General features: G+C 37.4%; 1 protein-coding gene across 1 annotated transcript; it reads left to right on the forward strand.

Moving 5' to 3' along the window:
- The first annotated feature begins 7,088 nt into the window (after window positions 1-7,088).
- ZPLD1 (zona pellucida like domain containing 1) lies at window positions 7,089-54,897 on the forward strand. The gene is made up of 10 exons (XM_068986284.1): window positions 7,089-7,194; window positions 27,567-27,787; window positions 32,817-32,998; window positions 35,377-35,449; window positions 38,910-39,007; window positions 40,131-40,211; window positions 44,417-44,588; window positions 47,036-47,144; window positions 54,052-54,081; window positions 54,722-54,897. The coding sequence occupies exons 1-10, from the start codon at window positions 7,089-7,091 to the stop codon at window positions 54,895-54,897; spliced, it is 1,248 nt and encodes a 415-aa protein (XP_068842385.1).
- The last annotated feature ends 17,192 nt before the right edge of the window (window positions 54,898-72,089 follow it).

Raw genomic sequence — 72,089 nt, forward strand, 5'->3', positions numbered from 1 at the left:
GCTGATTCCTGTGCTATGCTTGCTCACATGTATTTTGTATGTCACCTCTACTGAGAAATATTGTCATTCTGAAATGATCACACTAATAGTCAATTGTTTAATTAATTGAGGGAAATGAGCATTTAAGATAAATAGCTAAATTATCACTTTATTATTAATTTGTTATTATATTTCATGAAAGGATAAAGGAAGTCAACAAACTAATATATATCTTCAAAGCTGCTTCAGAATAATAAAATGTACACATATCTTAAAAATGAACGTAGTAAATTATTTAAAAAAGAGTTTTTAGAGTGACTTAATTCAATCTGTCAGTACCCCCACAACTAAGGTATAGAATAAATGTTCTAAACTAAACACCTTAGATCATTTAAATGCTACAGACTGCTTGAGAAAACCCTCAACCAAAAGACAAATGAAAAATGCAAGCAAAGGGAAATAAATGAACATTCACTTTGTGTCAGAGAAAATTGGAGTAGGTTTTACTCTAAGGAACAGCCTTCAGCATTCATATTTCCTCATGGCATACATTAGGATCTTTAGAGTCATAAAATTTCTAGATGTCTTCTTGATGACTAAACCTGTTTCCTTCTTTTTCTGAGGCATTATTCAGGAAGCACATAGTGTATTTTATCCTTTGGTTAGCAAGACAAGAATGTTCTATGTTAGGGAATGTATATACAAAATAATATATTTGTTGAAATGTATTTCTGCTGAAAGTTTTATATTTTCATTTCCCTTTTATTATATATGTTGCCTCTAATATCTCAGTGCAACACAGAAATAAAGAACATAGAGCTTCAGTCTAGACACCTGATCAGAAAACAAATTACTTCATTATAGTATTCTTCAAATAGTATTGTCTCTAGCATGGTAAAACTGGTGATTTTGGAGGGTGAGCTAATATGTCTTTCTTCTAGGGGCAAGACCATGTAACACTGTAAACTTGACTGAGAAAGACAGCTGCCTACCTGTACAACTACCTGGGTCCCATTGGCTCCTTTGAAGGCTAACATAGGACTTTATTCTTTTGATTTAAACTTTGATCTCTATTAAAATAACACATTCCTTCTCCTTTTCTCTGTAAACTCCTCCATCTATTTATAGTCAATTAAAGCTTAATCAACTTTTTCTGATCTTTTCTGAGGAACAGCATTGGGTGTGTACCATAGAAGCACCAGAAAAGAGGTTAAGCCCCCTATAGGGGACAGCAAGTCCGTGCAGGTCAGTAAGTGCAGAAGAGGGCTGAGAATGAGAGGATTAGGGTGATCACCAATGTCTAAGAGCCAATTTCATATTTTTGTGAATCTGTATGATTAAACAATATGCTTTGGTTTACTAAAAAAAATTCATATCTTAGATTGATGATTAAATATTGAAAGAAATGATTTTTGGTTTGAATTTTCTATTTTTTCCCAACTAGAAATGTATTATATAGAGTGGCACGTATGAAGGCAATAAAATTAAACAAGTATGAAACTTTGATGAATTGTTTCTGCAAAAGTTATTTCTCAAGAGTAGATAAAGTGCTTTTGAAAAGATTCACTTTTTCTCAGGTCACAGGAGTGCTATTTAATAAATTACTTTTCTTGGGTGCTAAGAGCCACCTTTATTCATCTGAAAAGGTTAATGCAGCTGTTAAAAGTGTCCAAGTTGTTCTCAGAGAATAATTTATGCACTGAAACTCTGTTTTATTTAGGAAATTCTTAACGAGAAAAAAAAAACTGTGCAGTACAAATTAAAGACAGTAGTCATAGTAGTTCATAACTGACGTTGTTTTTTTCCCCATGAGCTCCATTTATATGGACTGATTTATATCCCTGACCATGTAAAATTTTAGAATTCCCTGTCTTTCACCCCAGGATTTCCTATCTTTCCTTTTACTTAATTTTTTTCCATAGTACTGATTATAAATATACTGTTTCACATATAGATTTTGTTTTCTTCTGACTTCCTTCACTAGGATGTAAGTTCCATGCAAATAACCTTTTTTCTGATTGCATTACCTCAGTTTCCCTGGACAGTACTAGGCACATGTAAACATTCAATAAATGAATGTAGGAATAAATCAATATTGATCAAATTTACCAAGTAATTGCCAGATTTCCATTTGATGTACCATTGGAAGCATAATTTACCTATCTCATGATTAGAAAACATAGTAAGAAAACATGGTTAGAAAAGTGCTTTAAAAAACATTCTGATACATAGTCAGCCTTTAACACTCACTGGTACTATCATTAAATCAATTTGTGAGAAGAATACTATTTTTTAATGACTCATTGCTTAAGTAAAATAGAGTCATGACAATTAAGTAGATATTAAACATATTTTGCCTCAGTTGTCTGAATCCTTTAGTTCAAAGCATATTTTAAGAATACATTATTAATATAATTTACTTTTTGAAAAGTAACAAGACTTAATTAAATTTATTTGACAAACTCCAATTTAATCAAACAGAGTATTATAATAATTCCAAAGATTAAGCTTGGTTTTGAATTGTGCTCTGCCATTTACTAGGTCTGTGACCCTGGGCAAGTCAATTAAAAACCTTAGGCTTCAGTTTCCACATGGGTGAGAATTAAGTCTATGTCAGTAGTTTAATATTAAACATAGCACAGTACCTGACACATAACAATTCTTGATAAAAGGAAGATAAAAAAAATATCATTAAATGTATAAAATCTAGTGAAAAATGTTTGTGACAAAGCTATCTTAATTTACATAAAATTGAGGGAGAATTAAAAGTGAAATTATTTTTTTCTGACCCCAAGTTTAAGCAAATAAATTAGAAATTCACATTTTGGAAGAAATTGTCATTTTCAAAAAAGAACTTAATATAAGAAATACTGACATATGATGCAAATCACTTAGCATATGACTTCCTTTGTATTGCTAAGTATAAAACATAGAGCCTCTTAGTACCAGTTTAAGGATGCAGGTGTCCTTTTAAAATCAACACTTCTAAATTCCTGAAAAGCCAACATTATATATACAATCCTCTCCCTTCCCTATCCCAATCAATTTAAACTTATGGAGGTACTGAGTTAGAAAGATGTTCAGAAACCTTATGATACATGTCTTCAAGGTCATTGTTATCTAAGAATGTGTTATTAATATTTTGTTATATGGGCCATTTAGGCAGTCTTGTACAACATTTTTAGCACCAAAGTAGGGGAACTGGATGCCACACTTAGTTATGGTGGAGAAGATGGGAAATGTTTCCACTTAGGTTCTCTACACAGATTGCTGGAGCCACAGTGGGAAAACAAGCCTTTCAGGTCATCCCAAGGTAGACCACAGACACTGGATTCTACTTTGTGATATAAAGCTCAACGAGGTTTCTTGAGCCAGATCAAGACTGGAATACATACGTCTATAATTGTCCAGGAGCTGGAAAGCCTGAGCAAACAGGACATTTTTCCTTAATGAGTATAAAGAGTCTCAGTATTGTCTCCAAATCCCAAGCAAACCCATTTCAGATCCAAGCTTGCTACTACTCTGAGCTGATACTCAAGTTTCCTATGTACAAAGGAAATGATGGTGATAGGATTGAGGATGGGGAATGTACAAGAAAATAGTCCATCTTTTTTTAAACTTGTGGATGGAATATAAAGAGCCTTTCAAAGTCTTGAAAATGCCATGAGCGCTGCTAATGTTACAAGGATCAGAATGTGGATATTGCTTATATGAGAGATGTGGGTGTCCTTCAAAATTCCCCTGCTTAATGTACCTTAATATTAAAACACAGACCAGTACAAATAATGTTTTTATATAATAATGTGATTCAACTAATCAGGGCTGTTCCTAGGCCGGGGCCACCTTTGTGTCATGCAGTCTAGCACAGAAAAAGGTGGCTTAACCCAAGGAACACAGGCCCTGTCACTACCCCTCTCTATTGGATTGAGAAAACCTTCCATATGTCCAGACCATGCTATTGATAGCTTATGGTGAACAATGTCAGATTCGTGGTCTCCAAGAAAGATTTAGCTTTGGGATCACGGGCCAGGCTTGAATACTCAGAGCTTTTGTGTGGCCGAAGTTTTAAAACAGTGAAAAAGGACAGAGAACGCTTCTGACATAGACATCAGAAGAGCAATGGAGAATGCCCCACTTAATAGTCTTAATAGTCAAGGCCTTACATACTCTTACCAGACCCACTCCCACAACATACATTTTAAATTAACAAGATTAGAACTAACAATAGAAAGGTCTTACCAGACCCACTCCCACATAAAATAACAGAATTAGTCAGAAGGTTCCTGTTAAGGAGAAACATGTCCTTAAGCAAGATACATTGTTGTTATGTAATCAGTACAGAGCTTAAGGGAAAACATACCCTTGAGCAATATGAGTTGTTTTGTTGTGTAATCATTATCTCTGGGCTTAAAGAAAATAACTTATGTCTTATGTGACTAAGACAAAACAATGTAGAAAAAAAAGTTTGTCCTTTTCTCCTGTTCCAGAGCCCTGGGCCCTTTCCTCCTGAGGGCCCCAGACTCCTTATCAACATACCTAAGAATTAACTCTCTCACTATGTCCCTTTTGTGTTTGTAGTTTATAAAGTCTTATGATCATCATCTTGATTTTGAAATGTTACAGATAGAGGATGCCTGAGGGAGGACTTGAATCTGTATCTGCTAAAATAAAAATCAATGGGTTTTCTGTTAAAGCAAGCTGCCTTCTACCTCTACCTTCTACTCTTCAAAAAAAATACTTATTAAGAGTTTTAATATCTATGACAGGCTATAAGTCTTGTTCAAAGTGTAGGACTACATCTTTTATTCAACCTCAGATCTGATCTAAAGTTGTAAAGCAAAGGCTTTACTAAACTGCTGTTAGTGGGCTATGTCAAGTAACATGTGCTGCAATTCATGGGGTCGCAAAGAGGCAGAAATGACTGAGCGACTGAACTGAACTGAACTGAATTGAATAATTCCCACTTCTTCCACAATGAGGCCCTCCTCTCTGATTTTAAAAAATAATTTTCTCCCTCACAATGCCCATATTATAAAATACATCTATTAAACAAATTGCATTCACTACATAAGAATTTGTTTTTATATGAAAAGATCTATTAAAGGGTACACAATTTTAAAAGCTAAAAAACAACAACAACAATAACAAATGATGATAAATGGCAACCAAAATGACACTAAATGTATTTAATAACAGAAGATGTTTAGATAGCTTATGCAGCAAACTCTCATCAGAAAGATCTGGAGTTGATTACTAGTCCCTCCACTTGTTTTCCATGTCACTTTAGTATCCTGAGACTTATTTTTCTTTTTCAGTACTCAGAGTAGTAAAATCAATATCATCCAGTGTTTATAAGGGTATGAATGAGGGACTATAGGAAAATTATCTGGCAATACACTGCTCTCTTTGTATACAGCATCCACTCAATAAATATTCTGTTTCTCCTGTGAGAGAATATAAAAGCTAGAAAGCATTTCTGAATAATAAAAATGACTCGCCAATGAAAATTCCTAACTGAGTCCCTCAGGCTGGGAGACCTCTCTAGACAACAGTGTGTGTCTCTGGTGCCTTCTAGGAATTAATGGAATTCATCATGAGCAGGAAGTTGTGGAGACTTCACGATGTGTGTGGTGGGATGTACCTTTCAGACATAAGCTGCTGTCCTTCCTAACAATCTTCTGTAGACTCCAAAAGTACAAGGCTGTTGTAGTCTATCTGAAATGTCCTGAGGAGCTAGACATTGAAGCCATAGGTGTGGTCAAGAGACCCCAGGGTCTGGGTCAGCCATTTGTGTGAGTCTTTTGTTATGGAGTATCCTACCAGATCAGGCATATGGTTGTTCTTCCAAAAGTCATTAGGTTTGTGTCTGAGCGGTATGTGACAGTGCCAAAGAAGGAAGCTCCTGTTAAATTAATATTTTTTCCTGTTTATTTTTGGGAAGAAACTCATGCTTTCCTTTCCCACATCCTCACCAATGTGACTTTGTTAATAATAAATATGTTATACTAAAAACATGATTCAAAAGCAAGATGTATTTCCTTCCTTTTGTTAAAAGACTACACTTGGTCATCTAAGGGCAGATCATTAAGAACAGCTTAGATGTTATTATTCACCAAAACTCAAAAGCTTTAAACATGCAATAAATTATTTGAGTAAGCTATTTACAATTTTATTTTCTTTTTGTTTTATATTCACAGACCAAAACCACCAACCCCAAATAATTTTTTTCCCAATGCTCAGACTGTGCTCTGATAACAAGCTGGGCACTTCTAGAAGATATTTTAACTCTATAAGGCCAGTAAAAGACTTAGGAAAAAAAATTTAAACATCAGGCTGACTGGTATTTAAGTATTAAAGTCAATTTATATTTATTTGTTCAACACATATTGACAATTTCTATTATACTCTTCTAAGAATTCAAGGTTTTCATAATTCTATATCAGATATCATCCACTAATGAGCAGTCACTGGAGGAACCATATTATTCCACACTTAGTATTTTTCTGTTCTTCCTTTGCTTTATTCCTTTGTTTCCTGGGAAAATGATATAGAAACCATCGATTTTGAGAAATATCAGTATCCTGGAATTCCTTTGCTGAGAAGAAAGATTTCTTGACATTATTTGTTCATTAATAGTATTGAGGATTCTCTGAAAATCGACTCTTGGGGGGTTAAATCCCTCAGACTATGGATATTCTACTTTAAAGGGTATCATTGCCTCCACATCATCAGTCTGCTTTGCTATGCTGTTCTAATCTACCAAATACTTGGTTTGAGTTCTTCCTATTTATAATAAAAAATCTTTCATTTACAAATGTTTTGATTTATATCTTAGCTGTTCTATTACAAAAGTATAGCTTTGTTATACTTAGCAAACTGGAGTTGAAGAATGAAAATAATTTTGAAATGTTGTAGCCAAAATCTCTGCCTTATTGTTGATAATTATTTCTGATAGTCCTTAGGCCTCTAAGGACTACCATCCATGCCTGCATGGATGCAGAAGGCCTGCTTATCCAACAGTGAGTTGAGATCAGCCTCAATCTTCCCAGCAAGTAAGAGTAAAGGCTGGTGATATCCACATGAAAAATAACTCTTTTCTAGGTTTTGCCATGGAACAGATATGGTTGCTGTTGCTACTAACAACTAGAGTGCTTCCAGGGTCTGCTCAGTTCAATGGCTACAATTGTGATGCCAATCTCCACAGTAGATTTCCTGGTAAGTCTGAAACCAATCTTTTCTCTAACTGTATCTGTAAAGAGTGATTATGTTTAAATAGAAAATCATTTAAATGCATATGTAAAATGAGGGGGATATCTGTCTTTATTAAGTGGATATTAACAAATGGAAAATGACAAAAGACATTTTTCTGAAGTTGTAATTTATAACCACATTAACATATAAAGTGTTCATTGTATTAGTTTATATTATTATAATGGCTGCTCACAGATGTGAAAAATATTAGCTAATGACTCATAAAATTGGGAGAGGCTAATGTCATTCAAAATTTGTCTACTTGATGGATTTTTTCTCATAAATTAATTCAGACTTTAAACATTTCCATTATATTCTAATAGATTTATTTAGGAAGAATACTTTGAAAATGATTGTGAAATATTATACAGTACTCAAACAAAATACTATTTCAATGAAATGTTGGGCACCAAAAGTACTCAGGCCAGCTTCAGAGTGCATTTCACAGCAATCCATTAATATTTTGACAGACATGAGACTTTGACCATCTTGATGGGTGTGTCCTACAGGTTGTTAAAATCTGCTTTTTTTTAGAGGCAATTTAAGGTTTCACGTAAGTATTCATCTTTTTATATCAGCTGAAGTTATAGAGCCATAGTTCAATATTTACAGAAAAAGGATTAGGTAATCTGAAACTATTTTTCTGCATATGTATCGCAAACTGAAATACATTCTGCCATGTTTTACATGCTCCTGTGTTTGGAGCTCAGCAGAGCAACAGCATACTTACACAGAGCAATCAGTAGGTAGTTATTTAGTTGATGTGAAGTTTCTCATTTATTTGAACACAGGTAATCTGGCTTGCTCCAGAATAAAGAAAGAATATGTAGAAATATCTTCATGAGCCCAGATCTAGTATGAGACTATTTGGTAGGTTAAGTAAAATAAGTAGTTCAGGATGGGGAATGTCTAAAAGCAAGTCTACAAAGGTAAGTTCAGGCAGGGTTCTTAATGATTTTGAATACACAAATGATAGGATTTTTTTTTAACCTTTTTACTATGGAAAACTTAAAACATATTCAAAAGTAGAGATTAGTAAAAAAAAACAAAAACATACACCCATAGTAATCATCCAGCTTCATCAGTTGTCAGCATTTATAAATTTTGTTTCATATGTCTTTCCTACTACTCCCATCTCTAAAATATTTAAAATAAATTCATTACTCATGTTTCATCATATATAAGTGATAAGAACTTTAAAAATCATTACACTATCTGTTTAATAAACTTAATAATAATTCCTTAATATCATTCAATTTTCAGCTAAGTTGCCTCTAAATCAATGTGGTACATTTGTTGATGCATTTCTTGAGTCTGTTTTAATTTATAGCATGCCTTAGCTTTCCTAAAATGCCATTTATCTCTGTAAGTAACTTGGTCATTTGTTTCTTAGAATTCCAACACTTTGGATCTGGCTGAGTGTAACTCCTTTGTGTCATTTAGCATACTCCTCTTTTCCTATATAACTTGTTAACTTATTAGAGCTAGAGGTTTGAATAAATAAATTCAGGTTCAGTTGTTTGGGCAAAAGTAATTTGTGTAATGAAAGTGTTTCAACTTTATTTTGTAGGCAGGGAAGAGCCATTGCATCTTTTTAAACACACCTTTTTAAGGATTTTATGTGGTCACATTTTATTTAAGAAAGTAGACACTGGGGAAAAGTGTGAAAGACAGAATCAAGTTAGAAGAAACTAGAGGCAGAGAGAAATGTCACGAAGGCAATGGCAATGGAAGCAGTAGAAGGAGGCAGCTATTAAGAGATACAGTGTTTTGTTGTGGATACATCAGAACTTGAGAATTGATTTGATTTGATTTGGGAGGTGAGCCAAGGAGAAGACCAGAGGGTATTTTGAAATTGAATAATTGAATGTTGATACTGTTAACTGACACTGAAAGCATAAGGCATTTACATGTTTTAGAAAGGAAGTTTGGATTTGAAAAGAATGACTTTGAAGTACTTTTAGAATGTAGAGAGGCAGCCTCTACCCAGGAGTAGGAAATACAGACCTGGTTTGAGGAGAGAGGCTGAAAACTGAAAAAAGCTGTGTGAGAGTTGAATTCCCGTGCAGCGAGTGAGCAATGAATGAGAGACAGGAGAAGGGGAAGGAAAGGTGTGGAAATACATTACTCTTTAAATAACTTTGGTGGTAAAGGAAAGAGGGGGAATAAGCTGAACCAGCAATTAAATGAAAAAAGAGGATTTGGGGATTAGAGGACTAGAGACACCTAATCTATTACATAAGAATATGAATCAGCAAAGGGGAAATATTCAGAGACTGGGGATACTAACAAAAAAAATACTAACAAAGTATATTCATGAGCAAAGGGAAAGTATTCAGAGACTGGAATACTAACAAAGAAATACTTCATGTAATGAGGAAAGAAAATATGGAAGAGATCAAATGTACAGGTGGGTAGGAGTTCACTTTGGAAAAGTAGTAACTATTTACTTGATTTAGGAAAGAAGAGAAATAAAAGATACAGGCTGAGAAGTTGAGAGGTTCTAATTGTGTTCCTCTCCTCAGTGAAGTGGGAGGCATAAGCCCTCAGAGAGGGAGGGGCCATAGGCCTGGCCGAGGCCTGGGAAGGGTAGTCAAGTCTTACTTTATTATGGATGGAAAAGAAAGCCAAAATGTAGGGAGATTGCTCAGTAGAGAGAATATAGCTGATGTTGTAGTTATTATACTTGTAAAGGTAAATTAACATGTCAATGAGCCAAGGAGTGACTAGGACAGCAAAAGGAAGCATTTTGCATGTGAAAGTGAAAGTGAAGTCACTCAGTTGTGACTCTTTGCGACCCCATGGACTATAGCCTACCAGGTTTCTCTGTCCATGGGATTTTCCAGGCAAGGATACTGGAGTGGGTTGCTATTTCCTTCTGCAGGAGATCTTCCCAACCCAGGGACTGAACCCCAGTCTCACACATTGTAGGCAGATGCTTTACTATCTGAGCCACCAGGGAAGTCACCATTTTTTTTTTTTTAATGTGGTAAATTTTAAAAATGATGTGGAAGCTTCCATCTACAATAGCACCTAGAACACCAGCATCAAAATCAGCTGAGATAGTTGTTATGTTTGGACTTCATCACTTCCCCCCAGATGTGCTGTGCTGTGCTTAGTTGCTCAGTCATGTCTGACGGTTTGTGACTCCATGGACTGCAGCCCATCAGGCTCCTCTGTCCATGGGTATTCTCTAAGCAAGAATACTGGAGTGGCTTGCCATGCCTCCTCCAGGGGGTCTTCCCAACCCAGGGATTGAACCCAGCTCTCCTGCATTGCAGGCAGATTCTTTACTGACTGAGCAACAGGGAAGCCCTTACCCCCGATATGTAGTGTCAGAATCTTTGAATGTGGTACTGGGTATTTTTTAAAAATCCTGCAGGTGAGTCTCATATGCATTATGATTTAGAACAATTGACAGTGTGTTCCATTATAGAGTCCATTATTCCAGTCAAAAGCATAATTATGTATTAAGGAAATATAACTAAAACCAAAATCTTCTCCCAACCCAGAAATCCTTTCCAATAACATAGCAGACATGAAAACACTCATTGAATTAGCATTAAACCAGAATATGATGTTCGATACAGGCAATTCACTGAAAGTTTGCAAAGGCAGAAAGGAGTCACACTCTTTTACATAGTGAAGCAGAGACAACAAATTATATGCATATTTTCAAAATAACTAATAACTGTCCTAAAGTAAGAGGGCTTGACAGGACCATTTATCACGTATAGTTCATCCTAAATTTACCTGGTTATTGGGGTGACCATTCATGCCAGTGTATTAGCTTTATCCAGAGAAAAAAATAAAATTCTCACATCTTTATGAAAGGAGGTACTTTTGCAATTTGAAGCAAGGTTCCAACTGAAGTTAGGCTCCCAGCCTTCCCAGACTGTGATATAAGGGTACTACTTTCCTTGATGTTTATATTTCTAAGAGATAGTTCCCAAGTCCTTGAGAAAGACGTCCCTCAGTCGTAAAGTTAATTTTCAAAAGAATTTATATACATTTCATGAAGATGAGAAAGTACTTATGCGTTTTCTGATATAAATGATCTCTTTATTTTCAATAGGGAAAATTAAAATTTGCATTTGTTCTTACACATTTTTGCACTTTTATTTCTGTTGGGCTTAGACAAGTATCCAAACTTCCCAAACCTATGCAGACACACACACATAGTAGCAATTTAAAATTCATATAATTAGTATCTAAAATTCAGATAAATTAGAAAGCCCAAGAGAGGCTTTAGTTATATGGATATTTTTTTCAAGAATTTTTGCAGCCCAGTTTTTAAACCCATTTTTGCAGATTGCTTGCAAAAGAAGATCAGAGTGAATAAATAAAGCCTGAAGGTTAATTGCTCACTTCCCTCTTGACTTGTGGCTTCTCTTCCACATCAAGATCACCCTTGATGTCATCAAGAGTTCCACAAGCTGCTCAGATACTAAGCAAAGGCCTAGAATGAGAATGAGTCTGGCAAAGGAAGGAGCTATCTAAATGCAAAGTAATGTTAATAATGATGAGAGTAATCATCTCACCCTATCTGACCTTTGCTGTTTCATGACATTAGAACTATTTTCTTTAATTTCCATGGCATTTATCCTTGAGTCAAGGGATCTATCATGGTTTAATTTATTTTAAATTTAAAGGGACACCATTTAATTTTAAAGGTAGTTAACTCTTGGCTATCCAAACTAGTAGCAGGGAATAGACTCTTGCCCCACTGACATTATAATTATGCTCTTCCAAGAATAAAACTTAAACCATAGTTGACTTTTTGAGTACCAAGGAATTATTTGGCTGCCAAAGTGAAATATACAGGTAAGTCTTTTTGGCCTCTGCAAAAATGTATACTAGTCTCTCTTTTAGAAGATGGTATATATGAGAGTCTGCTTGAGCTTCCAAGTCCCTAAAGAAGTCTTTAATGATAAAGGCGCAATCAAGGAAAAGATTAGGTTTATGATGCCAGAAACTTTGTGACCTGATATTGTTTTATGATGAACTAATGAGTCACAGGAAACTGAATGTTAGTTTTATATAACTTGTCATTTTGTATTCTATTTGAAACAACACTAAGAAGGAGTAAATACAATACATTTAATGCTGGGCACATTACATAATTCTCTCTTTTATTTCTTACAACAAACTTCCAAAATTGTTTTTAATTTTCATTTTACAATATAGAGATTGAGGATTAGAATTTGTCTAGTACTAGGAAGCTAGCAATTGTCAGAGATATAAAACTAGAACTCTTTTCATCAAACCATGATGCTTAAAGTAATCTTGAACACTAAGTTTAAAAAATGCTATCTATAGAAAACCAAACAATCCAATTATAAGTGGGCAAACAAGTGAATGGACAGAAAAGCCGTACAGATGGCCAACAGGCACATGAAAAGATACTCAATATCACTAATCCTCAAGGAAATGCAAGTCAAAACCACAATGAGATATCATCTTAAATTTGTCATAATCGGTATTATGAAAGAGACAATAGATAACAAATGCTGGTGAGAGAGTAGGAAAAACAGGAACCCTTGGGCACTACTGATGGAAATGTAAATTGGTGTAGCCCCTTTGGAAAACATTTTTATAAAGATTCCTCAAGAAAATAAAAACAGTACTACCATACAATCCAGCAGTTCCATTTCTGTGCATATTATGTGAAGGAAATATAATCATTGTGACAAAGAGACATCTGTACCCGTATATTCACGGTAGCATTATTTACAAATAGCCAAGACATGGAAACAGCTGAAATTGTTATCATTGGTGAATGGATGAAGAATATGTGAGATACACAAACACACATATGTGCGCAATTCAACTATAAAAAGGAGGGGAATTCTGCCATTTGTGATAACATGGATAGGCTGTAAAGGTCATTATATTAAGCAAAATGCAATACAGAGAAATACAAATCTACATGATCTCATTCATTGGTAGAATCCAAAAGGCAAAACCAAAGCTCATAGAAAATGAGAATAGATTTTCTGTTACCAGACTCAGCGGTGGGGACATAGGAAAATGAAAGAGAGTGGTGAAAAGGTACAGACTTCCCATTATAAGATAAATAAATGCTAGGGGTGTAATGTTCATTGGAAGGACTGAGGGTGAGGCTGAAACTCCAATACTTTGGCCACCTCATGCAAAGACTTGACTCATTGGAGAAGACTCTGATGCTGAGAGGGATTGGGTGCAGGAGGAAAAGGGGACAACAGAGGATGAGATGGCTGGATGGCATCACTGATTTGATGCACATGAGTTTGGGTGAACTCCAGGAGTTGCTAATGGATAGGGAGGCCTGGTGTGCAGTGATTCATGGGGTCGCAGAGTCAGACATGACTGAGCGACTGAACTGAACTGAATGTTAAACATGAGATTATAGTTTATGCTGTTGTATATTTAAAATATATAAAAAATTGCTAAAAGGATAAATCCTAAAATTTCTCATTACAAGGGAAAAAAAAGCATTTTTTCTTTTTTTTTTTTGGTGTTTATATGAATGATGGCTCAACATTAAATTTATATTAAATTTATTCCTTAAATTTATTGTTATAATCATTTCACAATAAATATGTCAATTCATTTTGCTGTAAACCTTAAACTTATATGGTGCTGTGCGTCAGTTAGGAAAGCTTACAGTGAATGGTGCTGGATTATTGATCTCCAAAGAAGATTTAGCTTTGGGACCAGAGGCCAGGCTTGATCACTCAAGAGCTTTTGTGTAGCATAGTTTTATTAAAGTATGAAGAGGGACAGAGAAAGCTTCTGACACAGACTTCAAAAGGGGGACAGAGAGGGTCCCCCACTCACTAGTCTTAGCAAGGGAGCTATATAATTTTTTACTTGATTATTCAGTTCAGCTCAGTTCAGTCGTTCAATCGTGTCTGACTCTTTGTGACCCCAAGAACCACAGCACACCAGGCCTCACTGTCCATCACCAACTCCCAGAGTTTATTCAAACTCATGTCCATTGAGTCGGTGATGCCATCTAACCATCTCATCCTCTGTTGTCCCCTTCTCCTCCTGCCTTCAATCTTTCCCAACATCAGGATCTTTTCAAATGAGTCAGCTCTTCATATCAGGTGGTCAAAGTACTGGAGTTTCAGCTTCAACATCAGTCCTTCCAATGAACACCCAGGACTGATCTCCTTTAGGATGGACTGGTTGGATCTCCTTGCAGTCCGAGGGACTCTCAAGAGTCTCCTCTAACACAGTTCAAAAGCATCAATTTTTCTGCGCTCAGCTTTCTTTATAGTTCACCTCTCACATCCATACATGACTACTGGAAAAACCATAGCCTTGACTAGATGGACCTTTGTTGACAAAATAATGTCTCTGCTTTTTAATATGCTGTTTAAGTTGGTCATAACTTTTCTCCCAAGGAGTAAGCATCTTTTAATTTCATGGCTTCAATCCCCATCTGCAGTGATTTTGGAGCCCCACGCCCCCAAATAAAGTCTGTCACTGTTTCCACTGTTTCCTCATCTATTTGCCATGAAGTGATGGGACCAGATGCCATGATCTTAATTTTCTGAATGTTGAGCTTTAAGCCAACTTTTTCACTCTCCTCTTTCACTTTCATCAAGAGGCTCTTTAGTTCTTCTTCACTTTCTGCCATAAGGGTGGTGTCATCTGCATATCTGAGGTTATTGATATTTCTCCCAGCAGTCTTGATTCCAGCTTGTGCTTCCTCCAGCCCAGTGTTTCTCATGATGTACTCTTCATATAAATTAAATAAGCAGGGTTAATTGGTTATTACAGTAAGTCAAAAGAATGTCTCAAGGCTGTATAGATCTTACTAGACACACTCTCACAATTTACATTTTAAGATGATAGGTTTAGAACTAACAGTAGAAAGATTTTACCAGACCAACTCCCATAATATACATTTTAGGATAACAGGATTAGTCGGAAGGTTTTCAAGAAGGAGGAACTGTCCTCAAGAAGGATACAATGTTGTTATATGATCCTTGACAAGCCATTCCAGTATTCTTGCCTGGAAAATCCCAAGGATGGGGGAGCCTGGAGGGCGGCTGTCTATGAGGTCACACCGAGGTGGACTCGACTGAAGCAACTTAGTAGCAGGAGCAGCAGCAGCACAGAGTTTAAGCAGAGTCATTTTGTTGTGTAATCATCTGCTCTGGGCTTAAAGAAAAAAACATTTTATGTGACTAAGACTAAGGAATGTAGAGAAAATAAATGTTTGTCCTTTTCTCCTCCTCAAGAATTCCAGATCCCTCTCTCCTCCTCTGGGACCTCGGACTTCTTATCAACCTGCCTAGGAATTGAATCAGTCAATTATATCTCAATAAAAGTGAAATTAGCTCAATAACCTCAGATATGCAGCTGACATCACTGTTCTGAAGCAAAGAAGAACTAAAGAGCCTCTTGATGAAAGTGGAGAGGAGAGTGAAAAAGTTTGCTTAACTCACCATTTAGAAAACTAAGATCATGGCATCTGGTCCCATCACTTCATGGCAAATAGATGGGGAAACGATGGAAACAGTGACAGCCTTTATTTTTAGGAGCTCCAAAATCACTGCAGATGGTGACTGCAGTCATGAAATTAAAAGACGCTTGCTCTTTGGAAGAAAAGTTACGATCAACCTAGGCAGCATATTAAAAATCAGAGACATTGCTTTGTCAACAAAGGTCCATCTAGTCAAAGCTATAGTATTTCCAGTAGTCATGTATAGATGTGAGAGTTGAACTACAAAGAAAGCTGAGCACTGAAGAACTGATGCTTTCTAACTGTGGTGTTGGAGAAGACTCTTGAGAGTCCCTTGGACTACAAGGAGATCCAACCAGTCCATCCTAAAGGAAATCAGTCCTGAATATTCACTGGCAGGCCTGACGCTGAAGCTGAAACTCCAGTACTTTGGCCACCTGATATGAAGAGCTGACTCATTTGAAAAGACCTTGATGGTGGGAAAGATTGAAGGCAGAAGGAGAAGGGGAAGACAGAGGATGAGATGGTTGATTGGCATCACTGACTCAATGGACATGAGTTTGAATAAACTCTGGGAGTTGGTGATGGACAGGGAGGCCTGGTGTGCTCAATCCATGGGGTCACAAAGAGTCAGACACGACTGAGTGACTTAAGTGAACTGAACTGAAATGTAAAAACAGCGTGTAAATGGAGAATCACAATATAAATTGCCATATTAAAGAATTTAAAAAATCCTATGTTAGAAAAATTTATTTAGCTTTTATCCAGGAGCATCTTTACTAAGGAAATCTTTTTTTTTTCCTTGTAATATTGATTAATATTTTAATGAGTGCCAGTATTTCACAGGAAATACAAAAGATAATCAGCTTTTTTCATTGATAGACTTCTTGGGTGAGTCAATCAAAATGAGCTGTCCTATTTTGTGTTAGACTTTGCTTGACCATTGCACTGTTCTGTGCCCAAAGCCAGGGTGGAAAATGGGATAATTATTCCAGGGAATATGCTCTGGCCCTCTGTGTAGATAAGAAAGGCCACCAGTCCTTCTTTCCTACACAGTAGTAGTGTTTTGGCCTCCAAGCTGTGAAGAGAATGCCTGCTTTCACTTTGCATCTGTGACTGCAATTACAGTACCAGATGAGGCAGAAGAACTGATCCAGGCAGCAATTGCTGATCACATCCTGATTAATCTTCAGTGATAAAGTGCAGTGTTGAGAAGAGGAATTCGTTTGCAAGTGCAATGACTGAACGATTCAGAGTTCCTCCCTTTCTTTATTTTAATAATGAAGTTCTTTACTGCATGGATTTTTAAATTTCTTCTACTTGTATAAGTAAAACCTATATTCCTTCTTCTGCTTGAAAAGGACTGAACTCTTCTAATTCCAAAGAATGTGAAGCAGCAAGTGCAAATAGGAGTCTGCAGTTTGTCTGAGACTGTATATTCATTTCTTACAACCCTGCAAACCACAGCTCTCATTCACTAATGAAAAACAGATGTGGAAAATTGAGGTGGCCAGGTACCTGTTCAGTACAGAGAGGAAACCTGAATTCTTAATCCACTTTAAAATCTGCATCAACTGCTGATATTTGGGGTAGATAAAATATCAGTATCCCTTTAAACTTCTTGCTTTTTTAGCACCAAAACATCAATACTGTATAAAAACTCAGGAGGAGAAGTAGTTTTCAAAAATGAGTTAAAACAACACAAATAGCACCTGTTTTCCAAGCAATTTTTTAAAAGCTTATGTGGTGTCAAATAGCACTACTCTCATTTTATAGAGATAGAAATGGAAATAATATATAAATTACTTTTATAATCTGCTAAGATTACATAGTTTTGGAATATCTATTGGAGTACAAGAAATAAACAGAGTTGACCCTCTGTATCCACAGGTCCACATTTGTGGATTCAATGAAACCTGGGTTGAGAATATTGAGGAAAAAAAAAAAAAAATTCCAGGAAGTTCCAAAAGTAAAACTTGAATTTGCTGCATGCCAGTAAATATTTACAAAGAATTTACATAGCATTTACAATGATTTACATAAAATTTACACTGTATTATAAGTAATCTAAAAATGATTTAAAGTATAGAGGAGGATGTGCATGTAGGCTATATGCAAATACTATGCATGCTATTTTAATTAAGGGATTTGAGCATCTGTGGATTTTTATTTAGTTTTGGTATCCAAGGATTGTTCTAGAGTCAACCCCACATGGGTATTGAGGGATGACTGTCCTGTATTTCCAGGTGAGATTTCTATGGCAGTACAAGGCAGCATGGGACTTCCAGGTGGTAACGAATGGTAATGAGTCTGCCTGCCAATACAGGAGACTTCAATTCAATTCCTGGGTTGGGAAGATCGCCTGGAGGAGGAAACAGCAACCCGTTACAGTCTTCTTGCCTGGGAAATTCCATGGACAGAGGAGCCTGGCGGGTTATAGTCCATGGGATTGCAAAGAGTCAGACAGGATTTAGTGACTGGGCACAAACTCACAAAGTGCACTCTTCAGCATACAGAAAAGGCTCTTCCTATTGTATTGAATAGGTTTTGGTTCATATGATAAGTTTTAAACTAATGCTACCTTAAAACCCATTGATACAGGGACAATCATATTCACAGGAATACCTGCATCAGAAGTGCAGAGAGCCCTTGTCTGCTCACAATAGATTCATCCAGCCTCACCCATGTCTCCTTTAATTGTTTCAAACAGTGTTTAGGGCATAGTTTCCATTTGAAGTGAATGTCCTGCTCTTCTGGTTACTAAACTGCTATGGATTGTGGAGTCAGGTAGAGTAATGTAGGAGAAAAAGGTTCTATTTCTAATTTTATTTCTCACACGGCCACCTGAGCACTAAAGTAGACCTATTTGGGCTCAGTCTCACAAAGCCTTTCACAAGTGCTCTTTCATTGCAATTCAAACTAGTTAGTTCCTCAGAAAGAGAGTGAATGAGACACACACCCATCCCCTTCATTATTCAGGTCTCTCTCTTTCCTGTTCCTTTTCCATTTAAATCTCTCCCATTTATAAGCATATAGATCTTACAATTTGGTGGGAGTGCTTAATCTCACCAGATGGAAACCATCTCAGGATTTTATTCTGCCTAATCAAAATGTATTGTGTAGGGGAGAAAAAATAATTTTCCCTTTACCCTTCTAAGTCCTTAGCTGAGGGCCCCTATAATAAAAGAGAGATTAACAGAAGAAAAACAAACAAAAGTTTCATAACCTGTTAATCTTTTTGGGCTCCAAAATCACTGTGGACGGTGACTGCATCCATGAAATCAGAAAACGATTGCTTCTTGTCAGGAAAGGGATGACAAACCTAGGCACTGTGTTGAAAAGCAGAGACATTACTCTGCTGACAAAGGTCTGGATAGACAAGGCTATGGTCTTCCCAGTGGTCACGTATGGTTGGGAAAGTTGGACCATAAAGAAGGCAGAATGCCAAAGAATTGATGCCTCTGAACTGTGGTGCTGGAGAAGACTCCTCAAAGTCCCTTGGACAGCAAGGAGATCAAACCAGTCAATCTTAAGGGAGACCAACCCTGAATATTCCCTGAAAGGACTGATGCTGAAGCTCCAGCATTTTGGTCATCTGATGCAAACAGCCAACTCATTGGAAAAGTCCCTGATGCTGGGAAAGATTGAGGGCAGGAGAAGAGGGCATCAGAGAACAAGATGGCTGGATGGCATCACTGATGCAATGAGCATGAACTTGGGCAAACTCCAGGAGATGGTGAGGGTCAGGGAGGCCTGGTGTGCTGCAGTCCATGAGGTCTCAAAGAGTGAATACGACTGGGCAACTGAACATCAAAATCTCCTCTATTCATGGGTGATACTTAAAAAAAAAACTGAGTAACTCCCTGAAATGGCCCAAGTCACCTCTTTAAATACTATCTCCAGTTAAAGATAAAAGAGATTGTTGGGGAAGCTGGCTATGGGAGGTTATCAAGCAAAGCATAGCAAAAAAGAGTACTGTTGTTATGCAGATTTAGGTCAGTAGCCTCCATTTTTAAGAGTTTCTGAAGATCAAGTTGTTCTACTCTTCCTTCCTGGTAGGGAGAGGGAGACACACAAATGGAGAGTTCCCTTATAAATGTAAATGTCTCTTTGAGAAGAGTATCTTCCACTTGTTTTCAGATATTCTCTTATGTATGCTGTTTGTTAAAACTAATCAACTTAAGATAGTCCTTCTGCCCAGGAGGCATATTTTGAGGCGGCAAATTCTTCTCCCCTTCACTTACAACACTGGCATCACATGGGAACTTGTGAGAAATGCAAAAATGAGGCCTCATCCCAGATCTACTGAATCAGAATCTGCATTTTAATAAGATTCTCTGTAATGCATATTCATAAGAAGTGCTGTTTGGAGCATGGTACTCAAGATGTCTTGCCAGATTTGTGTTGTTACATAACCACAGTATTTATGCTAACTCCAACTGGGTGCCACATACTTACTCACTGTTAATGACAAGAGGGATTACCAAATCTATTGCTATTAAGGGGAAGTGATTTTTAAGATGAATTATTAATAATAAAGCAAGATAACTAATTGCTAGACTAATACACTTAAAAAGGCTAAATACCTAAACAAATAGCAAAAATTCATTAATTTCATATTATTTAAAATATTGAATTAGAAAATATCTGATGTAGAGAATTTTGATGTTCATTTTAAACTCTGAATCTCAGGCAGTTGGCAGAGAAAGGATAGGACGTATGAGTTCTGGATGAACAGTCAAGATGAGCCCATATCATTGTGTACATATTTTCTTTGTGAATCTTGAAAGTTGATATTAAAAAGTTAGACACTGTGAATGCAGTTTGTCAAAGAGTTTAATTAAACATATTTTAATAGACACTTCTTGAGTATTTGTTGGGCACTCTGACAAAACCCACAACATTCAATGATTTCATAATCTAGTGGAGAAGCAAATATCCACTCTCAGGAATAATGGATGTAACTTTGTAGACCCATAGGGTAATGTGGAATAGGGCAGGAGAGAATGATTACAAATCATTGGAAAAATGAAGTCTTATAAAAGGACACCTTAGAAATTACTTTTCTGTTCTCAGCCCACTTCTCTTACCTGAGTGCTATCAATGAATATTCATGTATTATTAATTGATATACTGTGTATTGATGATTATCAAGTTTATAATTCTTACTCTTTACTATCCTCTAAATATTGGAGGGAGGCCTGGTGTGCTGCAATCCATGGGGTTGCAATACTTGGACACAATTGAGCGATTGAACTGAACTGAACAGAACTGAACTCATATAAATTATGAAGAAATCGACTGCTCTAAGGATTACAAGGTAGTGGTCCTTTTTCTCAAAGAGATCACAATCCATAATGGGAGATAAGGATGGTGCACATTTGCAGAATGATTGGGCAGATAGTGGAGTGGGATAGAAAGAGAGCCTCACCCATACCAGCTGATAAGGAACAGTTTTCTGGAGAAGATGGCACTGAGCTGAATTTTGAAGTATCGGTAGGAGTTAACAACGTAAAGGAGTGGAAAACAGCACAAAGGGGACAGCATGAATCAGGACACAAATGTGAAGTAAACATGCTCAGGCCAGTTAGGAGCTGGATGACTGCATTTTCCTTTGACTTTAAAAAGAAAAGAAGTATATGGTGGGGAATGAGATCAAGTAGCAAGCACACAGGCAAGATCACAGGAAACCTTCCCATGCAAAATAATCTCTGTAAGGTGGCAAAATATCTACTTAAGTATGAAATCAAATTGTAAACTACTATATACAGGTAAGAAAGCAACAGTTAGAACTGGACATGGAACAGACTGGTTCCAAATAGGAAAAGGAGTACGTCAAGGCTGTATATTGTCACCCTGCTTATTTAATTTATATGCAGAGTACATCATGAGAAACGCTGGGCTGGTAGAAGCAGAAGCTAGAATCAAGATTGCCGGGAGAAATATCAGTAACCTCAGATATGCAGATGACACCACCCTTATGGCAGAAAGTGAAAAGGAACTAAAAAGCCTCTTGACAAAAGTGAAAGAGGAGAGTGGAAAAAGTTGGCTTAAAGCTCAACATTCAGAACCCTAAGATCATGGCATCTGGTCCCATCACTTCATGGGAAATAGATGGGGAAACAGTGGAAACAGTGTAAGACTTTATTTTGGGGGGCTCCAAAATCACTGCAGATGGTGACTGCAGCCATGAAATTAAAAGACGCTTACTCCTTGGAAGAAAATTTATTACCAACCTATTTAGCATATTCAAAAGCAGAGACGTTACTTTGCCAACAAAAGTCCGTCTAGTCAAGGCTATGGTTTTTCCAGTAGTCATGTATGGATGTGAGAGTTGGACTGTGAAGAAAGCTGAGCGCTAAAGAATTGATGCTTTTGAACTGTGGTGTTGGAGAAGACTCTTGGGAGTACCTTGGACTGCAAGGAGATCCAACCAGTCCATTCTAAAGTGGTCCTGGGTGTTCTTTGGAAAGAATGATGCTAAAGCTGAAACTCCAGTACTTCAGCCACCTCATGCGAAGAGTTGACTCATTGGAAAAGACTCTGATGCTGGGAGGGATTGAGGGCAGAGGGAGAAGGGGATGACAGAGGATGAGATGGCTGGATGGCATCGCTGACTCGATGGACATGAGTCTGAGTGAACTCAGGGAGTTGGTGATGGACAGGGAGGCCTGGCGTGCTGCAATTCATGGGGAAGCAAAGAGTCAGACACGACTGAGCGGCTAAACTGAACTGAACTGAGAGCATGCACTGAGAACTCTATTTACGCCTAGGGAAATAGAGAGTGAGTATCACTGCCTTATTTGGCATATCATAAATATATGGAAGTGAATAGATACCATTAAATATGTTACAAGAGAGATATCATTCCCTTAACTTAAACCAATGAAGATTTTATCTTCTTCTCCTTTGTTCGAGAGGAATTAATTGATGCCTATGCTAGCTTAACAACAGCAATGATTGCTTTGTCCAGACTTTGTGCTCGCTTTTCTTTTCTGTTTTATAACTGGAAACTAACCCGTGCAATGGAACTGAATTTGCTACAAGCTGATCTCACTTGGAGAAGTGATAACAAACTAAAGACTTCACATTTTAAGAAAGGGACCTGTTCAAATCCATCCTAATCTAGCTTTCTAAAGACTTGTCACTCTCCAGCGAAACACATTCTTCCCTGGTTGTATATAGTAAAGACATCTATTCAGCACACCTTTTCCATTTGTGAAGCTTTGAGGGAAGAAAGAAATGCTACTTCATGTTGCCAAAGGTCACTTCTGCCGAAAGTAGGACATTTTTTTCAGTTGTTAACAGTTGCTCTCAACAACAAATTTTTTTAGCCTTTTTATTGTCCAATCCCTGGCCAGAATTGAAACAATCCTTTGAACAATCAGCTCAATTCAGTTCAGTTCAGTGGCTCAGTTGTGTCTGGCTCTTTGCAACTGCATGGACTGCAGCATGCCAGGCCTCCCTGTCCGTCATCAACTACTATAGTTTATTCAAACTCATGTACGTTGAGTCGATGATGCCATCCAACCATCTCATCCTCTGTCATCCCCTTCTCCTCCTGCCCTCAATCTCTCCCAGCATCAGGGTCTTTTCAAATGAGTCAGTTATTCTTATCAGGTGGCCAAAGTACTGGAGTTTCAGCTTCAACATCAGTCCCTCCAATGAACACCCAGGACTGATCTCCTTTAGGATGGACTGGTTGGATCTCTTTGCAGTCCAGGGGACTTTCAAGAGTCTTCTCCAACACCACAGTTCAAAAGCATCAATTCCTTAGTGCTCAGCTTTCTTTCGAGTCCAACTCTCATATCCGTACATGACTACTAGAAAAACCATAACTTTGATTAGATGTACCTTTGTTGGCAAAGTAATGTCTCTGCTTTTTAATATGCTGTTTAGGTTGATCATAACTTTTCTTCCAAGGAACCAGCATCTTTTAATTTCATGGCTGGAGTCACCATCTGCAGTGATTTTAGAGCCCCTGAAAATAAGGTCTGTCACTGTTTCCATTATTTCCCCAACTATTTGCCATGAAGTGATGGGACCAGATGCCATGATTTTAGTTTCCTGAATGTGGCATTTTAAGCCAACTTTTTCACTCTCCTCTTTCACTTTCATTAAGAGGCTCTTTAGTTCTTCTTCACTTTCTGCCGTAAGGGTGGTGTCATCTGCATATCTGAGGTTATTAATATTTTTCATGGCAATCTTGATTCTAGCTTGTGCTTCATCCAGCCCAACATTTCTCATGACATACTCTGCATATAAGTTAAATAAATAAGCAGGGTGACAATATGTAGCTTTGACGTTCTCCTTTCCCAATTTGGAACCAGTCTATTGTTCCATGTCCAGTTCTAACTGTTGCTTCCTGACCTGCATACAGGTTTCTCAGGAGGCAGGTCAGCTGGTCTGGTATTCCGATCTCTTTAAGAATTTTCCACAGTTTGTTGTGATCCACACAGTCAAAAGCTTTTGGCATAGTCAATAAAGCAGAAATAGATGTTTTTCTGGAATTCTCTGGCTTTTTTGATGATCCAGTGGATATTGGCAATTTACTCACTGGAGTAAATCATTGAATATCTTAGTTTCCTGCTCACTGGGACTTTCAATTTATTGAGAAAACAATTATGCAAATGCGTATGTAATTCAAAGTTAATATGATAGTATAGGAACAGAGTAGCATAGTTTAGGTTTGGGATCATCAAAGTGTTTGGGAACGAGACAATGAAACTTGAGACCTGAGGGGTGAGTAGGAGTTTCTCAGACAAGGACTGGGGTTAAGAGAAGCATCTATGGAGGCGAAGAAGACCACTTAAAGGCCTTATGTAAGCTTTATTAGGCTTTTTAAAGTGCTCACAGTATTTTATTGAGGAAGAACATCTAAAATAACATATACCAATTTTAAGGGTGTGGCTTAAAATTTCTCCATATGTTTATACTCATTTTCAACACTCACATTAAGATAGAGAACAATTTTATCATCCTCCAAATTTTCTTTATTTCCCCTATTCTAGCTTCCTTCATGGCTCAGAGGGTAAAGAATCTGCCTGCAATGTGGGAGACTGGGGTTCAATCCCTAGGTTAGGAAGATCCCCTGAGGAGGGCATGACAACCCATTCCAGTATTCTTGCCTGGAGAATTTCCATGGACAGAGGAGTCAGGAGGACTACTGTCCATGGGGACACAAAGAGTTGGACATGACAGAGCAACTTTCACTTTCATTTAAGGACTTCCCTTGTAGCTCAGATGGTAAAGCCTCTGTCTACAATGCGGGAGACCCGGGTTCAATCCCTGGGTTGGAAAGATCCTCTGGAGAAGGAAATGGCAATCCACTCCAGTACTATTGCCTGGAAAATCCCATGTACAGAGGAGCCTGGTAGGCTACAGTCCATGGGGTCGCAGAGTCAGACATGACTGAGAGACCACTTTCACTTTCCCCTATTCTAGACAGTTTTCCCCCAGAGGTAACCATTATTCTGGCTTCTGTCACTTAGATACATTTAAAAAACTGAAAAAAGTTCAAGGAGGTGGTTGTAGAGACCGAGGGGGATAATAGAGAGGAGATGAGAATGCAGAGGTAGGTAGGTGGTGGGCCACAGAGAATCTTGAGGAACTGGTTCAAGATTTGAACTTTTGGCTGGAATGAAATGAATAGCTGTTAAAAATCTGCACAAAGAAATAAAATGATTAGATTCACATTTAACAGTTATACTAAACAGAGGGCATTAAGAGCAGAATTAAAGGAACCAGTTAGGAAGTTAATGTAATATTCTAAGAGGAAAGATAATGGTTACACGTGCAAAGGAACAGCATGAAGATGGAGAAAAATCAACAGATTTAAGAGGCAATTTGAAGTTTAAATGTTTGAAACACTTAAACATTTGTTTAAAAGAACTCATTATTTTAATAAGAGCATCATTTAAAAATTATAGTTGCGTTTGAACAGCTACTGTCATTGAAAGCTAATAGATATATTCTCTGAATTTTAAATGGTATTTATTATACTCTATCTTGGCACAGTATAACTTCACAATGAATTCATTTTATTTTCCACCTACAAAGGGAATGTTGCTTGGAGTTTTCCATAAGAACTAGTCTAATATTTACCTTTTGGCCATAAAAAAGACTTTCCATCTTTCTTTCACTATGAAAATATTTTAAATTTTTTGTATTGAGTTTAAAATCATAATCAAACATAGAAATTTCCATTTTGATTTATTCATGTCCTCAAAATATGACTCACTTTACCAACAAAAACCAGTATGGAGAATAAGCACTCCAAAGAAACACACCATTGAACATTTTTACCCTGAGGTTAGAACTGATATATTTAAGAAAATTTACTTTATGCTAAAAAATCATGAATAGGATTTACATATTACTTAGATTATTAGCCAAAAATATTTTATTTTGCTTGTTTTACCTTTTGGGAACAATTAAGGTGATTGCTTTAAATAACCTAATCCAATTTTGTTTTTTATTTCACGTTTTGAAAACCAGTTGTATGTTTCAGATTCTTTATCCCAGTGGTAATAGCAAGAGTGGTAAAGAGTGATAAGGTTACTAAGTCTGCTGTCACAAAGTGCCACAGGAGAGTGACTTGAAACAACAGAAATTTATCATTTTGCAATTCCAGAGGCCAAAACTCAAAATCAAGGTGTTAGTAGGGCTAAGCGCCCTCAGACTCTGAACAGAATTCTTCCTGGCATCTTTGCTGATCCTTGAGCTTTTAGGTGCATTACTGCAGTTCTTTGTCTTCACCTGGCATTCTTCCTGTGCCTCTGTCTCTTCAAATGATAACACCAATCATATTGAATTAAACCCATCCTATCCAGTATGAACTCATCTAAACTAATTACAATTTCAATAACGCCTATTTCCACATAAGGTCACATTTTGAGGTACTGGGGGTTAAGAGTCAATGTATCTTTTTCTTTTTTCCCTGAAGGGAGGGAAGTAATTCAACCTGTAACTGTTACCAAAACCAATAAAATAAGAGCTTCTGCCACTGCGAAATTACGTAGCAGCAATTGAATTCACCATTTGTTACATATATTTTCTCCATTACATGTAGAAAAATAACTAGATATATGAAAATGTGTGCACATACATGTGTGCATGTGTGTGTGTGTAGGCATGCCTGCTCACCCTATAGACCTGGAATGGATCCCATCACTGATTACTCATGGAATCATGGAAAATTGCAAATTTGTCTTACCTTTTAATGCTGAATTCATTGCTTTTATTCAGTCATAGTCACTGGAAATTTTTTTTAGGGTTGACATGCATTTCTGAATGAAATATCAACAGATTGGTTTTCATTTTCTTCTTCTCTAGCATAGCTTAGTAAAATAAAACAATCTGGATGGATGGCTTTTGTTTCTATATCCTGGATAAAATGGGTTACAAAACACCAAGGTGCTCAACAATTTGGCTTAGGATAGATTTCTTCCTTACACTTGGGAAAATGCATCATTTGTAGTGAGTCTCGCTACCTAGACATGTGTTCTAAATAATTCAGTTACTTTCTTCTGAATTTCCTCGTGACGTAATTTTTTCCACTCAATTCTCCAACAATCATTTTACACCACTTGACCAACATTTAATGCGCATCCACTGTATGCTAAGCACAAGGAAACAGAGATGAAATATAATATCTACACTCGAAGATCTCTCCGGAAATAACAAAGTCAACGACTGCTTTTACTGGGTATTTTTCTTAATACTTTCACATTGGATTATGGTGTGTTCAAGTATACAAGCCAGTTAAACAGACAGAGAGTATGAAAATACCTCAGAGGATGTTAAAGTTATTCTTGGACCCTGTGCTATGCTTTTGTGATGTGTATGTTTTTTATGTTTTTTATATTTTTTCTTTCAGCTGAAAGAGACATCAATGTCTACTGTGGGGTCCAGGCCATTACAATGAAGATTAATTTTTGCACAGTTCTTTTCTCCGGTTATTCTGAAGCAGACCTGGCACTGAATGGAAGGCATGGGGATTCCCACTGCAGGGGGTTTATCAATAACAACACCTTTCCTGCTGTGGTCATTTTCATCATCAATCTCAGCACCTTGGAGGGCTGTGGAAACAGTTTAGTGGTAAGATTAGAGTGAGCCTATGTGCTAGGTTTGGGGATCATAACTAAAAAAACAAAAACAAAACTCCCCATATCATGAAATAATCAGAAACCCAATCTATCTTTTAAGAATAAAACCCCAATAAAACTGAACAAACCACTTTCCTTTGCCTGTTTGGGGCTTCTGATCCCAAACGTATGATTTCATTTTCCAGTACTGGTTCTGTTTATTGTAGCTGGTGGTTGAGGGGCCTGAGATTAACTGTGCTACTCTAACCAGCATTATTTTGTGTGAGTGACATTGAGGAGTATTTCTCTACAGTTTTTCATTAGCTGTGTTCCTCATGCTTTTTATGGAAGTATCTTTTATATTCCAGTGAGTTTGGCAATGAATCACTTGGCCTATTATTTCTTAGTGACCTCGTTCAGGAAGAAAGATGGAATATCTAATGAGAAACTTAGAATCTTCTAGGTATGCTGTTTACCATTGAATGATCCACACCACTGTTTTGTAAAAGAGGGCTGTTGGCATTTCCAGCATGAGTTTCTTCATACTGTGGATCTATCCTTTGAATTTAAAAATGCTTATCATACCAAATCTTACCCATGAAATCCCTGCAACATGCTCCATCCAGTTACTGTGAAAATTAAAACACCACTTTAGATATTTCTACCTTGAATGAGAACCACTTATCTACACTATTCATTTATTTATTCATGTATTGAATACCAAAAATAGAATTATAACAGGCATTCACTCTCCTTGGAATTAAAAATTAATTGAAGTAAAAGATAATTGTGATTTGGTGGGGGTGTTAGGGTAAAATTTATTTAAAACAGATTTTCCTTTGGCTTGTTTAAATATAGTCTTATTGGTTAATCCTAGCAAAGATAAAAAGAAGATTCATTGAACACGTCTACTTAGGCCAGTAAAGAAGGAGAGATTGGCTTTTCCTCTTGATAAGTTATTGTTTGCGACTAAGGGGGAAAGCTTGATTATTCTAAGGGCAGGGCTTTTAAGACTTGATGGTAGATAGGAGACAGGAAAAACATTTCTTTGAATCTCCCTTATCTTTTCTCAGAGGGCAGTTAGAATATTGTGCCCATGACTGTTTCCAAATATACAGCTTGAGTATTGTTGACTCTTTTTATTAAAAACGTTTATTCATCTCTCTCGGATGTATGCAGAGAGGTTATGAAGTGGGCCTAAGGGAGAGTGAGGGGAAGTGATGCAGGTTGATCATTATACATCCAAGCTTCCTTGTGGAGGGAGGGGGGGAGGGAGGGGGAAAGGAAGGGAGAGAGGGAAGCAGGGAAGAGGGGAGGGAGCTCAAGTGGAGAGAAGCAGCACAGCCCCTCCTCTCAAGGACTCTGCTTCAGGGAACTTCCTACTCTCCATTTCAGTCTTATCCTGCTCCCTGCTGCCAAAAAACAAGAACAGTTCCAGAGAAATGCCAGGCAAAGCATCCGTGTGTGTGTGTGTGTGTGTGTGTGTGTGTGTGTGTGTGTGTGTGTGTATCTTTTTTTTCTAAACTGAATAAGTCTTGTATAAAAACTGTAATGTACATGTATGTGTGTACACACATATATTTTTTTTCACAGATAGAATTTGCATGCTTAGCTAGCCAGTCTGGCAGGCAATGTGTAGAGAGGAAGATTTACTTAATTTATATTTTTGTCTTAGATATCACCAGCTTTGGTATCTGCTCCAAGGACAGTTCTATATGGGAAAAATTAAGTAGACTACTAAATCATATGGATTAGAATCTAAATGTTTTTTTCATAAGGGTTCTGCTTCTCTTCATGAATCAGTTAGATAATTGCTTCAGCTTTGCCCATGTGCTCTTAGGTCCATGTATAACGTGTATTCTCTTGTTGAAAATTAAATGTTACAGGTCTCCATAATAGCCGCTGGAATACTAATTGATCATTGTATTGTATTTAACATGGGGGGAGAAGTTCAATGGTATTATGACAACCAAGAACATTATTGATGTCAGAATTGTTAGTTCTTCATGAGCACAGGGAAGGCTGCCCTTCCCAGCCCCTTTGCAGTTAGTGAGGGCTTTGTAACTGGTTCAGTCCTGTAGACTCTTATTGGACTTGACATGTACACAGCTAAAAGCCTCTACATGACCTACTAGCTCTGGCGTTTTCTGTCTTAGCAGTACTAGAAACCACATGCCGAGATGGCAGTGCTACCGGGAAATAGACTCAGTCTTAGGCAAAAACACTGTGTAAACACTTGGAACGGAACCCCCTTTACCAAACTGTATTGGATATGTAGCATAAACAAAAGATGAACTTTTGTTGTGTTATTTGAACTTTTGTTGTGTTGATATACTAAGATATAAGGATTGAATTGTTACTGCCATATTACATAGCCTGTGCTGAGTTAATTATTTGAATTAGTTACTTATTAACTCAAATAATATGCTACCATGATTTAAAAATCCTCAGAGTTTAATGATCATAGGTCCATATAAAGTTTGTTTCACTGGAGAGTCTGAATTTTGACAAACATACTGCTAGTAGTCACTGTTGATAAAAGAAGTATTCAGGTGACCCTCTACTTGGTAATTCACACATGAGAACAGAGAGCTTGGGCAATAATAACCTTAGTGCTGAGTCACTTAGTCATGTCCGACTCTTTGCAGCCCCTTGGACTTTAGGCTGCCAGGCTCCTGTGCCCATGGAATTTTCCAGGCAAGAATACCAGAGTGAATTGTCATTTCCTTCTCCAGTGATCAGCTCAACCCAGGGATCAAACTGATGTCTTTTATGTCTGTGCACTGGCAGGTAGATTCTTTACTACCAGCGCCATCTAGGAAGTCTAATAGGCAGTCATTCCTGTATGTCATTACCATCTGAGTGTTCTAAGATATTGATACTATCATCAGAGACAGAATTCATCCAAATTCCTTGACCTCCAGGTTAAAATATCTGACCATGAGCCTGTGCTGTGCTATGCTTAGTCTCTCAGTCATGTCTGACTCTTTGTAACCCGAAGGACTGTAGCTTGCCAGGCTCCTCTGTCCATGTGATTCTCCAGGCAAGAATACTGGAATGAGTTGCCATGCTCTCTTCCAGGGGATCTTCCCAACCCAGGTCTCCTACATTGCAGTTGGATTCTTTACCAGCTGAGCCACCAGGGAAGCCTAAGAATACTGGAGTGGGTAGTCTATCTCTTCTCCAGAGGATCTTCCTGACCCAGGAATTGAACCAGGGTCTCTTGCATTGCAGGTGGATTCTTTACCATCTGAGCTACAAGGAAGCCCAACTGTGAGCCTAGTGCTTCCCAATAACATGTATGATATCAACTTCACCCAAACAAAACTTCATCAGAAAAACCTTCATCTAGTTATAGACTTGAAAAACATCTATAACTATGGTAACATAATTTAAGGCCTCAATTTTTGAAAGTCTTCCTTCTTTGACTTATTCTAGATATTTCAGATTTGGAATTGCAATTTAAATGTTTGAATTTTATATTAACTTTTTAATTAAGATATTAACATGTAATAAAATAAATGGCAGAGAATGAGATGCTTAGATAGCATCAACAACTCAATGGACATGAATTTGAGCAAACTCCGGGAGACAGTGAAGGACAGGGAAACCTGGTGTGCTGCAGCCATGGGGTAGCGAAGAGTTGGACATGACTTAGCAACTGAACAACAAGAATAAAATCATTTAAGTTAAAAAAAAATTAACAATTCCTTAAATGGTGGTTATTAAATTTTAGTGGAATTGGAGAATCCAGTGAAAACTAATTAGTCCCAAGAGAATACACACATGGACAATATTTTTATATAAATTCTAGGAGTTCATGATCCCTCTGCAACATCCCTGTGAACTATTGCCCTGAAAGATGAGAATCTCCATGTACCAGAGGAAGACCCTGGGGAGATCGACCATCAGAAAATTTGTGACCTTCATTCATTTGTTTCAAATTTATCTCAGGGGTACCAGGATGCTGGTGTCACTGAGCTATGCTGAAGGGACAAAGGCAAATAAGACCTAGAGGGTCCCCTGCCTGCAAAGAGCTCTGATTATGGATGGAGGTGTGCTGAATCAGACCACTCATGCACTATGACTGCTTCTGTGAGACAGAAAGTATGGGGGTCGGGAGAAGTTCCCAAGGAAGATGAGATGAGGGAGAAGTAGGATATGTTGCGGAGAAGAGGGCCAGAGGGAAGGCAGGAGTATGCTCAAATGCCAGAGCAACAAGGGCCTTGGTGCTGCCGCATTACTAACCAAGAATGGGAGCCTGCAGATATGAAGCTAACATTGAAAACAAGGTCATATTAACAGGGGGCTTTTAGTCCAGGCCGTGACATTTGGCTTTACCCATGAGTATTTTCAAATTACTTGCTCTTGCACAACAAGTAACAGATAGTTTCTCTCCTTTCTTATTTATGAAATATGAGTAAACCATCTCTGGTAATATGAAGCTTTATTTATTTAAAAGAAACATATGAGTCAACAAATATGATACTGCTTATATGTTGAATCTAAAAAAAATGTTACAAATGAACTTATGTACAAAAGAGAAATAGAGTTACAGATATAGAAAATAAACTTATAGCTGCCAAGGGGGAAAGTGGTAGGGGAGGGAAAAATTGGGAGACATATGAATACTACTATATATAAGATAGACAACTAATTAGAGTCTACTGTATAGCACAGGGAACTCTATTCAATACTCTGTAATGATCTACATGGGAATAACATTTTAAAAAGAGTAAATATATGTATAATTGATTCACTTTGCTGTATCACAGAAACTAACACATTGTAAACTAACATTGTAAATCAACTATACTTCAATAAAAATTAATTTAAAAAATTAAATCACCCTCTTAATGAGAGAAAAAAGACATATGATCACTTATAATTTAGAATTATGTGTGTATAATTTCAAAATTATGTCATGTTGTAGTTGCAACAGACCCTAGAAATGATCTGATCTAATGTTTTATTTTGCATATGAAATGCCTAGATTTATGAGTAACTATTTAATCACTGAGCTTGACCTGCAATTCTAACAGGTATCCACAGTTCCTGGAGTCAGTGCTTATGGAAATGCAACTTCAGTACAAATAGGAAATATTTCAGGATATATTGATACTCCAGACCCACCAACAATCATCAGCTATCTACCTGGGCTTCTTTACAGATTTAGCTGTAGTTATCCATTGGAATACCTGGTTAATAATACCCAACTTGCTTCGTAAGTTGCATTTTATTCTTAATTTCTCATGTTGTCTTTTTATTTGGGTTATTTTTATCCTTGAGGAACTTACCAAGATATTAATAGCAGGATTTGTTGAGAAAGTTAAACTGAATCTAATGGAAACTGTATATGGTCTCATGTATCTATCTACTTAAGGCTATGGTTTTTCCAGTAGTCATGTATGGATGTGAGAGTTGGACTATAAAGAAAGCTGAGCACCGAAGAATTGATGCTTTTGAACTGTGGTGTTGGAGAAGACTCTTGAGAGTCCCTTGGCCTGCAAGGAGATCCAACCAGTCCATCCTAAAAGAGATCAGTCCTGGGTGTTCATTGGAGGGACTGATATTGAAGCTGAAACTCCAATGCTTTGGCCACCTGGTCAGGGTCATATTTGAAATGACCCTGATGCTGGGAAAGATTGAGGGCAGGAGGAGAAGGGGATGACAGAGGATGAGATGGTTGGATGGCATCACTGACACAATGGACATGGGTTTGGGTGGGCTCCGGGAGTTGGTGATGGACAGGGAGGCTTGGCATGCTGCATGCGGTTCATGGGGTTGCAAAGAGTCGGGCACGACTGAGTGACTGAACTGAACTGAACTTATCAATCTATAATGATTATTGTTTTGAAGAACATCAACAGTTCAGTTTTAATCTTTTCCCTAAATTAAAACCACCTCACGTTAGTCAAATATCTGCCTTTGGTTCTCCTGGCTCCCTTCAGAACTGCCCAAGACCCAAGAATCGTGGGGGCTTATGCAGTCCAGAGGAACTGTCATGTTTCCAGTGGGTAGATCATTTGGTCACTGTATTGTTGGGTCCTGCTTGGGTATGTGCTCACTGTTGGACTGCTGCCTCAGAATATGAGGTCTCCACGCCTCCTGCTGAGGTGTCCCCTGCACAGATGCTGATGATTCCCAGCAAAGATGGTATCATTCTTGGTCAAAGAGCTTCAGACATGGATTCATTGTCTTTTGTTTATAGTCAGGTATTCATTCATTGAGGCTTCCCAGTTGGCTCAGTGGTAAGGAATCTGCCCCCATCAAGCAGGAGATGCAGGCTTAAAATCCTTGGGTCAGGAAGATCCCCTGGAGGAGGAAATGCAATCCTCTCCAATTGCCATGGGAAATCCATGGACAGAGGAGCCTGGCAGGCTACAGTCCATGGGATTTCAAAGAGTTGTATCAGACCTAACGATAAACCACTACCACATTTATTTATTACTCCCAAAGCACACACTCCAAGACATGTTTACATCCATATTGCAATATAATCATATGGATTTGTGAAATATTTTTGACAAAATGGGGTGATTAAATAAAAATTTTCCCTCTTCAGCTGTAGGGTTTTCTCTCACAAAAGTAAAGTTATTGTTTAATCTCAGTCACAAGGGAACATGGAGGACACATTTTGCTTCAGTTTAAAAAATATTCATAGATACTTTAATGGTACAGTTATGATAAATGATTTGGTCAAAAGCAAGATTTCAATGTGAAAAACAAGAAAAGAAAGGCCTTGAGTCAAAAAGAAGCAGGTGCAGAGAGAAATGGGTCATAGTCTTTCACTCTGCTCCCCTCAGCTTCCTCACTAAATTCATTCCTGAACTTCAGTGCACATGTATATGCATTCATTTAAATGGGACTTCCCTGAGCTCAGTTGGTAAAGAATCTGCCTGCAATGCAGGAGACCCTCGATTCCTCAGAGGGAAGATCTGCTGGAGAAGGGAAAAAGCTACCCACTCCAGTATTCTGGCCTGGAGAACTAGTCCATGGGGTCGCAAAGAGTCAGACAGAACTGAGTAACTTTCACTTTTGGAGAAGGAAATAGCAACTCACTCCAGTGTTCTTGCCTGGAGAATCCCATGGATGGAGGAACCTGGTGGGCTACAGTCCATGGGGTTGCAAAGAGTCAGACAGGACTGAGCGACTTCACTTTCACTTTTTCTTTATTCAACAAATATTTATTATACACCTTATATGTACCATGCAAAGTTCTAACTGAAAAAAGTAAAACAAAATTCCTGGTCTCATGAAGCTTGTATAGATATGGAGTGATGAAAATGTATTCACATTAGATTTAGACTTTGTTGGAATGACTTTTTTTTTCTCCAAGTTTCATATATGTAACAAAAATGTAAAAAAAAAAAAGATTCCTTTATAAATGAAAAGATCAGAAAGAGCAGTTTGCCTTTACTTAGTCCCTCTTGCTTTCTGATTATTTATCTGTTCAGTGATTTAAACAATATGCCCATTCCAGATCTAGTTATGTCAGGATTGCTCAAGAGTTTTGGTGCCTTGAATCTAACATTAAGGTGTGATTGAAGCTGTTAATTTAAAAATCTCATCAGTGCCTCCCCTTTCCTCAATCTGTTTTAGGTCCTCAGCTGCCATTTCTGTGAGGGAGAACAATGGTACGTTTGTCAGCACTTTGAACCTGCTCCTTTATAACGTAAGTTGATGGTTGAAGGACGTTATTTTTTTCTCTCACTGTTCTGAGGAGCCATTTATGTGAATGGCTTTCCTATAAAAATCCACCAAAAGTTACATTAACCCTGTTATACTTTGGTAATGTTTATTCATCTTCACCACCATTTCCAAATATCTTAATGATAAAGGTATGCTAACAATTCCATTATTTTCCAGAAGTTGATAAATGATTTAAATTTCACTTCATATATGTGATTCTGTGTAATTACTCCAAGTGTCTATCTGCATTTATACGTATATATTTATTTGTGTGTTTGTGTGTGTGCAAACATAGTCAGGGTCAAGATTTTGGAAATAATATATTTGTGATAAAAAGATAGGAAAAGTCCAAATGATACTTCATTTAAAGGCAAGATACTTGGTGTTCAGTGTGTTAACATTTCCAGTGTGGGTTATGACTGTTGTCAATTCTGTCATATCTGAAATAGTTTAGGTTTGACTACACAGTATTCTCTAAACTTTTGTCATATAAATATTGACAGTGGCAGCAAAATATGAAAAAAATATGAATTTCTATTTATAACTCTAACATTAATCCCCCAAATGATATTTTCATGTTGATTAAAAATTTTATTCATACATTTTAAATGCCTGATTTAAATATCAATTTTTCAATATATCAACCAACATTTTTGTAAATTATGAATCTGATTTTTACATTATTATTCATGTCATCATGGCACTGAGTTATAATTCATGCAACTGATTTAAAAGTCAGTGCTTTGTACTTTGCATATAATGAGCTATAAATATTGTAGTAGGACACTTTCCAAAGGCATTTAAAAAATCATGTTTATAAGTTTGTAGTGTGACACCACAGAGTTCTAAACAACAAATTAAAATGTGTTGGAATGAAGATTGCCTTTCTGTCATTTCTAAACTTTCTTTTGCAAGGAGAAGCCGCCAAGATGCTTGGTTTTATAATACTCAGCAAATATGTGCCAATATTCATTCCCAGTATGACCAGATATTTATTATTATTGTAAGCAATATTTTTAAATTGGAAAGCTTCTATCTGTTAATTTATATGTGTAATCTCCCTGAGGTAGAATTGTGATGAGTGACTTGGATTCAGTATTATTTGTTACAATTGACTGAAACAAAGATGAGAATTCCTGATCTTAAAAGAGTGAAAAATATACTCACATGACATTTAAGGATACCACTATTTTCTGTGAAATTAAGCTATTCTGTCTGTAGAAACGCAGAAAATAAAAATTTAGAAGTGCGGACTTGAGGAGAGCTTTGCTATTAAGCTCTTTCCTTTATCATTAGAAATAGTATAGTAGTCCTATTGTTAAACTAGACCTAATCCTTCAAAAAGTTTCTAGAATCTTAGTGCCAAATACAAGCCTATAATTTGATGATAACCTAAGATTTTAATTTGATGGTTAAAAGGTAATTATTTGATATGACTATAAACAAAATACATAATACCAAAATCAGTCTCATTTTTAACCAATTTGAAATGATATTACTAATGGTTGAATTAACACATTGAAATTTAAAATTTGTTTACTAAACAGTTATTTAATAAAATTCAACCACTTCCCTACAAACTAGTTTTTTTTTTTTTTTTAATCAGCAGACTATTTTTTAAGAGCAGTTTTAGGTTTATAGAAAAATTGATCTAAAAGTACAGAGAATTCCTATAGACCTGAATATGGATTCAGTACAGTTTATTTCTGTGTGTTACGGGATTCAGTGAATGTACTTAGGAAAATTTTACTTGTAAAAAATAATGACATTTATTGATTTTGTGATTTCAATACGTGCAGTTTACTTCGAGTTGACCTTGGCCCTTATTCTTACATAGTATAAATAGATTAGTTTTCTTCTCTGTGGAAATCGTGAGGATGATTTTGAATTTGAATTGCATCTAAGTAATAGTGTCTTCTGAGCAGATAAAGAAACAGAGTAAATCTAAAACTGGGCTATGGTAATTATGAATTATTTTTAAAGTTGAAGAAAAAAATCTAAAATAAATATAATTGATTTTAGGAACAATATTTACTAACAGGAGTAAGGTAACTCTACCAAATAAAATCTAAACATTACTGTTTAGAAAAATTTTAGGAGAAAAAGGTGATAATTAAGATTAAACCATAGCTGAGTCATATCATTTGCAAATGATTATGTAGTATAATATTTGTTAAAAAAAAATGAAATAAGATCCTTTGAGACAATACTGATGCAAGTACAAGATGAATGAGCCATAATAGTCGATCAAGTGTGTATAACTTGAAGAAATTGGAAAAGGGAGCCAGGAAGAGAATTAACTAAAAATACTACCTATGAGAAATGGTTAGAGGAGCTGTTATCATTTATCACAGAAATATAGAAAATAAGTACAGCATATAATCCCTCACTTATCAGGCTTAATTTGGGAATGAAATGTTCCACATGAATGCAACTCTTTCAAAAGTGAAGCATCCAAGTTATTATTGCTTTAAGTTTCAAAATTCAGTATCTGTTGTTTCTTCCCAGCCTTCTGAAACAGATTGAGCTCTGTATTCTGCCTTTGCTTGATGATACTGAGATTTCATTGAATATTTCCCTTTGCTGCAAAATAGCTTTATCTTCAGAGTTACTAAATTTGGGGGAAACAATCTAGCGTCCATGATAAATGATTTGACAACTTAGATTTTGAGAAGTTTTTTCCTTATTCTTCATTTTTTTTTCTGCTTTTCTTTGCTATCAGTTTCTAATTTGCTGCCTTAATCTACTGTAAAGTGGGGAATTATATAAATAAGCTCTGCAGGATTGGTCTAAACTAAGGGTAAAAGGTAGAAATGAAGCCCTAAGACACCCTTCTGTAAGTCCTCACCACGTTATCTAGTACAGGAATTCCATGGCATGCATTTTTGGTAACTTGAGAACATACTGGTCCCTTTTTTGTTTATGTTTTCAGTTAAATTATAGTAATTTAAAATTGCTAGATAAGTGACTTTGGGTTAATGAGAGATTATTAAGAGTATAAAGATTTACAACTCTAGTGGCAAAGGGCTTAAACTGAAGCAGATATAATTTAAATAAACTGAATATTAGCTACTAATATAATTTAAATAAATGAAATATGAATTTAAATAAACTGAATAATGATAGTTGAATATTAAGCAAACTACTAGCCTCTTACTAGTAACCATTGCATATAATTTAAATACATTGAACATTAATCATCATAAATGATAAACTATGCACATGAAAATATTTATGCATGGAAGTGAGTTTGTTACTTGGATATGATTTAAGAACAGTTCTGCCAAAAACAAGAGGATTAACTAGGTCCTTTTAGAAGTTGGTTCGGTAAATTTATGTTGATTTGCCCTCTCTTTTTTCTAATAGGCCATTATTGTCTTAAGTAAACTTTCTGTTGTTGGGAAGGCAATGATGGGTTAATTGCTTATTTTTTTTATTATTAGGATTCGACCTACAATCAGCAGTTAATTATCCCGAGTATAGGACTACCTTTGAAAACCAAAGTATTTGCAGCTGTACAAGCCACTAATCTGGATGGCAGGTAATTTCAAGCTCCTATCTTCTGCTGGTTAATACATTTTGGCTGCCTAAAGCCTGATGAATCATAAAGTTAGCTCATTCACTTAAAAAAATATGTCATTGCCACACCATTTAGGAATGCCTGATAAATAGAAATAACAAATTACAGGATGAAAGGGTGATACTTTAAGTCATTAATTGGAAAATAATATTTCTTCCCTTAAAGGAGGAGAGATAGTGATGGGAAGAGGGCATGGGGAGAGCTCTGGGGATACCAGAATATTCTGCTTTTTCATCTGAAAGATGATTAGTCAGATACGGTATTTTGTGAACACGTGGTTTGTACATTTTCTATGTGTTTGTGTCTGTGCATGCTCAATTGCTCTAGTTGTGTCCGACTCTTTGTGATCCCATGGACCATAGTCCACCAAGCTCCTCTGTTCATGGGATTCTCCAGGAAAGAATACTGGAATGGATTGCCATGCCCTCATCCAAGGAATCTTCCTGACCCAGGAATTGCACCTGCATCTCCTGCATTTTCTGCTTTACAGGTGGATTCTTTATTGCTGAGCCACAGGGGAAGCCCTCCTATGTGTGTGTTAATATTCAATAAATGTTTATTTAAAAAAACAAAAGAACTCTGGCCCACAACTATATATAACAATCCCCAGAAACATCTCTGCAAAATAATCAAATAAGTCATTTTGTCTGATTCTTAGAAAATCCAGGATGATCAAAATTGAAAGGAAATTCAAAAGTAAAGATCCATTTCTACCTTAATAAAAAATTGTAACATGTATATGATTTATTTTGGGTTTCTCATATATTGTTATTTAAACTTTGCATCCTGAAGAGATTGGTGCTCTTGAGAAATTTGGTTCTACTTTGCCTTCTCCCTTTTTCTCTTCTTGGCATTTCTGTTCTTGGTTTTATGTGATACTTGATGTGCGATGGCAATTTGTTGCAGACTTTTAAACACTCTGAGTTTAGGAGAACATTTTATTAAACAAGAAGTCTCAGGAAATAATTAGTTAAAAAACTATATTCCCTGGAGTAAGAAGTTTGTGAATATCTACTTCCTTTGGGTTAATAACTATTATCCACAGGAGACTCTGACTCTAGATTATTCTTCCTTTTCCTTGCAGATGGAATGTCTTAATGGATTATTGCTACACGACCCCATCAGGGAACCCAAATGATGATACTCGATATGATCTCTTCCTAAGGTAGGTGTCTAACTCTTGTATTGATAGCAATAATTCAATTGTAGATAATTGCAATAGAAAATTGAGGACAGATAGATGAATTATAAGGTACTTTTATAGCTTTTAAATTTAAAGTTTTACATTCTGAACAAAAATTAAAATATAGTTGGAAGTGTAAAAGTGGAGAACAGTTTTCAACATGAAATGCTGAAAAGGCTATTGTTGGATGAAAGTTACAAGTAAGTTTGGCACATCAAAGATGTTTTATTCATGTTTAGGTCATACGGGAATATTTCATTGTCTTAGGAAAAGCATGGTTAGGAGATTATTGGTAGTAAGAGAAAGGCAGTGACTATTTTTATGAAACTAGACTGTCTCTTGGTATGTCAAAGGAGTGTAAAATTAAAGTAATGGTCTAGATAATTTAGACCCCATAATGCTTTTCTTCATTTATCAGCATTTAAAATGAAAACCTACCACCTTTTTTTTTTTTTTTTAAATCAGGTCCAATAACTTTGACTTCATTCCCAATATATAGTGATAGAGTGAATGTAATCTACATTTGGGAAAAAGGGACATTGATCACAAAAACATTCAATCATCTTAGTTCCTTTTCAGCATTTTTATCTGACAGGAGAGTCAAGCAATGGCTTCTAATCATGCTTATAAAATGCAGTTGGCTCTGATCACTGCTGCTTATTGACACATGATGGGAATAATATGATGGGAAATCAAAAGGATAAATTTTATTGGTTAATCAAGGTCACGGTGCTTCTTTAGGGTATGATCAAACTGACACTCATCCTATTGCTGGAAGTGTTCATTTGGCTAACATTTTTGGGAAACAATATCCTTAAAAAAAAAATCCTTAAAAGATTTCATATCTTTTGATTCTACATTTGTGAATTAGGAAGCATATTCTAAAAGTATTTATCATCTTCTTGTCTATCAGTGCTATTTTGAATAGTAAAAATAGGAAGCAACTGCGTGTTCAGCAGCAAGGAAATGGGTAGGTGAATTATGGAGAACCAACAAGTTGAAAGCTCACATAGGCATTATAATCATACAAAGTTACTTATAAAATAGAAAAAAAAGATTGGTTCTATTTTATCTCTTCCCCTTCTGTCTTCTTGATATTCCCATCTTTATAAATATATGGTTCTTTACAGTTTAAAATATGAAATGAAAGAATCAGCATACACAATTGTACAACTGACCTCATTTATATATTATAGAAAAGAGTGTAAGGAAATATTAATACATCAAAAGATTCACCATGGTTATGCATGCACAGTGAGATTGTGGATCATTTTGCTTTGACATTTTTGTTTTTCTATAATCTATAGAAATTTCACAATTTCTATAATAATTGCATATAATAATCTGGAATATGATCATTAGACTTCTAGTATGACTATGGTTTCAGCTTAGTTCTTTCAGTTTTCTTCTTAGAAACTATAGAGAATGAAATGGGTTCCCAAAGGACATTTTCAGTGAGATTAGGAGGAAAAGAAAATCTTCTGCTACTGCTAAGTGACTTCAGTCGTGTCCAGCTCTGTGTGACCCCATAGATGGCAGCCCACCAGGCTCCCCCGTCCCTGGGAGTCCCCAGGCAAGAACACTGGAGTGGGTTGCCATTTCCTTCTCCAATGCATGAAAGTGAAAAGTGAAAGTGAGGTTGCTCAGTCGTGTCCGACTCTTAGCGACCCCATGGACTGCAGCCTACCAGGCTCCTCCGCCCGTGGGATTTTCCAGGGAAGAGTACTAGAATGGGGTGCCATTGTCTTCGAAAACCTAGAAATTACAAAATATTTGTTAGTGTTGATGAAATTAGTTAATAAGATCAAGACATACAGTATAGGAAAAAGCTGGGAGGAAGTGGTGTGGGAAGAAGTGGCAGGAGAAGTGGGGAAGAAAAGTGAATGCTGAGGGTGCCAGAGCCAGAGAAGCTAGAAAGCCTGGAGAAATGCGCACCTACAAGAACAGCGAATCATAAGCTAACTGAATCGAGAAAAAAATAGGTGAACAAAAAATTCATAAAATACAAAAGAAAGGGGAAAATCTACAAGGAAACGAGAAGGATATGACACTACCAGCTGTTGCAGTTAATAGACACTCTAAAGTGAACTCCGGGAGATGGTGATGGACAGGGAGGCCTGGCATGCTGTGACTGATGGGGTCGCAAAGAGTCGGACACAACTGAGAGGCTGAACTGAACTGAACTGAAAGTTATTAAGAAATATGATATTACGTGAGGCTAGACACGTAGATAAAAATTTACAATACTCAGTTGAAAATAAATCGAAAGCATGGTCATTTATTAGGTGATAGAGTGTGATAATATGCAAATCAATGGGATTGACAGAGAGTTTTAAAAACAGTGCAGGATAGTAGATAATCATAAGAAAAATAAGGTATGAGATCTGTGCTTTGCTCATTATACCATGAAAAACTTTAAATGGATTATTAATTTAAATGTAAAAACTACAGCTTTAAAAGTGATGGGAGAGAAAATGCAAAGTATCATTAGAACTTTGGGGTATGGAAAATCATCTTTAGCCCACATACTAGAAGCCATAAAATAAAATATTTAAAATTAAATTATATAAAAATAAAATTTCTCAAACATATGCACACAGGCACAGACGCACACAGGCACATGCACACACAGACACACACACACAGTGAGGACTGTCCAAAGCCAAACAACAAAGTAAAACAATTCACAATTTATATAACAAACAAGGAACCACGTTTCTTAAAAACCAAGGATTTAAAGGAATCAGAAAGGAAAGGCCAATAATACAATTAAAATTTAGGCAAAGAACATAAATTTCAGATAAAGAAATACAGATGGCTCTAATATATATGAAAAATGCACATATCCATTCACACTAACAAAAAGCTGAAATAATATTATATGATGATGGTTTATTGTCCCTGTCAAATAGGGAATAATCCACAATTTTATGCGTATACTTTGTTGATGTAGCTCTGAGGGAAATTAAGTATTTTTTATACATTACTGGGGCAGTACAAAATGCAGCAACACTTAGAGAGGGCAATATGGCAAAGTCTGCTGAGTGATCCTTACAGACATATTGTGTAGATAACCCTGCACATTTTCCAAATGATGTATTGTAAGGCTGTTCATTATTATTTGTAAAATTCAAAAGATTTTTTTAAAAAATATAAATTTATTTTAATTGGAGGTTAATTACTTTACAATATTGTATTGGTTTTGCCATATATCAACATGAATCCGCCACAGGTATACACATGTTCCCCATTCTGAAACCCCCTCTCTCCACCCTCCCCGTACCACCCCTCTGGGTCATCTCAGTGCACCAGCCCCAAGCATCTAGTGTCATGCATTGAACCTGGACTGGCGACTCGTTTCATATATGATATTATACATGTTTCAATGCCATTCTCCCAAATTATCCCACCCTTTCCCTCTCCCACAGAGTCCAAAAGACTGTTCTATACATCTGTTTCTCTTTTGCTGTCTCGCATACAGGGTTATTGTTACCATCTTTCTAAACTCCGTATATATGTGTTAGTATACTGTATTGGTGTTTTTCTTTCTGGCTAACAAAGCAAGGGTATATACATGGGACCCAGGTTGAGTCAACTCTGGCACGTGTGCATGATGAAATAGTATACAACTGTGAGAAAAGATGAAGGAGGCTCTCTATTGATACAGAGAGATCTCTAAGTTACATTGTTAAACTTTAAAAAGGCAAGATACAAAACAACAGAGAGAGTTTGCTATGATTTGTTTAAGAAGAGGGGAACATTGAGAATATGACTTCTGTTTCTATTTGCATATGTCCTGTGAGGCTGCAGTAACATGTGAGATCATCTCAGGCAGGTTTGTGTGTGGGTGTGGAAGGGCATGGACCAGGGCAAAGATAGATGTTTTACTTTGTATATTTTATGCTGTTTTGGATTTTTCAACCTATAATAGTATGATTCCTCTAAAATTTGGCGGAAATATTGTAATCATAAACTGATTTGTTTATATTTTATGATCTATGTCACTCCTACATATCTGTTGAGTTAGCTTATTTTCCTATTACAAATCTGTAACATGGCATAATTTTGTTGGCTTTTAATATAATGGGCATGGGGAAAACCCTCTTAATATTGCAGAAATTAATGTACAAGTCATGGTGGGTTGGTACTTTCCAGTATTAATTGTTTTCACTTTCTCTAACATGCAGCTGTGACAAAGATCCTCAAACTACCGTCATCGAAAACGGCAGAAGCCAGCGGGGCCGCTTTTCTTTCGAAGTGTTCCGATTTGTGAAACACAAGAATCAGAAAATGTCTACTGTCTTCCTGCACTGCGTTACCAAGCTATGCAGAGCTGATGACTGCCCCTTCCTCATGCCAGTAGGTTTTTGATAACTTTATTCTGAACTGTTGTATTAATCTAAGCTGAAGTTTATCAAGTGTTAGGAACGTATATCTACATAGAAGGTAAATATGCATCAGGTCAGATAGTTTGAAGTACAATTTTTTCATTCATCCAGTAAAGATGTATTGTATACCTACTTTGTGCCAAGCATTATACTGGGAATACAGAGATTGCATGCATGAATTCTGAATTTAATTAGCTTATCTGTTAGAAGCATGAAATAGTCAAGGAATAAAATATGACAAAATGTTATGATGCAAAGGCAGACATAGATATGTGTTGTAGCAAAAGGCAGTATTTATCATTGTGAGAGAGATGAAATAGAAGATGAGAGACTTGATCAAAGAGATGTGATTTTGAAGACAGACACTCTACACCAAAGGATCATCAAAGCACAGACACAAGAAACAGAGTAACCTGTGAACTTCCAGTCTCAGGAGGGCTACGGAGCAGATCAGAGGACGATGGGCAAGCCTGTGCTGGGGGCAGCACTGGCACTAGAAAGGTTGATTGACCAGATGGCCAGGGAACCCTTGGTGTTAAGAGTTAAAAACTATAAAAGATGTGGATCTGTACTACATGTGTGTCAGTCACTCAGTCATGTTCGACTCTGCAATCCCATGGGCTGTAGCCCAGTAGGCGCCTCTGTCCATAGAGTTCTCCACGCAAAATTACTAGAGTGGGTAGCCATTTCCTTTCTCAGGGGATCTTCCCTATCCGAGGATTGACACCTGGCTCTCCAGCATTGCAGGCAGATTCTTTACTGTCTGAGCCACCAGGGAAGCTCATATAGCTGCCACTAAAATATACACCCATTTACTAGTGAAGAAATAAAATTCTATTTCTGACAGGCCCCCTAGGATCATACCAATATTAACATGGATTAAGTAATGGCAAGCCACTCTGGTATTCTTGCCCGGAAAATTCCCTGGGCAGAGGAGCCTGGTGGGTTGGAGAGCTGGACATGACTAAGTGACTGAGAATACACACACACATGCAATATTAACTTGCGAAAAATGCAGTCATGTTTTTTGATTTAAAATAGCTTGAATGTCTGTATAGTCAAAGCTATGTTTTTTTTCAGTAGTCAGGTATGAATGTGAGAGTTGAGTGCTGAAGAGTTGATGCTTTTGAACTGTGGTGTTGGAGGAGATTCTTGAGAGTCCCTTGGACTGCAAGGAGATCAAACCAGTCCATCCTAAAGGAGATCAGTCCTGGCTATTCATTGGAGGGATTGATCCTGAGGCTGAAGCTCCAATACTCTGGCCACCTGATCCAAAAAGCTGACTCATTGGAAAAGACTCTGATGCTGGGAAAGACTGAAGGCAGGAGATGGGGACAACAGAGGACGAGATGTTTGGATGGCATCACCAACTCAATGGACATGAATTTGAGCAAGCTCTGGGAGATGGTGAAGGACAAGGGAAGCCTTGTGTGCTGCAGTCCATGGGGTCACAGAGTTAGACAGGACTGAGTGACTGAAAAACATCAAACTTTAATGTGTTTATATGTGCACTCAAATTCATGTATTTCTTTACAATCATTGATTATATTCATTCTGTATCAGTTCAGTTCAGTCGCTCAGTCATGTCCGACTCTTTGCAACCCCACGAATCGCAGCATGCCAGGCCTCCCTGTCCATCACCAACTCCCAGACTTCACTCAGACTCACGTCCATCGAGTCAGTGATGCCATCCAGCCATCTTATCCTCGGTCGACCCCTTCTCCTCCTGCCCCCAATCCCTCCCAGCATCAGAGTCTTTTCCAGTGAGTCAACTCTTTGCATGAGGTGGCCAAAGTACTGGAGTTTCAGCTTTAGCATTATTCCTTCCAAAGAAATCCCAGGGCTGATCTCTTCAGAATGGACTGGTTGGATCTCCTTGCAGTCCAAGGTACTCTCAAGAGTTTTCTCCAATACCACAGTTCAAAAGCATCAATTCTTCGGCTCTCAGCCTTCTTCACAGTCCAACTTTCACATCCATACATGACCACAGGAAAAACCATAGCCTTGACTAGATGGACCTTAGTTGGCAAAGTAATGTCTCTGCTTTTGAATATGCTATCTAGGAGTCTGCATTTCCTTGGCTCTGTGCTGACCAATTTTTTCAGGGAAAAATTTATTAAAGGCTTGAGAGAAATAAAAGTAGAAAAGTTGGATAAACACATCTCTTTATCAGGAGAGCAGTTGATCTATGTAAATTAATGAGGCGATGCACAATTACATCAGAAGGAAATAAGAAATGTGGCCCAAGCCAGGATAGAAACACTGTAGCTGTTATATGCAAAGTAATTAAATGCACAGAAGTAAATGAATAAAATTAAACATGTGGTATTTCTTCTAAAAGAATCTGCTTTCCAAATGGCCATAAAGAAACAATTTTGTGCTGGTGTGGAATTTCACTTCTTTTCATTAACTCCTTAGGTTTGTGGCCACAGAGAAAGGCGAGATGTGGGGAGGAGGACCACTTTGAGTCCCCAGAGTACTTCTGGAAACGCCATACTCTCTGCGGGCCCCATCATTACTCGTAGTGGTAAGAGTGCCCCTCCTTTTGTGTGTAGTAATAGATAGTTCCAAAATGGCTTGTTCTTTGGCTTATAAGCATAACTCAAAATAGTTCCTAAAGAGCATTAATTAACTGTGAGACAAGATAAATTGCTAGACAACTTTAATTTCATGGTAGTTTCTTGTTTATTCAACTGACTCTCAAAGGGCAATATTGTCTTTACCACATTTCCCTTCATACATACACACACTCACACACACACACACAAACACACACACAAAATACACTTCTGGACATGTTTCATTTGCCCATCCAGATCTACTCTACCTTTCCCAGCCCCTCTCTGACCTAAAACACTTATCTCTGTGAACTGCATCCATCCGCTGGATTGATGCCTTGCCAGGTTTAGTTTCTGGTTGGACTAGATCAATAGGCGGCACTGTCAGAGGATGGGTGTGAGGTTCACATGGCTCCCACTAGACAACAGTCTCCATTCAACTACTCTCTCAGAGTTCTGGAATCTCTCCCTTTAACCCATAGTCCTGGTAACTTGACTTTCTCTTGTGAATTCCCTCCATCTTTATAAACTGAGTGAAGTGAAAATTTCTCAGTCATGTCCTACTCTTTGTGACCCCATGGACTGTCCATGGAATTTTCCAGGCCAGAATACTGGAGTGGGTAGCCTTTCCCTTCTCCAGGGGATCTTTCCAACCCAGGAATCAAATCAGGGTCTCCCACATTGCAGGCAGATTCTTTGCCAACTGAGCTATCAAGGAAGCCCCCATCTTTATAAACCATCCTATTCAGTTCAGTTCAGTCACTCAGTTGTGTCCGACTCTGTGATCCCATGAATTGCAGCACGCCAGGCCTCCCTGTCCATCACCAACTCCTGGAGTTCACCCAAACTCACGTTCATTGAGTCGGTGCTGCCATCCAGCCATCTCATCCTCTGTCGTCCCCTTCTCCTCCTGCCCTCAATCCTTCCCAGCATCAGTCTTTTCCAACGAGTCAGTTCTTCACATGAGGTGGCCAAACTATTGGAGTTTCAGCTTTAGCATCAGTCCTTCCAAAGAACATCCAGGACTGATCTCCTTTCAAATGGACTGGTTGGATCCCCTTGCAGTCCAAGGGACTCTCAAGAGTCTTCTCCAACACCACAGTTCAAAAGCATCAATTTTTCAGCGCTCAGCTTTCTTCACAGTCCAACTTTCACATCCATACATGACCACTGGAAAAACCATAGCCTTGACTAGACAGATCGTCTTATTAAATCTCCTTAAATTACCAGTTTGAATACCAATTGCTTCCATCCAGGATCCTTAATAGTGCTAAGTCACTTCAGTCATGTCTGACTCTGTGCAACCCCATAGATGACAACCCACCAGGTTCCCCTGTCCCTGGGATTCTCCAGGCAAGAACACTGGACTGGGTTGCCATTTCCTTCTCCAATGCATGAAAGTGAAAAGTGAAAGTGAAGTTGCTCAGTAGTGTCCAACTCCTAGCGACCCCATGGACTGCAGCCTATCAGGCTCCTCCGTCCATGGGGTTTGCCAGGCAAGAGTACTGGAGTGGGTTGCCATTGCCTTCTCCAATCCTGAATAGTAATAGTATGTAAATATCCCTACCAGTACACACATTTGTGCTCTTGAATCTAATGGTCACAGTTGTTTATACAATACATTCTCATATATACAATTATCTGTGCATGCATGTCCATACACATACACTTACAAACACTCTCCAAAGGGATACCGCTTTTATGGGTGTGAACCCAAAGACATCCAGAATTACTTGGATCAGGAGTCCCCCGCCTCTGCGATCTAATGCCTGATGTAGATCTGAGGTAAAGCTGATGTAATAATAACGAAAATAAAGTACACAGTAAATGTATTTCTCTTGACTCAGTCAGAAACCATGCTCCTACCCCAACCATGGTCCATGGAAAATTGTCTTCGATGAAACTGGTCCCTGGTGCCAAAAGTTTGGGGACTGCTGAGTTGGGTAAAACAGACGTGCATTATAAACAACACACACTGAAGTCTGAAAAACTGGTTCTAGTTCAGCTTATGTCCTAATAAGATGTAGGACTTGGGATATTACTTCACTTCTCTAGGCAAATATTTTTTATTTCTTTATTTTTTAAATAAAAGCTTTGAAAAAGTAGACTTCCAGAGTCTATCTAACTCTATTGTTCTAAATTTGTCTAAAAAGAAAAGTGGAGTTCTGATTTGGATTATATGGTAATCATTTTTCTCTATTTTATATTAGGCATAGGCTATTATTATGTTTCAATTAGATTATCTTTAGCTTTTCTCCCATACCTCCCATCCCACAATGAAAAGAAAGTTTCATCTGAAAGAGATAATTAGGCAAGAAGTCATTTGGTTCTGAAAAATCCAGATAATTTCTTTAATTGTTCACTTCTTTGTGTTTGTGTAGACATATTAGTAATTGAAAAACAAACAAACTAATAGGCCATTTAAAAATGCATGAATTTATTAAATATAAAATTTCAAACTTAGTTCATCCTGCTTGATCATTTGGAATATTGTGAATGGTTTGAAAATGACTGGTTTGTGGTTTGTCAGAGGCCCAATTCTTATCTCTAGCTGTCAGAAATAGCTCATAGAATTATGCTGCATGGAAACTCAGTTCTTATTGCCAATAATTATGAATGCTTTTGAGTAGGCACAAGAAAAATATTCTTATTTCTACAGAGCATTTCAGTTTGTTGTAAGAAAAGAACCTTGAAAGTCACACCTCTCTGTGCATGTTGAGATGCCGGAAAGTGGATGACTTTTCTTATTAACCTCCTTGCTTCTTTCTTATATGGATCAAATCAAACTAATGATAACAAATTTTAAATAATTTGCAGTTATAATATAGGGCTTCTCTAGTGGTTCAGTGGTAAAAAATCCTCCTGCAATGCAGGAGACTCAGTTTCAATCCCTGGGTTGGAAAGATTCCCTGGAGGAGGAAATGACAATCCATTTCAGTATTCTTCCTGGAGAATCCCATGGACAGAGAAGCCTGGCAGAGTCCATAGGGTCTCAAAGAGTTGGACATGACTGAGTGACTAACACTTTCACTTTCAATATAATATAATTTTAAAAACAGATCAGAATTATTAAGATATCCAAATCCCAGTAGCAGTTTCTATTCCTACTGTAGCTAACCAGCTATCCAGGTTTATAAGTTTCATGCATATTACGTCTAGTCATCCAAAATATCTATGTTAAAACCTCAAAGAACTAATGCTTTTGATAACAGTACATCTGATGTCATGCCTGAATATCTTCCTTTCCAACTGAGACTTGTTTCCACCTCAAAGATGACATTATTTCCTAAAGCACTAAGATTGTCTCTTAATCACCTTGGTCTCTCCACTGGTACAGCCCCACAGGGTCATGTTTAAACTTCATTTCTCTCTCACTCTCTGTGGATTTATTTATCATGATTTTGATAAATAACAGTAGGATGGCCTTTATTTGGATATCACGGTGGCCTCACTACCTAGAGGACCATGTACAACAATGTTTTTGCTATAATACTATAATACCCTTAAAATTGAACTGGACCCTTACAATTAAAAAAAAATTTAATTCCATGTAAATACAACTCTGGAGAAGGAAATGGCAACGTACTCTAGTATTCTTGCCTGAGAAATCCTATGGATAGAGGAGCCTGGTGGGCTACAGCACATGGGGTCACAAAAGAGTCAGACATGACTTAGCAACTAAACAACAAATGCAACTTAGAAATCAAGCTATATCCTTTCACAGGCAAATTCTATAGAAATTAAATATCTAGCTTAATGAGCAGGGATACCTTATTCCCTTAGTTTCACTTTATTTTTACCTTAGTTCAGCTAGAATTTCTGCAGAAATCTGTGACTTTCAAAAGCAAGTCTAATTTCAGGCATGATTTCCTTTCTTCAAAGTTCTCTGATACTTGGAAGTTTTGCTCTGTTTACTCATTGAACCACTCCTTCCCATAGACATCTGGCTTGGGTCAAGTTTAAAAAGTTGTTAAACCTCAGAACTTCCGTCTTGTTTTTATTTGAATGAAATAAAATCCATTCTGATTATTTTTTACCCAAAATTGTTTATCTTTTGTTAGCTGATTTAGAAAATTATATACATCCTCAGAATTCAAAATCCTCAAAGTTCATGAAATGTTCTTATTTTAGGCTCTGAAAGGCTATAATTATTTGGTAGGGAAATGCTTATCATGGGGTACAATTCTGGAAATTTAAAGGTACAATCACTGAAAATCAATAGTACTTAATTTTTTTTTAATATAAATTCCTGTGGAGAAGTCCAAGCCAAACTCTTGTTAAACTAGTGTCATTGAGTTTCATGGATAGGGAATAATTCACTCTAGCCTACTGATTTAGTCCCTCCATGGACAGCAACTCTTCTAGGAACTGGAAATAAAGCAGAGAAGAGGCCACAGTCTTTGCCCTCGGGGATCTTAGAATTCAAAGGTAGAGATGAAATGGCTACTCCATGACACAGTGGAGAGTAAAAACTTCCAAGGTTCACAACTTGAAATATGTGGTTCCTTTTAAAACATAGGTAATTGAAGACTTAAAAAAAAAAGTAGTTTGCTTTTGCTAAGAAAGGAGAATATTCATTCTGTATATAACTTTGAACAGATGTTTACTTTTTCCATCTATTTCAGCTACTTATCTGAGAGAAAAGCAGAGAATGACAATTTATCTGCCACTTCTGGCTTTTAAACAGCTGTGGCATTGCTGCTATAACTTTCCTGCTATGAGTCCTCAGCTAGCTATGTGTTTTTTTAAGATCTCACCAGGTTTAGATTTCCAATCTGGTTAAATTCCATAAGATGACTTTTAGTGTAGAGGTGTCTAAGACCAAGTTGATGTGAGAAAAAAACTGAAGTGTGTGGTGATAGAAAGTTCCTGGAAAATCACTACCACCTCTTTCTAGACAGAGCTTTGATTTTCCTTTTAATTGCAATGATCCTAACGTTGCAGGATGCCAGGAAACAGCAGATAATAGATAACCGTACTCTCTTTAACCTTATTTAGTATCAAATACAATTGCAAACAATAGTCAAGTATTACACATTGTGATTTCAGCCATCTGCCAAAGGTAGGGTGCTTTCAGTTTTTCAGAGTCCTGGAACCTGCAGCTGATGTAGCTCCTTTGGCGCTTTTGTCCCCACTTGGAGATTTTGTCCACATCCAAGTTCTTGTGGGTGACAGCTGGGATGTTATTCTTACAAAAGTGCTGAGAGTAACGTAAAAGAGGAGGGGATATTCTGATTTCTTCTGTTAATCTGAAAGTGCAGAAAAGAGGTCATTACAGTCATGGAACTTTGGCTTAATTTGAGATATATACCAGGAAGCTTTTTATTCTTTAATAGAAACCTTTTTAAAAATAGCAAATAAATGTAATTCCTAAACAAAGAATAACTTTTAGAAAGGAATTTTAGAGCATTAGATATTCTCTTCCATATCCTAGTGAGGCATCTCATTTTGGGAAAGAGGCACATAGATCTTTTGGATCAATTAATCACAGTGTGCACATCCTGTCTGTTTCCATGAGAAGCAGTTGTCCTTGTAGGATAGTGTTAGCTGGAGGTTAGGATTTTCCTAAACATGTCTTATAGTGAAAACTGATATTTTCTTCTTTTTGTCCTATAGCAATATACTACACCATTTTAAAGAATACTGTGAATGAGTGCTCTATTTATTTTGGAAATTGTACTTCAGGATCAAACAGCAGAACCATCATTTCTGCCAACACTCATATGTTTGAAAAGAAATGCCATCAGCTGTTTTATAAACATCTCACAAGCTTCTCCCATCAATTGTTTCAAATATTAATCCTGGAGTTTTGTTGCTTGAGATATTTACCTTTTTACTAAAAACATTCTTCACACTTGCTAGTTTATATTATTTTAGGAAAAGGACTCTGAAACTGAGCTTTTATTTAAGCATATGTTTACTTTATTATAAAGGATGTGACAGATGGAAGTTTCTTCATCTGTAAAATGGGAGTAGCAATGATATCTAAACCATATGGCAATTATGAAAATAAATGTGATAACATATGAGATAGCACTTTGTATACTGTGTGGCATGACACACATATTAATCGTAATAATATTTATATTCCAGAAGCAATCACCAACTGCATACGTTTTGTGGTTCAAATAATACAGCCACACGTATACACCCACATGCTTAAACACAAATATAAAATCCACTTGTATAAGTTCAAGGGTTAATTGCTATATGATTAAAAAATGGGTAACAAAAACTGGGAAAGTAAGTGAATGTGTTCACTGCATCTGTTGTGTTTGTCAGGGAAAAGTGAAGAACCAACAGCTTCAGTCTCTTACTTAACAAATGCAAATAATTAAAACTCAAGCTCAAGAGTCGCGTTTTCCTTTCATTTAGTTATTAAGTATGAATTTATCTTCTGGGAACTTGATGTGTTTTGCAGAATATGATGGAAAAATTAGCATCACTTAAAATAGAGTGGAACTAAATAATGAATATTTCTCTATAAAAAAATAATAAATAGCAGGTTATACGGCTCTAAAAAATGTATTAATAGTAGATGTTAACAATTACTGCCCCCACTAACCTGACTAGAGACATAATGATAAAGTGAAGTCAGCAGAGAAGAATTTAGCGTAGTATGTTTTATGATTTTATTTATACACCCAGAGCAGTGTCAGAGTGTAGATATGGAGGCATGAATAGATGAAGAAATCTTGGACATGTGGAACAGGAAATGAGAAAGCAGAGAGTCTAGCAGACTTTCATTATTGCCTTTCCCAAGGAGCTTGTGGATGAAGGTGAAGGGACATATAGGTAAAAAGCAATTATAGAATTAGACATTGGCAAATATTTGGAGACACAATATTACTTTTGTTTCTCTTTTCTTCCCCTCAGATGAGACACCAACCAACAATTCACAGCTTGGTAAGATAATTAACATATATTGAGAGTGAAAGTATAATTTTTTAAAATGTTAAGTAATTTTTGGTAATTAGTTGCAAAACTGTCATCAACTAAATATAATGAGCTCTGGTTTTACAAGTTTATTGCATCTTAAATAACAGTTCACTGAGAATTTCTGAACTCATATGCAATCTGTTGGTCAATTTTTATAGCATATTATAAATGAAATTTTTGGCTACTCAGGGGATACCAGGCCTCTAAACTGTACAGTCCTTTGGGCTTCCCTGGTAGCTCAGATTGTAAAGAATCTGCCTGCAATGCAGGAGACCAGGTTCAATCCCTAGGTCAGGGAGATTCCCTGGAGAAGGGAATGGCTACCCAATCCATTATTCTTACCAGGAGAATTCCATGGACAGAGGAGCCTGGCTGGCCTACAGGGCATGGAGTCACAAAGAGCTGGACATGACTGAATGACTAACACTTTTGGGTAATGAATTGAAGTCAAATAAATTGTAGCATAATCTGATCCTATTATTGTAGCATAGTCTGATGCTATTATTCTACAAGATACTGCTGACAGAGGCTTTGCAGTCATAAACTGGGATAAGTTAAGATAAATCTGATGTTGGATCTTCCTATTGAGTGTGTTTATTACTTGCAGGTTCTCCGAATGAACCTCCTTTTCAGCTGAACGCTGTCACCAGTGCCCTGATCTCAGGAATGGTCATTCTGGGAGTCATGAGCTTTTCCCTTCTTCTGTGCTCACTGGCCCTGTTACATAGGAAGGCACCCACCAGTTTGGTGTTGAATGGCATACACAACCCAGTCTTTGACTGACTGTCACAGGCCCCTGCTCTCGAGAAAGGGCTTCACTGATGCTACAGTGTGTGACTGCAGTTGAATGCCAGCCAGCATTTGATATTTGCAGGCTGGATAGAGTGTAGCTTGTTAGCATAACAATAGTGAGAGAATTTTGATAATATTACTTTTGTCACTTATGTTTGTGGTCAACCCTATTTGTATGGCACCTCTGGGTATACTGACAATAAGCAAACAATATTCAGGATTTAGATCTTACAAGATCTGTCATTATTTCATTTCAATTTTCTTTTGATTAATGGTTTTGGAGAGAAAAGGCCATAGGAAAAAAATTGTTGTGTTTTATCCCCGAATTATCAAAACTCATTGTGATGGCACTTAGATTTGCATATATAGTCCTGAAATGAAAGTTGTTTTTTGTTTTATTCAGATAACTGCAGCTTGGGGATAGCTTTTAATTGGATTAATCAATTCGGACACCTGAGATTTCATTTCTCATTCTATGACCTCCTACATTTTTGGGTGATTTCCATATCTGAAAACATACATTAAAAAAACAAAAATAAAAACTCGTGTAATGTATCTAACCTGGAGGGAGCATCCATTTGTGCAGCAAACAGTAAAAGTAGCTGTTAGCCTCTAAAGGATACTAAGTGACACTTGATCATTATTCATCTGGTGGAAGAAGCTGTGATCAGTTTTCTCCTGGTTCAAGTGAGAACATCAGCACATGCTCACTCTGCTCCCAGGTAAACCCCTCAGCTGCTTCTGCAGTTGTGCAACAACTGCAGATTATTCTTAATTCAGGAACCATCATGTGGGAAAACAAACAGTAATTGTGGGAGAGGACATTATCCCCACACACAAGCATAGTGTTCTTATGCGGGTTTTTAACAACCTAGGTTCCTTTGTTTCCCTAGAACAAAGAGGAAACAGGTTAAATGTGTTTTGCAGAACTTTGTTGGGGTCTCCATGGGGAAAAAATGTTCCTTTTCTTATAAATTTCTCATGTAGAGAAAACATAATCTGGAGGAGGCCTACTTTTCCAGAAATAGTATTTTCCTCTAATAGTAGCCTACAAGAGGCATTTTATTTTTTATCAGTTTTGGAAAAAGTTTTAAAAAGCCGAATTTTAAACCTATATTCTTACAGAAAGAAATCAACCTTTCCTTTGTCTAATTTATTCATACAGTAGAGCAAATAAAACAACTCAGTGATAAACACCAAAACCTAGCATGTGCAGCTACTAAAAGTGCTGTTTTTAACTGCAAAAACTGCTGTAGAGACTAGTTACTATTTAATATTTGTGACCCATTATTCAGGACTCAATTTTATCAAGCAAGTTTGTGATGCAAAGCACTATGCAAGTTTAGATTTGTTGCAAATGAAGTGCCTATGTGCTGAAGCTAATAATTAAATCAGTTATCAAATCAAAAAACACCTTTTCTCCAATTTTCCTGAACAGTTCAGAAAAATGTATTTGTGTTACACTAATTAGCTGTAGAATAATAACTGCCTCAACTTTCTCTTTCAAGGAAAAGACACAATCAGAGGAGAGTGGGATCTATAAAGTCTCTGGATAATTTCTTCAATATAACAAAGTCTAAGACTTAAAAAGCCAATCTCCTCTTCCTCATGTTACTTCAAACTAACTTCAAAATGATTGAAGTAACCATTCTGAACTTTGTCTGTATTAGCAATTTATTTACTAATATAAAGGGAAAAATCTTACAAAAAAGCAGGAACCATGCTATTTATATAACCCTCCATGTACATGGATAGCATTGGAATATTCTGGTAAGTCTGTTTCAGATACTGTAAATGACTTGCCATTGATCTAAGTATTAAATCCCGTGAATAGGACATTATATCATTGAAACTGGTTTGTCAGTTTGGATTTTGTGCTTTGGGGATCACTACCGATTCAGCTGTTAACGTGTTAAATTCTAGACACTGTTCTCTAAAACAGAATAATGGGCATATCAATTTGCAAGCAACTTAAATTACATATTATTTTTGCCACCTTTAATGTCATGAATGTGAGGTCCAGAGCTATAATGAGACAAACCAGTTTGCTTTAACTTTATTCTTATAAACCTGCAGTTGTATGTAGCATTTAGTTATACTGAGTATTCCAGTTATTATAGTGTGAAAACCTTACAAAATATGTGCAAATATTCCTTCAGTTTTAATACCTCAAACTGTTTTTTGCACTTCAGGGGTAAGGTGTGATGACATGTAAAAGATGATTGTTTAATAAAATAATTGAAAATGAATATCTTTTAAAAAGTGACTTTTTTGTTGGGTGTTTTTTTAAAAAGATATATTTCTTACTTTGTTTTTAGGTTATAATGGAAATATATTGTGTCCTACTCTCAACATTCTATTCCTACCTTTACAAACTTTAAGAAAGATTAAACTTGAAATAAGCTGCCTAATGCAACAGGGAAGGGCAATAGCTCTGGGCAAGATGAAGCCTGCCCTCTCCACCCTGAGCTTCAGCAGCCCTGTGATGGGAGCATACTCATGAGATCAGCCGAGGGTAAAGAAGTACCTTACCTTGAGTTTAGGCTCTGATTAAAACTGAGCCTATGATTTTTTTTGAAATTTTGCGGAGAAAGTAAAAACTGGAAAGACAGGAACTCAGCTTCAGCCCAAAGTTGCATAGTCTCTCATGACAGTTCCGTCAGGGTCTGGCTGTCATTCCTTGTTTTGGAATATGACATAGAGCTGAGGAGAAATTCTTTTCCTCACTTAGGGAGAAACCAATCTTACAGAAGTGAGTACTTCTCTGGGTCCTCAACTACTGGCAATTAGCTTTGGGAGCAGCACAGACAACACGGTCCCTGAAGGAGCATTATTCCTTCTGGAGAATGTAAGTCAGAGAATTTCCAGAAGTTAGAAAAGAGCAGGAGAGAAGTATATGGGAGACATTTGTTTGCAAACACACATGAGGCATAGTCTGAAGGATTCTCAGAGCACTTGGCAGGAGAGAGCTGTAACAGGATGGAGAGCCTTCTGTCAAGGCAATGGGGACTATTAGGCTAGCACACATTTGCTTTCATTTTATATTTATAAGGGAAATAGCAAGCTGACCATAGATCAATTGCTTTCAAAAATGAAGTTCCTCAATTATTTATGAGTGGGGAGACATTTAATACAAAACAATCCAAATCTGTAATTTAAGAAATATATATACTTGGGTAGTAAACAAAACACATACCAGGATTAGCGGGTGTTTTAGGGTTCTCCAGAGGAAAAGAACTAATAGGATGTATGTATATAAAGAGATTTCTTTTAAGGAATTGGCTTTTTTTATTATGGAGGCTGACAAGTCCCAAGATTCCAAAGGGCAAGATGGAGACCCAGGCGAGCTGATGATGTGTTTCTAGTCTGAAAGGCAGCAGGCTCAAGCCCCCGGGAGAGCTCTTGTTTCAGTTCCAAAGGAAGGACTAAGCCAGTGTCCCAGTTAGAAAGGCAATCAGGCCTTCCTGGGCCTCTCAGGGGAGAATTTCTCCTAGTCATGGCAGAAACAGACTTTTTGTTCTATACTGATTTTCAACTGAATAAATGGGGTCCAACTCACATTAGGGAGGGCAGTCTGCTTTACTTGTGTATTCAAATATTAGGTCTCATCCAGAAACATTCTACAGGCACACCCAGGGTAATGTTTGACCAAATGTCTGGGCAAGCCGTGGCCCAGTCAAATCGACACAAAATGAACCGTCACAGCTGGAAAGGTTGCAAACACGCCATCAATTTGTGCCACACTACCAAAACAGAACACGTCCTAATGTTATCTTTTTAGGGAGAACTAAGGAAATGAATAATTACAAACATCACACAATTTGATAATCTCCACTTGAAATTATTTTGAAATATTTAATGTCTTGAGGTGGGGGCTTGTGAGCAGGGGGTCCTCTTTCACCTTAGCTAAAAATACGGATCAAATAGAGAAAAAACAGGGCCATGAGTTGGTGGGCAGTAATGTGCTTGAAAATTATGCTGGATTATCTCCCTCCTCTGATCAGGAGAAACAGAGCAGAAGACCTGGCATCAAAGTACTGATTGGATCGACATCCTGCAGGCTTGGTATTGAGGGTGCTGGTAGCCAAGGAGTGGACTGAGGGAAGTCATCAGCAGTGACAATAGGCCAGAAGCACTGAACAACATACAGCAGCAAAGCAGAGATAACAGGAGCAAACGCAACAAGGAAATTGCTGAAATCTGGGAAGAGAGGCAGCTTCTCAGAGGGTATGAGTTCACTAAAAGTGAAAATGTTAGTTGCTCAGTCGTGTCCCACTTTTGGGGACCCATAAACTGTAGCCCACCAGGCTCTTCTGTCCATGGAATTCTCCAGGCAAGAATACTGGAGTACGTAGCCATTCCTTTCTCTAGGGGATCTTCCTGACCCAGGGATTGAACCTGGATCTTCTGAATTGCAGGCAGATTCTTTACCATCTGAACCACTAGGGAAGCCCATGATTTCACTAGTAGAAGACAAAAAACACATCTCCGGGAATTGTTACCCATCTTTCTCATAATAGTGACTTGTCTCCTCTAGAGGCTCAAAGGAAGTGAAAACTTGATAAATATAAATTATACTTTCATGTTTCTGAGAATACCTTGCCTGATAGCTTATAAAAAGCATTAGTCTCTACAAATTTGAATAACACAGGAGAACTAAGATAGCCTTGATTAATACCACTTTTTGCTTAGATAGAAAAGAGAGAATTCATTTCGGGCTCTAGGCATAATATTTGGAAATCTCTGTTCAATAAACTTCACTTAAAAAGTGCTTTGTATTCTTGGTGAAGTGAAATTGAGAACTCAGATTGTTTTCTGCACAGTTCAAACCTCCAGTTCCCTTTTGACCTGAGGATCTGGCTATTTTTTGTTTTACTTAAGTTGCCAACATAATCACCTCAATTTTCTCTTCCATTTTCCATGCTGAAAAGAGAAGTGACGTCATTCTATGGAAGTTTAGTCAAAGGCAACTCGGCTCAGATGTTGAGGTTAGTTTTCATCAGGAGCTTAGCTGTTTTGGGCTTCCCTGATGGCTCAGATGGTAAAGAATCCACGTGCAGTGCAAGAGACCCAGGTTTGATCCCTGGGTTAGGAAGATCCCCTGGAGAAAAGAATGGCTACCCACTCTAGTATTCTTGCCTGGAGAATTACATGGACAGAGGAGCTTGGCAGGCTACAGTCTATGGGGTCACAAAGAGTCAGACATGACTCAGTGACTGAACTGATAACTTTTTTAGCAATGCCCAAAGTGGAATCCATTACTAAATAATCCTGCTGGTTTGGCTAATCAATTAACACTGGAAGATGCTGGGAGAGTTTGGGTTTGACAATTTTATGCAACTCTTATAAAGGTCCTGAAGCTATTTTCCCCTTAGTACTTAGTTTTCTAACTTTAGAAATTATTTACCACTTGGGGATTAGAACTGATTTTATTTTAAAAACTATTGATTTTCTAATATATATTTTGTTGTTCATAAACTGAGATGGCAGAGAATAAGGCAGAGTGCCCACTGAGAGAGAACTGAACAAATTTTATCTCAAATTCTCTGAAAGTAAGTCACAATTTGTTTATGCATCGCTCTCACTCTCAAAATGCAATATGGAACAAAGGTTATTCACTATCTCTCATTAAAAGATTTTTCAATATTTTAGTTTTGATACTGCCTTCTTTCCAGTTTGTCAACAGATCCATAATGAGAATTCCTCTTATTTCACACTCCATAATCCCTGGTCTGTAGCCTTTGTCCTATGGTCCAAAATGGAAAAAAAGGTCCAAAAATAGAGATAAAAGGCATACACACACCATTAATACTTTAAGGAAATTTCATGAAAGCTACCACAGGACAATTTCATTATTTCACTGTTGGGAACTTAGTCACATGGTCACACTACCAACACGGGTGTCCTGGAAATGTACTGTGGGTGTTCATGTGCCCAGCTGTCAACAGAGGATCTGACTTAAACCTATGTTACTAAAATAGTGTCATTATTTACTCAAAGCTTTAAAACATTAAATATATTGATATATGTACAAAGACTTTTATCACCATTATTTTTAATAAAAATATTAGATGCCACAAACATTTCTAAATACAGAATTCTTAGATGTATTATGGTACTTTGCTCTGATTTAATGATATGTAAGCACTAAAATAGTCATAAAATTCCCTGTGTGCTCAGTCACTCACTTGTGTCTGACTTTTTGTAACCCCATGGACTGTGTAGCCCACTAGGCTCCTGTGTCCACGGGATTTTCCAGGGAAAAATACTGGAGTGGGTTGCCATTTCCTTCTCCAGGAAAAAAATCTTTACCCAAATAGAAAATGCATATATGATAGAACATGAAAAGTAGCAGAATAGAGTAGAAGGGGAAGAAGTGACAGACTTTATTTTCTCAGGCTCCAAAATCACTGCTGATGGTGACTACAGCCTTGAAATTAAAAGATGCTTGCTCCTTGGAAGGAAAACTATGACAAACCTAGACAGTGTATTAAAAAGCAGAGACATTACTTTGCCAAAAAGGCTTGTGTAGTCAAAGTTCTAGTTTTTAGAGTAGTCATGTATGGATGTGAGAGATGGACCATAAAGAAGGCTGAGCACCAAAGAACTGTTGCTTTCAAATTGTGCTGGAGAAGACTCTTAAGAGTCCCATGGATAGCAGGGAGATCAAACCAGTCAATCTTAAAGGAAATCAACCCTGAATATTCACTGGAAGGACTGATGCTGAAGCTGGAGCTCCAATACTTCAGCTACCTGATGCAAAGAGCTGACTCATTGGAAAAGACTCGGATGCTGGGAAAGATTGAAGGCAAAAGGAGAAGAAAGCAGCAGAGGATGAGATGGTAAGAAAACATTTCCAATTCAATGGACATGAATCTGGGCAAACTCTGGGAGATAGTGAAAGACAGGGAAGCCTTATGTGCTGTAGTCATGGGGACACAACTTAGTGACTGAACAATAGCAACATATATAATACGAGCTCACACAGAAAAAAGATAGGAAGGAAATTGATGGGTTAACTATGGTCAGTTCAGGAAAGTAATTGGTTTTGATATTAGCCTTCCTATACTACTACTCCCTAACATGTTTTATTTTTTCTTTTTTTTAGAAAGTATCCAGATAATTTAAACTACCAGAAGGTAGTTTCAGTGGTCTGCTAATTTGGAAGCTGAAGAAAGTGTTTTGTCTATATTACTGAGATAACTGTATCAATTCTTGGCTTTATTTCATTTACTGAAAAAAATTCTTTGTATGTAATCTAATGAACATATAGGAAGAAAACAAAAACCCAAACCTTTCTGAGAGACAATAGAAATGCAATTACTCTATTTATTCTAAAACAATTCTAACATTTTACTCAACATGCAAATAGCCTGAAATGTACTTAAGATTATACAGCAGAAGACACTAAGCAAATTTGGGGAACTCAGGATTCTATTGACAACAATAAATGAGCTGTCTGACTTGTCTTTCATTTGTGCATTTGTTTTTCCCATATCACTAGTACTCATTATGGTCACACAGCCAGCCTCACAATGAAACAGAGTTTGTGCTCTAGGAAATGCTGTAAAGCACCATCTTGTCAACAGTGAAAATTATGTTTGTTCATGTTTTCTGGAGCTGGTGGCTAAAATGTCTGAAAACAATATCCAGGCATTTTCCCTCTCACTCTGGGGGAAGAATATACCTACCGACATTATTATTATTATTACTAATAATCTGTTTCCCCTTTGCCCTTTAGGACTGAGAAAAAACTGCATGTAATGAATGCTATTTGTACATAAAGGCAATTTCCAGAATAGGTATAACGCCACAGCCTGTCAATTCTTGAGAGAAATGGCTTATGAAACGCCCCCTTTAGCTGAACACTACTCGTATTCTGTAATGAACAAACAACCATTTTCTGTGCATTTTTGCCTTACCCTGTCACCTCATCAGAACCCTGAAAATTGCTTTGTTGTTGTTCACTCACCAAGTCGTGGGCCACTCTTTGGGACCTCCTGGACTGCAGCATGCTAGGCTTCCCTTTCCTTCACTATCTCTCAGAGTTTGCTCAAGCTCATGTCCATTGAGTCAGTGATACTATCCAACCATCTTATCCTCTGTCTCCATCTTCTCCTTTTGAGTTCACTCTTTCCCAGCATCAGAGTCTTTTCCAGCAAGTCAGCTCTTCCCATCAAGTGGCCAAAGCACTGGAACTTCAGCTTCAGCATCAATCCTTCCAGTGAATATTCAGAGTTGATTTCCTTTAAGATTGACTGATTTGATCTCCTTACAGTCCAAGGGACTCTCAAGAGTCTTCTCCAGCACCACAATTTGAAAGCATCAATTCTTTGGTGCTCAGCCTTCTTTATGGTCCAACTCTCACATCCATACATGACTACTGGAAAAACCAGAACTTTGACTGTACAGGCACTTGTTGGCAAAGTAATGTCTCTGCTTTTTAATACCCTGTCTAGGTTTGTCATAGCTTTTCTTCCAAAGAGCAAGCATCTTTTAATTTTGTGGCTGCAATCACCATTCACAGTGATTTTGGAGCTCAAGAAAACAAAATCTGTCACCGTTTCCACTTTTTCCCCATCATTGACATAAAATGATGGGACTGGATGCCATGACCTTAGTTTTTGGAAAGTTGAATTTTAGGCCGGATTTTTCACTCTCCTCTCTCACCCTCATCAAGATGCCCTTTAGCTCCTCTTCACTTTTTGAGAGGAGAGTGGTATCATCAGCATATCTGCAGTTGTGAATGTTTCTCCTGGCACTCTTGATTCCAGCTTGAGCTTCATCTAGCCAGCATTTAACATGTTGTACTCTGCACAAATAAGCAGGGTGATAATATACAGCCTTGATGTACTCCTTTCCCAATTTTGAATCAGTCCATTGTTCCATGTCTGAGTCTAACTGTTGCCTCTTGACCTGCATACAGATTTCTCAGGAGACAGGTAAGGTGATCTGGTATCCTCATCTCTTGAAGAACTTTCCAGTTTGTTTTGACCCATGCAGTCAAAGGCTTTAGCGTAGTCAATGAAGTAGAAGTAGTTTTTTTTTTTAATTCCCTTGCCTTTTCTATGTATGATCCAAGGGATGTTGGCAATTTGATCTCTGGTTCCTCTGCCTTTTCTATATCTAGCTTGCACATCTGGAATTTCTTGGTTCATAGACTGCTGCAGCCTAGCTTGAAGGATTTTGAGCATTACCTTGCTAGCCTGTGAAGTGCAATTGTACAGTAGTTTGAAGATTCTTTGGTGTTGCCTTTCTTTGGGATTTGAATGAAAACTGACATTTTCCAGTCCCGTGAACACTGCTGATTTTCCAAATTTGCTGGCATAATGGATGTAGCACTTTAACAGCATCATCTTTTAGGTTATAAATAGCTCTGCTGGAATTTCTTCACCTCTTAGTAGCTTTGTTACTAGTAATGCTTCCCAACTGCTCACTTGACTTCAAACTACAGGATGTCTGGCTCTAGGGGAGTGATTACACCATCCTGGTTATCCAGGTTATTAAGTTCTTTTTTCATAGCTGCTCTGTGTATTCTTGCCACCTCTTCTTAATCTCTTCTCCTTCTGTTAGGTCCTTCTGTTAGTTACCCTTTCTGTCCTATATTGTGTGCATCTTTGTTTATGTTCCCTCCATGCCCTACTCAATATCCTTTGGATAGGGTGGCCAGGACTCCATTATAAAAATAGCCGTAAGGTCTGAATTCCTGCATCTTTCAGGGAAAAGGCTGTAGCAGCTTTCTCACGTTAATTCATGAACTCTTTGAGTTAAATTTTTAAAAACAGAGATATTTTCTCAAAATGTCAATCAGTGACAGTATCTTCATATATACCCAGAGGGTTTGAAATAATGCCTTGAATACTACATATTTTTTTTCTACATTGGTAACTGCAGAGTTCAAAGGGATCACATCTAGCCTCAGCCAAAAACCATCATTTTTCTTGGAATGGGATTCAGAGAATTTTGGAGACCCAGGGGCACGGGGCGGGGCGAGGCCAAGGCACTGGGCACCAGGCATGCTGGGGTCTGCTCAGGAGAGCTGCTGGGAGGAGGGTACAGCTGCCCTGTGCATCAACGGGGGCAGGCAACCGACTTGAGGGACACATTCTTTGTCGTATAGCGTTACAAGACTGCCATCTTTACAGACGCCAAGGAGTTAGTCGTCATATAGAAGCTGCAGTGCATCTTGAAGGGCACCTTCAAGCCGCTGCCAGGCGAGCTGAGCCAGCTTCTAGACGCCTGTGAGTGTGGCTCTCAGGTCGGCCTCTGTGGGACTAGCCTTCTGGGCAGATGGAGCATTTGAAGCCCTGTGCATGGAGCCCTTCTCCAGCTCACCTGAGCTGCGGATGTGATCACTCAGGAAGCAGCGCCAAGGAACAAACAAGCTGTGCGGGGAGAGACCCTTCTCTTACCATTCCTTCCAACTACCAACACCCATGTTCTGCGCCCCCCACTCCCCAATCCCCATGTGCATAAAAGAAATTTGGGTGTCAAAAAAAAAAAGAAAGAAAGAAAAGAAAGATTATTCTCTTAATCCCATCAGAAGAAAGAAAAATGTGTATCTTTTGCTCTTCAGTTTAAATGACTTGCCCCAATATCTGAATTCTGTGCTAACTCTAAATGGAAGCCGAGAAGCAAAGAATAATGCGCTGTTTTAAATGTAGATGGAAGATAAGATGTTGAGGCTAAATTTTAAAACCACACCAAGATATATTCATTCCCCTCTCACATTTAAATAATGCTCACATTAAATAATTGTTCCAAAGGAACTGTCAAATGAAACAGTCAGTTATAGCTTTTCCTAGCTGAGCTCTGACAGCCGTAAAAGTCTAAGGCTTACAGTGAAGCTATGAAAATAATATTTTAAAAAACTCATTTGCAAAACATGAGCAAAACCTTATTTCTATCTGATATTTGGAGAAAAATGAGCAAGTTCTACAATATTGATTAGGTGAAGCTTTCTAGATTATATTGATTATGCAGGGCTAGCTCAAGGAATCTAAACCATGTAGGACAAAATTGAATTTTGAGGACCTATGCATAAATTGCAAAGACACAGGCATTATTGTTTTTAACTTTTATCTTAGATATCATCTTTATCTGTGCTTTCTGTTCTCAAGGAAAATGTAGAATTGACTATGAAATGCAGAAGCTCTGAAAATCAGTACTTAGAGCTTCCTGGGGGCCTTACTTGAAGTCAAGAGATTGAGCACCTTGCTTGTAAAACAAGTTGCTCATTCCTGAGAGCTGATATCACATCATGGCCAACAATGGTCTGGAATAAAGAGAAATAAACTGGAAATTTACAATAGCCCCAGAATGCTAGTCCTGGATTTATGATCCCCTGACCCTCACTTGTCAGAAATGGAATTTCTCAGAACCCAGTCCAGATCTATTCAGTCAAAAACTCCAGAGGTAGAACCCTGTATTTTCTATTTAGCAAGCTGTCTAGTTGATTTTGCTGCTTTCTAAAGTCTGAGAACCACTGCTTGGAAATAAGCTTGAAGGCAATTCCAGAAAGCTGAAAAGAGATGACTGTGGATATATGGCATCATCTGTATAGCCCCAAACAGAAAGAAGGAGCTATACTACCTAGTGTGTGGAGCTCTTAACACCTCTATCAAGAAGTCGTCTATTAGGTATAGCATTTTGACTCAAATGTTTACAATTATCCATCGTTTATGATTACCAGGGCTGATTCAGAACTGGCTGGGCAGATGTGTGCCTTCTCCATCATTTCTCCTTGCTTATTATCTATGCTTAGTATTTTATATGCTTAGTGAAAGGGGATGAACATTCCAGATTGAGAAGGATGGTTCTTTGGTCAAAAACATCCACATCCCTGAATTCCTCTGTACCATATTCCTTAAGGACAGAGAATGCTCCAGAATTTGGAAAGTTTTTATTTTCTAGATTGTGTTGATTTGATCTCTAGAAATATTCTATAGTAGAAGAAACTAGGCAGACCTGATTTGAATCAGTTGTAACTTGTTAGCTGTATGACCTTGAGGAAGTCATTTTGCTTCTTTGAACTTCAGATTCTTTATCTAGGAAAGTGAAGATTCTTATACCAACTTTTTGGGTTAATTTGAGGACTAGGGATAATCTGAAATGAAAGTCGCTCAGTCGTGTTCAACTCTTTGGGACTCCACGGTCTGTAGCTCATCAGGCTCCTCCTTCCATGGAATTCTCCAGGCAAGAATACTGGAGTGGGTTGCTATTTCCTTATCCAGGGAAATCTTCCCCACCCATGGATTGAACCCTGGTCTCCTGCCTTGTAGGTAGACTCTTTATTATCTGAGCCACCAGGGAAAGGCCTGCCACTTGGAAGAAATTAGACCCTCCACTTAACCTGATTTCCCCTTTCTTTTGCATCTTTGTTGGCTATTATTGTGATTTCTGACTTAATTTTGTTTCTAATAGGATGATGGGAAGTTAAGACCATGGGCTGTGGGTTTGAATCCCAGTTCTGAAACATATTTGTGTTTTCCTCGTGTGTACAGTGTGAAAAATGATACTGTTTAGCTTCACAAGGGAAGGGAATAAATGAATATAAGGTGCTTTTCAAATGACTGACAGATAGTAAGCATGCCATTAATTTTAGCTATTACTTTTAACCTCATTCCTCAGGCTATTGTGATTTCACTTTTATTTATTATTCTGTTTGTACCCTGAAAATAGTACTTTAGTGGAAAGAAATCATCTATTCACTCATTCATTCAGCAATTATTTTTGAAGATCTACTGTGTGACTGAACTGAACTGTGTGAAAGGACTACAGCAGCAATAGATTGCTGCCTCAACCTGTCTGTTCAAAATCTGTTTTTAAAGACCTATTTGAATTTACCACTTACTTCTTCTCCAGGTCTCCAGGTTAGTTTTCTAATCTGGAAAACATGGATTATAATAATTCTTTCTGTATCCATGTTAGAGTGTTGTAAATAAAATGAGATAGTAAATGAGATTCCAATAACTGAAATGAGAAGCCTCAAGACCTTACATATGTAATCAAATCGTATATACCTCGGCAAAAAGCAGAGCATCAGGGTAGAAGAATACAACTACTGCTCCCCCTTTCCAAACACATCCCCCAGCTTCCTACTTGTATTTTCTTTAACCACCTTCGTGCTCTTAGTAGGATGAGATGAGTGAGAACAAACTATTTAACAAGTGTGAAATAAAGTAGAAAGGCCAAATTCACAAGATTTTCCTCTTTTTCAAAAACTTAAAGCTCTAGACACTACTGTAAATGTGTTGTATATTACCAAGGTTATTTGTTGGAAAGAAAGTTTATCAACCACCAAGATAACACTCTGAAAACAAGGACTGGATTCTTGCGCCCTGAATGACATCCGAGTGTTGGGGGAAGTGTGGCTTCTTGCCTGCTCCAGGCTGCTGAACTGCAGGTTACTACAGATCCACTTTAGAGCCAAGAAACCTGGCAGTGATGAGGGGCCTTTCTCCCTCAGGGCTGTGATGACAGGGCCTTAAGTTTGACTTGCTGCTTTTCAGATTCATTGCTGCTGAATCTTTGGGAACTCCTTGGACATCTGTGTGTCCATCAGGGCACACTCTTTCCTGTTACTTGTCACCTTTCATGACTGGATTCTAATTCCTGACTTGTTCTCCATTTTTCTGACAGCTTGCATAGCACTTTTCTTTGCCTCTGCTCCTATCAGTTGCTACCAGGTGCTGTCCTGTGGTTAACTAGAATCATGAGCTGCATTGTTCCTGACCAAAGGTATTACTAGTATTAGAAGAGTCCCCTCTGGGGACTCTTCTTTCACTCCCCCTCCCCCGCCATGGAATTTTATACCAGCCCAGCTTATGTCTAACTCTGACCATGGTTTGATTTTTAATTTTAGATGGTTTGCCTTCAGGGGAGTCACTGCATGTGGGTTCTTAACCATGTGCATTTTCAGCTTATTTCTTTTATGCTTGTAGTCTGCTGAGCAGTTTCAGAATCTTACAGCCTGGAAAATGTGGGTCAAGACAGGGAATCTATTGAGGAAAAAGGGTCATTTCAAACTTTCCTAAACAGCAATTTAGGAGACCATTCAAATCATAAAATTTCTAAGAAGGCAAGCAAAAATATTGTTAATTAAATGTTTAATCTTTATTATAGCTAGCATATTAATTTTAAGTAGTTTTAATTTATAGCACAATTTTATTTATGTGTGGCATGTAGCCTTTATAATGTAGAGTGCCTTCTTGTATATTCAATGCATATAGGAATGCTCATTTTATTGGGCTTTGAACATAATTTTAGCATTAAATATATGGAAGAATTTTATGCTTGCTTTTATGACATCATTGGCCTAAGCTAGCCTTACTTTTATCCCAGTTTCTTGACAAGAACACAGCTCCCAATTTCAACATTGTTTCTATGGGAAAATACATAAATACACTGTCTTTCATGAACATTTGCTTGTTTATAATTTCAGTAAACCTACAGGACAGAGACCTAGGTTTTCTTCTTTCTGTTAGAACTCTTTTCCTCCTTATTTTTCCTTTTTGGGATAATGATTTCCTTTCAGGTAGTGTGATCATGCCATGTGGTGGATGAACCTTTTACTGTGAATGAAACATTCATTTCCTGAGTTACTAAATTCTTAGGAAACTAACGTTCTTAAAAATGCATGTAAGTATGGGGGGTTGTTGTACATATAAATGTATTACAACCAAGAAAAAAATCCTGAATTAGAAAGCAATTTCATTTTTTTTGTTTTATTTTTTTTATTTTTATTTATTTATTTATTTATTTTTAATTTTAAAATCTTTAATTCTTACATGTGTTCCCAAACATGAACCCCCCTCCCACCTCCCACCCCATAACATCTCTGTGGGTCATCCCCATGCACCAGCCCCAAGCATGCTGTATCCTGCGTCAGACATAGACTGACGATTCAATTCTTACATGATAGTATACATGATAGAATGCCATTCTCCCAAATCATCCCACCCTCTCCCTCTCCCTCTGAGTCCAAAAGTCCGTTATACACAGCTGTGTCTTTTTTCCTGTCTTGCATACAGGGTCATCATTGCCATCTTTCTAAATTCCATATATATGTGTTAGTATACTGTATTGGTGTTTTTCTTTCTGGCTTACTTCACTCTGTATAATCGGCTCCAGTTTCATCCATCTCATCAAAACTGATTCAAATGAATTCTTTTTAACGGCTGAGTAATACTCCATTGTGTATATGTACCACAGCTTTCTTATCCATTCATCTGCTGATGGACATCTAGGTTGTTTCCATGTCCTGGCTATTATAAACAGTGCTGTGATGAACATTGGGGTACATGTGTCTCTTTCAATTCTGGTTTCCTCGGTGTATATGCCCAGCAGTGGGATTGCTGGGTCATAAGGTAGTTCTATTTGCAATTTTTAAAGGAATCCCCACACTGTTCTCCATAGTGGCTGTATTAGTTTGCATTCCCACCAACAGTGTAGGAGGGTTCCCTTTTCTCCACACCCTCTCCAGCATTTATTGCTTGCAGATTTTTGGATCGCAGACATTCTGACTGGTGTGAAGTGGTACCTCATTGTGGTTTTGATTTGCATTTCTCTGATAATGAGTGATGTTGAGCATCTTTTCATGTGTTTGTTAGCCATCCGTATGTCTTCTTTGGAGAAATGTCTATTTAGTTCTTTGGCCCATTTTTTGATTGGGCCATTTATTTTTCTGGAATTGAGCTGCATAAGTTGCTTGTATATTTTTGAGATTAGTTGTTTGTCAGTTGCTTCATTTGCTATTATTTTCTCCCATTCAGAAGGCTGTCTTTTCACCTTGCTTATATTTTCCTTTGTTGTGCAGAAGCTTTTAATTTTAATTAGATTCCATTTGTTTATTTTTGCTTTTATTTCCAGAATTCTGGGAGGTGGATCATAGAGGATCCAGCTGTGATTTATGTCTGAGAGTGTTTTGCCTATGTTCTCCTCTAGGAGTTTTATAGTTTCTGGTCTTACATTTAGATCTTTAATCCATTTTGAGTTTATTTTTGTGTGCGGTGTTAGAAAGTGATCTAGTTTCATTCTTTTACAAGTGGTTGACCAGTTTTCCCAGCACCACTTGTTAAAGAGATTGTCTTTACTCCATTGTATATTCTTGCCTCCTTTGTCGAAGATAAGGTGTCCATAGGTGTGTGGATTTATCTCTGGGCTTTCTATTTTGTTCCATTGATCTATATGTCTGTCTTTGTGCCAGTACCATACTGTTTTGATGACTGTGGCTTTGTAGTAGAGCCTGAAGTCAGGCAAGTTGATTCCTCCAGTTCCATTCTTCTTTCTCAAGATTGCTTTGGCTATTCAAGGTTTTTTGTATTTCCATACAAATCTTGAAATTATTTGTTCTAGTTCTGTGAAAAATATGGCTGGTAGCTTGATAGGGATTGCATTGAATTTGTAAATTGCTTTGGGTAGTATATTCATTTTCACTATATTGATTCTTCCGATCCATGAACATGGTATATTTCTCCATCTATTAGTGTCCTCTTTGATTTCTTTCATCAGTGTTTTATAGTTTTCTATATATAGGTCTTTAGTTTCTTTGGGTAGATATATTCCAAAGTATTTTATTCTTTTTGTTGCAATGGTGAATGGAATTGTTTCCTTAATTTCTTTTTCTACTTTCTCATTATTAGTGTATAGGAATGCAAGGGATTTCTGTGTGTTGATTTTATATCCTGCAACTTTACTATATTCATTGATGAGCTCTAGTAATTTTCTGGTGGAGTCTTTAGGGTTTTCCATGTAGAGGATCATGTCGTCTGCAAACAGTGAGTTTTACTTCTTCTTTTCCAATTTGGATTCCTTTTATTTTTCTGCTCTGATTGCTGTGGCCAAAACTTCCAGAACTATGTTGAATAGTAGCAGTGAAAGTGGGCACCCTTGTCTTGTTCCTGACTTTAGGGGAAATGCTTTCCATTTTTCACCATTGAGGATAATGTTTGCTGTGTGTTTGTCATATATAGCTTTTATTATGTTGAGGTATGTTCCTTCTATTCCTGCTTTCTGGAGAGTTTTTATCATAAATGGATGTTGAATTTTGTCAAAGGCCTTCTCTGCATCTATTGAGATAATAATATGGTTTTTATTTTTCAATTTGTTAATGTGGTGAATTACATTGATTGCTTTGCGGATATTGAAGAATCCTTGCATCCCTGGGATAAAGCCCACTTGGT

Source organism: Capricornis sumatraensis, chromosome 1, assembly GCF_032405125.1.
Source record: "Capricornis sumatraensis isolate serow.1 chromosome 1, serow.2, whole genome shotgun sequence".
Classification (NCBI taxonomy): domain Eukaryota; kingdom Metazoa; phylum Chordata; class Mammalia; order Artiodactyla; family Bovidae; genus Capricornis; species Capricornis sumatraensis.

Bases quoted from the DNA above. Each gene is read 5' to 3' on its own strand.
- ZPLD1 (XM_068986284.1), top strand. From the start codon at position 7,089: ATGGAACAGATATGGTTGCTGTTGCTACTAACAACTAGAGTGCTTCCA. The intron at 27,788-32,816 runs GTAAGATTAGAG...CAATTCTAACAG, and splicing joins GCTGTGGAAACAGTTTAGTG to GTATCCACAGTTCCTGGAGT. The intron at 39,008-40,130 runs GTAATTTCAAGC...TTTTCCTTGCAG, and splicing joins GCCACTAATCTGGATGGCAG to ATGGAATGTCTTAATGGATT.